Raw genomic sequence first — 72,089 nt, forward strand, 5'->3', positions numbered from 1 at the left:
TTGTTCATTTTTTTTTGAGTGCTTGAATTATTGTAAGGCCCTACAAGGATATATGAGTGAAACTTATTTATGGACATTTTTCCTCTATGAAAATATTCCCAATTATCTTCTGGAAGTCAAGAAAAATGTTTTTGATAAAGACATTTTCTGGGTTGACTTTGGAGATGTGGGGTTGTGACCCTGGAGGACAGCAAGTGGTCCACTTTGTCAGAGTATAGTGTGCACAAGCTACAAATGTCACATGGTGCGAGGTGGTTTCAGGAAGTCACCGGTGAGTGAAGGCAAAGAAAGGAGCTGATTAATAGGATACTTCTTGGTTTTGTTGCTGCTTTCTGAGAGGTCTCGTAGCCCAGGCTGGCCTCAGACTTGCTGTGTAACCAAGGGTGTACCACCATACACATAACTTGTTGTTAAGCAAGTTACCATGGTGATCAGCTACAGTCTGGTCCAGCTATGGATACCTGGGAGTGACATGAATGGGTATCATAGGATCGCTTCACCCTAGGGGTAAGAAAGCCTGGGTAGTTCTACACCAACACACATTTACAGATCACTTCCCGACTGGAAGTCTGGCAGGGGAAGACAGTGAGGGCTGGCTGCCTGAACCCCAAAGCAAAGTCTGGAGTTGGGAGCGATGAAGGTGACATCTGCTGCTCTGTGAAGGCCACTGTACAGACAAGTAAGCTGGGGGTGTGGAGGGCTTTCCCAGCGGCACACAGTTAACAAGTGGCTCAAGCAGGACACAGACCCAGCCCTGTCTCTCTTGGAAGACAGTGGCTTACCCACCAAGCTTCACTGCCTTGGTCCTTCCCAGGAAGCTGGCATGACTTCAAGATTTCAAAACCATGTTTGCATGTGTATGGGGCAGGTTGAAATCACTAGTCAGGGCTGCGGATCAAAAGTGCAGGCCGGGGATGGGGACTCTCGGGAGGTGCTATGTCCCCCAAACACCAACTCTAGGAAAGGCCAGTAGCTTTGTTTCATCTTAGGCTGGACTGTATCTCAGTATTAGGTCATATGTCACATCCTTGCATGACTAGGGGCAATGAGGGAATGAAGAAATTATGGATATATGGACACAGAAAAGTTGGAATCAGACAGTCTGGGGTCTCAGATGGAAAAGTCACAGCACCCTGGAAGCTTAGCATGCTTATTTTATTCAAGGAAAGCGGGTTGTTGCACACAGCTGAACAAAGGCATCATGACTACACACAGGTAAGCATGGAGACAGGGTCTACGGCGAACAGCTGAACAAGGAGGCAGGTGTAGCTCATCTCTGGAGGAGCAGCCTCTTGCGGGGAGCAGTCTTTAGGCTGTAAGCATCCGGGGAGGGAGAGGTTTATGGATCTTTCCTGAGCTTGTCCCATGGTGGGTCTTTGTAATAGCCAGTAGTAAATCACCGTACGATCAGGGGCTCCTGGCTCACTTTTGGTGAGTTGGGGGCTCCTATCTTTCACCAACACCACCGGTCCCACGCCCATCAGTTAGCTCCTTTCATGGCCCCTCAGCTGCACCCGCCTGTGTCCGCTGCTTTGCCGAGTAAGTTATGATTACTTTGTGCTATAAAACCGAACAGCAATCCTCACAGCTGTTTTGATTCTACTTAATGAAATGGTGGTGACATCTGAATGTCACAGTAGCAGAGGGGCGGACGGGTTGTTGTGGCTGCTGAGAGGGGAAGGATCAGTATTATTCCCTCGTCTAATATCTCATATGACAACCCTGCAGTTAGCGGTGCTCTCAGTACATAGCTGATGCTAGGCTGTCTTCCCAGAGAGAGACTTCAGGCATGTCAATGGCCCTTTGGCTGATACAACGGGACAGCCAGGGTAGAGATGACGTCTACAGTGTTGTGAAGACGGAGAGAAATGTTTTATTGGAATAAAGCACAGCTAACAATCACCACCATTCAAGGACACTGTGCTGACTGCAGGGAGCCAATGGTGTGTGTGTCAGTTCATCAGAAACCGACGGAAAAATCTTTGGTTTCTCCTTTCTTTACCGCACACAAAGGGGAGAGAGTGATTCTGGGAAGATATCAGACAGCAAACATGGAGGCAAGAAGCCAGCCTGGTCCTCAATCAATTATGCGAGAGTATTACCAAATCAATGAATTCACAGTGTGAGTGCTTGCGGCAGATGGACGAACACTTGTCGGCTATCTGGAGCCGCGAGAATCAGATTTATTTTCAGAGCTTCTTTGTCTCATTTCTCCTGCCTGGTGCTGGAAGGCAAAGCATGCAGCTGTGATTTTTCAAATGCAAGAGATCTCCAACTATTTTATAGCCTGTGAGATTGGGCTTCTCAAGCTAGACTCTGTAGGACTTCTGGCTGTTTGCGCCTCCGAACAAGGACAAAAGGTCCCTTTCCTCTCTCCCTCTTCCACTCTCTCACTCTGGAAATCTTAACAACAGAAGAATGGGATTGGGTTGAATGGCCTCTCAGACTTGGTCAGAGGTCTGGAATCTTCTCTCTTAGACACAGCCTATGTTGGGCTATCTATCAGCCAGCTTTCTATTACTATACCAAAACACCAGAGAGAACCAACTTATACACAGAGAAGGGAGTATTTTAGATCACAGTTTCAGAGGTTCCAGTGCACAAGTGACTGGTGTTGTGGCTTTGAGTCAATGGTGAGACAGCACATTCCTGTGAGAGCACATTAGAGGACACATTAGTCTAATGGATGGGAACAAAGGGAAGTAAAGAATTGGCTAGGGCTCCCTTGGAGGTACACCCTCCATGGCCCAAAGATGTTTCCCTAGGCCGTGGCTCTTAACGCTCCCATTATTACCCAGTAGCACCAAGCTGGAAACCAACCTTCTCACAAATAGACCTTTGGGGGACAGTTGTGATCCGCCACAGCAAATGAGCTCTTTACCATATGGTAGTGATACTTTGGTCCCTGGCTAATGCTATCAGCCCTTCCTGCCACCAAGGGCTCTAGAATTCTTAGCTGAAAGAAAAGGTGAGATGAAGCCTCTACTTTGGCTCCTGTGGCGACATCATTTGCAGCTGGGATTGGAAACCTCAGAATCATCTTCAAGATGCTTCCTGTGGGAGGAGTGATGATTCCCTGTTGTGGGTATTGGACAAAGCAGTTTTTTTATGGTCTTAGTGTCAGACAGGAAGCCAACAAGCAGGCTGTTGGAATTCCCAGCTTCCTGTTATCCTGGGTGACTCAGACACTTGATGAGCAACTCCTGAGCTCTTCAGGAGAGAGTGAGTTGCACATGTCCTGCGGAGGTAGCCACTGGTTGAGGCTGAAGTGGTGTGCCCAGCGTGTTCACTGATCCTTTGGTCATCCATAGGGTCAATCAACTGACTTTGATGAGGGATGTCCCTCGTAGGCTGTGAATATATGCTGCTTTTATTGGCTGGTGAATAAAGCTGTTTTGGCCAATGGCCAGGCAGAATAGATCCAGGTGGGCCTTCTAAACAAAGAAGATGTAGTCAAGGAGATACCATGTAGCCCCTGAAGGAGTAACAAGCAAGAACATTATCGGCAAGCCACTGCCACGTGGTGATACACAGATTAGTAAAAATGGGTTAACTTATATATTGAGCTAGGCAGTAAGAACCCTGATCCATCGGCCAAACAATTATAATTAATACTAAGCCTCAGAATAATTATTTATAAGCTGCTGAGGGGACTGGAGTGTGGGAGAGAAACCAGCCCAGTGGGACAGGCCTGCAAGTGTTGACTGGTCAGAAGCCTTCATCTGTACTCTGCCAGTGACCCATTAAATCAGATGCTCTTGGCAATTCTATTATCCACCCAAGGTGAGTCTCTGTGTCAGGTAATGCGGATAAGATGGTACATAGACCTTCATCCCTGTCTTCATGGTCTAGGGTGTGACAAATGCCATGACGGAAGTAAACTCAGAGAGAAGCGATTCCCACCCTAGACATAGCAGGAGACAGAGACCTCACTGGGACTGGCTGGAAGAGCTGACTGCGAAGCAGCAGGGTTTATGAGTTATAGCTTCACAGGATGGAGAGGGTAACCTGTGCCAAGTCCAGAAGAGTCTGCCAGGAGCAGCAACAGCCTGTGTATACATTGCAGGTCAGAGAAAGGTGAGCTGGGCCTGGCAATCTATGATGGATGTGGTGGGCCACACTGTGAAGGTCAGCCCGTGTCTGTAGGAAAGCCCTCTGAGGGCCTTGCCCAGATCACACTGCAGTTTCAACCCTGCAGCTGAAGAGGGCAGGGTGGCGGGAGGGTGGGGGGATCTGAAAAGTCCCAGAATAAACTAGCCAGCTGAAAGCAAGATTTCCTACTTTTTCTAGTTAGTGCTGAGACCTGGATCTTGTGCAGGAAAAGACAGCAATGTTTTCTTGAGAAAAAAAAGTCTTAAAATTCACATTGGGTTGTCTTAGGCAAGCAGGTTCTAGAAATGGAATGACTAGATTTGGAATGGAAAAACTGAGATACCTATCCATCTATCTGTGCTTCTTATTTGCCTGTTTGCTTGTTTTTTGAGTGATGGTGTGCTGTAAGTTCCACAGCACAGAGTGGAGAAGATGCTTTGGAAGGGTCACTACAGCCCTGCCTCTGGGGTCAGAGGGCTCTGAAGTGAAATCTCCCCTGCGCCCTGAGTGGCAACCTTCATCAGTTATCACCAGTTCATGTCGCCTTTCTACGCATCAGATTCTTCATCTGATGAATAGGATGGCAACAACATGTCACAGTCAGGGGACACCACAGAATAGGGATGAACACGGGTACACATGCAAACATCTGGGAGCAGGGCCCAACGCATCAGGAGCCTTGGAAATGGCAGGCGGAGTCAAAGGGCAGAAGGCTAAAACCAAATGACTCAGCAGAGACTTGACGTCCCTAAGTGGCCCTGATTCCTTTGATTTGTTTCTATTCTGGCGTGATGTGGCAAGGTTTGATGATTCGTTTTGTAGCAGCTAGGTCAGGGCTGTGTGGGCTGAGTGACTTCCATAGCCTCCAAACCTCTGTGCAGAACCTGGGAGACTTGGGTTTCTATTCCAGGTCGCTGAGCCAAACCTGACTTGCAAAATGACCGGCCTCTGCTGGGGCGAGAGAGGCAGGAGAGAATTTGGCTCCCTTGTTTATGGTATCTACAGCAACCCATCAGCCACGGAGCTGAAGGATGCGTTCTGCGCTCCCCTTTCCCCTTTAATGTGCCATTAAATCAAATACTCTATTAGCAGAATTAGTTCATTCAGTGTCTGCAACGAAACATCCCGTGAATTGTGTGATGTCTCTCGCAAATGGCCCTGCACTCTGGGGTCTACTTCAGCAGTTTATATTCTGTGGAGGAGGGCCGAGCTGCCCAAGGATCCCACTGCCTTCCTCTAAGTGAAATATTATGGCTTCCACAAAGGATAATTATTTGGATCATTTTGCCATGTGTAAACCTGGTGAATTCCAAACACTGTGGATCAGGCTCTGGCCCAAAGCCTGCTGTCCTCACACCTGCAGCCCGGGACGTGCCTTGGCCACCGAGTCCTAGCCTCCTTGGCTTCTCTGCTCTCGGCATTAGGTCCAGTTCAGAGACCGGGACCAAAAAGATATGCTGGTTTTGAGAGATAAGATGTGGAGAAATTTCCTCCCTTAGTTTAGGGCAGGGCTGTAGGTGGAGACTCAGTGATTTCCATTCTCACTCACAGTCACTGAAGTCACGGGAAAGCAGGCGATAACAACCTGCTGTGCCCCTGTCACAGTAATCTCACGTTCTGAGAATTAGCAGGGACCTCAAGTGTGTAAAGTCACATTCAGCCGTGTGGAGACCAGCGTGACTAGCTGACTGCCGGGGCTCTGGCTGCTGCTGGGGCACAGCGCTGGCCACCTTCCCTGCGTGCCCAGGTACGTTTAACCGGGCGGGTTTAGTTCATTATGTTCCCTTCTCCTAGAGTCAGTGTATTGCGCAGCTTTCATACCGGGTGAATCTGAAATGGATGCACTGGCAAATATTTAACCTTTTCGGTGGAGAGGAGCATGGTTTCCCGTGCTTGCCAATTTCTGTGGTGTAAATGCTGCCGCTGTCATTGACTTCAGGCTATCAGTGTACTGGTGCTGAATGAAAGTTGGAAAGAAATGCTTGTTAACATTAACAATAGTTCCTTGAATGTGGCCCTAAGAGAAGCTCTTAACAGTAAAAATCCAATCAAATGATTGGAATGCTTTGAGTTCTAGATAATCAATACTTTAAAAAGACGTTTGCAACATCCTTCAAATGTAGCAATCAGACCTCACAGGCTAACCGAATCCAGGCCTTGCATACCGCTGGGATTTTACGAGTATAACATGCACTTTCTCCATTGTAAGCAAGTGCAGTCCATTAACGGACATGGGTCTGCATCAAGGTTCCATATGGGTCTTAGGGACCCTAGTGCCCTCTGTTGTGAATCTTCATCTCCTCCTAGGCATCTCAGAGTCATTCACTTCTAGCCAAAGGAGGCGATTTTAATTTACCAGGCTTGGCTATGCTCCAAAGGCTGAGGTTCTGTCCCAGGGCCAAACCTAACTGCAAGGGAAGGTAGGAAAGTTTAACTTACCTGTGTACCCATGAAAGAAAGGAAAGAAAGGAAATGAGGTGTGGGGGCATCTCGTCTGTCTCTGCTGCAGCACATCTGAGACTGATTTCTTCACAGCTGATGTCAGGAAGTATACAGTTGACTTGTCTTTCCTTATTAAATAGGAAGGTATATGTGATATAAACAGTGAAATTTATTGTTATCAGTTATTAAGTATAATTACACCCATAGCAATAATCAGTTGAAATGTTATTTGCTATTGTCCAGATATAAAAACAATGCCTGCTGGGACAGGCTGCTATGCTCCATCTAGTTTTTCTAAGCTTAATGACCCATTCATCCTTCTATCTATGCAGCCACACATCCAATAAACCTATGCTCTAATTCTGTCTTAGCTTTCAGGTATATGGAGACGTTTAGGGAGTGTTATTGTCCAGTGAGGAAGGCAGAGTCAGAGAGGTCAAGATCAAGGCACATACAAGGTCAAGGAGAGAACAGCTGAACATTTAGAGAGTTAAAGAACTTCCTGAGGGGCAGGCATGCAATATGGCTCTAGATCAGTGGTTCTCAACTTGAGGGTTGAGACCCTCTTGGACATCAAATTATCCTTTCACAGGAATCACACGTCATATTTCCTGCATATCAGATATTTTCATTGCTATTCATAACAGTTGCAAAATTACAATATGAAGTCGCCACAAACATAATTTTATGGTTGGGGGTCACAACTACATGGGGACCTGTATTAAAGGGCTGAAGCATCAGGAGGGTTGAGAACCACAACTGTAGGTGGAGGGGTGAATTGAACTTTCTAGGTACAGAAAAGGCAGACATTCTAGGAGCTCAGCGTGTGTAAAGTTCAGAGACTCATTCCAAGAACGCCAAAGACAGGCTGGAAAAATCTGTGCTTCTATCCATTCTTTTGTTTTTAAAATTCCTTTAAAGCTTTTGTCATTCTACGTGGAAATTCATCATCCCACTCCTGATCACCATTATGTAAAGGGAAGCCTTTTCTTTTCACTTCCTTTTATATCTACCTGTGTCAATTTACATGTCCCCGCCCTCAGGGGCGGATAGCTTTGTGGGGTTCACTCCTACACTGGACGCAAGGGTTTTTGTCAAACTGTGAAGGACTTTCCCTATAATGCAGAGGGGTTTGTAGAGCCTCATGGGCTCTTGTTTCTCAGAGTGGGGGCATGTAGCTTGCCAGGAGGTACAGAAACACAAACAAAACCTCCTCCATTTCCTCCCTTGATGGTAAGCAATTAGAAATGATTTTTGGGAAGTTCTAGAGAAGAAAGATCTTCCCATCTCAATGGATCCATGGTTTGTTCCAGAAGCAGTCCTGTCAGCAATGTAATATGACACTCACGTCAGTCTGGGTCAAGTCACAGCTATGTCTCTCAGCCTCGGACGTAGGCATCTGCTCAAAGCGAGGGAAAGGGCATCTCCCTGGAGGAGATCCAGACACGGGGCTGGGGAAATGGCTGCCAGGTGGCTCCAGCCACCACTGACCACTACAGATAGGGAGCCGCAGATGGGCAGCTATTCCAAGAGTCTTCATTTGCACTTGGGAGTGAACCAGGTGTGAAAGAGGCCATTTTATTTTGGTTTTAAGCGTTTGAATTAGAGGGAGGACCAACAAAATGAAGAGGGCTGCTTCTACTAGATAGGGCCAGGTGGGAAGCTAAGGGTGGCCAGCTCTCCTCACCTGCAGTCTGATATGTGAACGAACATGCTCCCCTCCCCCACCCCACTTCCTCTCAGGCTCTTTGCCCCCGGTGGCGTCAGTGGTTTTACTGTGGTTGCTGTGACCGTGCCAAGTCATGAACCCACAGATCTGAGCCAGGAAGGCTTTACCTCATAGCAGATAAGCCAGGCTGACAACGTAAACACCCTATACCTCACATCTGGCCTGACAAATGGTCTGGAACCACAAAGCTTGGAGCAGGCCCTGCTGTGGTGTTCCTGGGAAGTGGCCTGTAGCAGAGCCGTCACTGTCCACAGACCCTGAGCCCCTGGGATAGGCATGATTTACACAGGCCCTGTATGGTGGGCATCATAGGGAGAGCCAGACTCAGAAGTCACACCTACAATGGTAAAATGCCAACTCTACATGCGGCGCTGTGGGTCTGGGGCGAGTGGGTTTAAGCCCTCAAACCTTAGCTCTCTCGCTGTAGACGATAATGTCAAAAGACGGCATGGGGCGTGGCGTGAAGCAGGTCAGGAAAGCCTGTCTGCTCCACAGGGAGAGGGCGAACCCCAAACTGTTTGACACAGTGCTGCCTCACAGGCTCAGGCTCCTCCCACATAGCATCCCCTGGAGTCCCCTTCTGGGGTGAGTCTTCATCTTCACAATATTCTCACCTTAGTGATGAGGAGAGGCGGAGGCAAAGCTATTGCCTTGGGGTTTGTAGGTGGTGAGCAGAGATCTGGGATGTGAATCTACACAGCTTGGGCCTGAGAAAGCAGAGGGAAACGCTTCTTCACAGTGGCAGCAGCAGCTGGTGAATTCTGGGAAGCAGCAGCTGACATTCTTGCCCAGCACTCCTTCAGGCCATCAACAACCACCCCTCAAATCTAGTCATGAATTGCTGCCAGGGTTGAGCAGTCCCAGGCTGAGTAGTGCCTGGGAGGAGTATAAACCGTTCACAGCATCCATTAAAGACATACAGGCACTGTCCAGGTTTAGAGCCATCATGTTTCAGGATAAAAGTGCTACTATGCATGCCTCCAAACCATGAAGCAAATAGAATAGCTCCGTCAGAAAGGCCCTGTTAAGAATGGCATTGTAAAAATGTCCGATAGCAAAACCATCCTAGTGCTAAATCCCCCTGTAACGGACCTTCCTCTCATCTCAAGTCAGACACCATCCTGAAAACCCTGAGAGGTACTGAAGACTCAGCAGGGAGAATGCTGGCGATTTCTCCTCAGAGGGGCATTGCATTTGCTGTGAGAAGTCCTTTGTGCATTGGGAGCTGGGTAAGGAGGTTTTAGAGAAAGCCATCACTAGGAATACCAGGTTTGACCATGCCCTGGTGTCCAGTAACCTCCTCCCTGAGCCTCAGAGGCAAAGTCAAGGGGGCAGCAAGTCTGTGCCATCAAGGACCAGCCTGGCAGTTTCTTGCAGTTGCAGTGATAAATTGCTACATGTGCTGGACTAAAAATTGTAATAACAATAACAATTAACATTTATGTAACATGTACAGTGGCTCCAGAAAAATATTCTTTTAAGGTCACAAGGTTCCGTTATCACTACATAGTCACAGTACCAGTCAACATTTATTGAATAATTGCTATGGTTAGTCTAGCCACATTATCGCATTAATCTTCAAGACATCACCTCCCCGCTTCCAGGAAGGAACTTCTTATTGTTCCCATTGCTCAGATATTGAAGCAGGTTTACACTGCAAATTCAGGTGTTTCACACATGGGGCTGGAGTTCTAACCCTGCTGCTGCTGCTGCTGCTGCTGCTGCTGTTTCTCGGAGAAGCCCAGGGCTGTGGTCATTCTTCCATTTCTTAAGCTCCTAGAAGGTCAATGAGTGTTGTCCTCTCACTCTTACACAGCCTGTGTGTGTGTGTGTGTGTGTGTGTGTGTGTGTGTGTGCGCGCGTGCCCGTGTGTGCCCACTGTGGACCAAGCATCTTCGCACTCAGAGTTTTGCTCTATGCTTGGAGTTTGCAAGTGTCCCCAACATTGTTATGAGATCCCTGCAGACCTCCGTTTCCCTCTGAGGAACTCATCTGAGTCTTGAGCTCCCGTAAGAAGCCTCGCTTTCTGTGAGCAAGGCAAATGGGAGAAGTGGGCGTTCGTGCCCTGGGGAGGGAGGCTCGCAGTCTAAGGACTGATGTGACATCAATCATGCATGAGAGGCCCAAGACACTTCTTTGATTGGCCATTCTAGCCAGACTAGAATGGACCGGTGTTGCTGTACACAAGACAGGAGGGCCTAGGCAGGGCTTTCTCCTGACTCTATGGATGTGTGTATTGTGCATGTGTGTCACTGGTTCTGTCAAGACAAGACTTCGCTATAGTCTTGGATAATTGTCACTTACCACTCACATCTAGATTCCCCTTCCCACCTTCTAGTGCCTTGGGTCAAACTGAGAGCCTCGTGAAAGCTATCTCCCCAGGTCTATGTTGAAAACAAAACAGGACTCGGGGAATGGTTCCACAAGTAAAGTATTTCAGTGCAAATGTTAGGACTGGAGTTTGCGTTCTCAGTACCTAGGTAAATGCTGGATGGGTGTGGTGGCCCACCTGTACTGCCAGAACGTGGGAGGTGGAGGTGGGATCTGCAGGGGCAAGCTGACTTGGTAGATGGACCAGCCCAGTGAGAGGCACCGCCTCAATATGCAAAGTGGAAACTGGTTGAAAGAGACACCTGGCAAAATCTGCTCCACACAAATGAGCACACCTGTGCACGCACACCCAGACACACCTTTGTCCCTCACACGAGAACACACATACACACGTGCAAACAACAACCCACAAAGACCCCCTGCTTCGATTAACAGTCAGAAATAGTATACTTATTGTGTACAAGCTATTTTAAAATCTGTGTACTTTCTGAAGGGACTACATTTAGCTAATTAGCAGGCGCATTACTTCACATATCTATATTTTTTGTCATGACTTAAAATGTTAAAATCTACTCTCAGCAGATTTCAAGAATAGATTGTTATTAACCATAGTTACCGTGGAGATCAATAGTTCTCAGGACCCTGCTCCTCCCGTTTGAAATTATGAATCCCTGGACTAAAACCTCCCCAGTGCTGCCACCAGGCCCCAGCCTCAAGTACAGGCCATTATGCACTCTATTCCTACGAGGTCAACCTTTTAGATCCCATGTGAGTGATGTCATGTGGCACTTGTCCCTGCACCTGACATTTCTTTCACAACCAGGCTCACCACGATGTGTCTTCCACTTTGCAGCAAATGGCAGGGGTTCCTCTTCTGTGGAGGCTAAAGAGCATTCATCTTTTTCCATCCATCCGGGCAGTTCAGGGAGGAAGAGACCACAAAGGCTAGGCAGCACAGGAGGGGTAAACTCTGCGTTGTTCATATCTCGCTAACCCGTGTGAGAAGACGGGCATGTTGCAGATGAGTATCAGAGTTGAGACTTTGGCATCCCTCCATGTGTCCAGCTGGCTGTTTCTGAAGGTGTGTGGGGAGGTGGACATCATCAGAAACTCAGAGAACAGCAGACACGGGACGTTGACTGCTTTAATGGAATCTTTTAAGATTAGAGGCTCGGCTTTCGTTTTCCTACATTTTCTATGATTTTCAGATTTGCCTCGAGAAATCTGTGAAGCTTTTGTGCAATAAAAGGAGATGGTCTGCCACACCCTGCTGTATCCTGAATCTTTCTAAGATGCCTCTGTGTAATTGTATACCCACATAGAACACACACAGAGACAGAGAGACTGTTTAGTTGCAATGGGGCTATTGATTTTTCTTCAGAATACTGCCAGGACTTAAGAACCAGAACTTTCTGTTTCTATATATTTTTAAACCTCATTTATAAGTTTAAAAAAATAACACACACTTACAAGTTTATTGCAAAAGATCAAACAACCATGCATCATGAAATAGACCTATAATCTCAGCTATTTGGGAGTCTGATCCCAAGTTTAAGGGCAACCTAGGTTACAGGGGCAACTTATAGAGACCTTGTCTTAAAATAATAATAAAATCTGCAAAAAAATTTAAAAAGTAAGGAATGTCACTTACTGGTTGGGTTCAATACCCAGTAGGAAAAAAGAATAATAAAATAAAATTTTTTTACAATATAGAAATTGACAGAGAAAATATAAAAAGCCAATTCCTCTTCATACAATCCATCCTTCAAATGTACTCCCAGTCAGTCATCTCTCAGAGATACAGTAGTTTGATGTTTATTCTTGTAGCCCCGTGGTCTTTTTTCTAATACGTATAAGCTGTTTTTAAGATATTTAGTCCTTTTTAGAGTGTTTGCTTTTAAAGTGTTCAACGATTATCAACTGCTTATATGGCACCCCCACACATGTGGAACTTAGTCCTGTGTTTACATGCAGACAATAAATGTCCTGTATAAAGCCCATTCAAAGTCATTGCAAGTTGAGAAGACAGCACAACCTTAAAACGTTTGGTAAAGGAAAAAACTCGCCACCAGGGTCTAGACAAAGGGTTATGCTCAGATCCCAAACAGAGGAGCAGCTTTCAGCCCAATGCTTGGTCTCATCTACCCATCACCCCATTCCTTACACCCTAGCACCCCAATCACAGCCTCCTCTTGCTCTTGAGCCCCAGTCTCCCAAAGCCAAGGCCACCCGATTGCACCCCTGTGTCACCAGAGCACACCACTTCTCCTGATACTGCAAGCCCCCCCCCCCCCGCCTTTCTCCTGGTTGTCACCTCAGGGCTAAATTGCTACCTGGTACAGAGTACACGCCTCTGGAGCCTTGAGATCCTTGCCGACTGCAACATATTCAAAATCCTCTCTTCAACCCAATCTGCTCTCTGCTCAACAGTCAGGATTTCCACAATCCCACTCTGAGCCAGCCAGTGAGGGAGCAGTGGGGTGTGTGTGAGCTGCTGGAGCCAAGGGGAGGCCGGATCAAGAGGCCTTCAGAATTTCCAGCCCTGCAGAGCACTGTGGACAGCTACACATCTAGTACCAGGAATCACTCAGCACTTACTGTGTGGTTAGCATCATGCCAGTTGCCCATGTTTTATGTCTGTTCCCTCCTTTAACTCTCATAACAGTGCTGCAAAGGAGTAGCAGTGCCATCCCATTGTACAGATGCGGATGTTGACTGATTCTTGGGGAAGGTACGCTTACTGTAGGATCAAAGGTCCAAGGCTACCAAGGTGAAATAAGCAGAACTGGAACGCAGAACCCCAGAGTCCGTTGCAAGCTGCTTGTCCTGGACTTGTATTAGATTGAGTTAAACAATTCCACATCTGCCCTCTGCTCCAACAGTCACCCCCATGTGCCCATATGTAACATAAAACACCAGTGATTCCTCCCCAGGGTGATGCACCGGAATCACTGTAGGACAGACTCCTGCATCCTGACTCCAGACTGGAGTCTCTGCAGACAGACATTCTGCCAGGTGCTCCTCAGCAACCCCTGAGGCAGCCTTTGTTAGCAGGCAGTGGGGTCCAGGCCCGCGGCAGTCGGGGCCCTCCTATCTGGACAGTATCACCTGGTTCCTCCAATTGCTCTTAATCCTCTTGTTTTGGTAGAATTCTGGCAGAAGACTGACAGCAGAGAGAGAGTGTGTGTGTTTTTGCAGGAAACCTAAGTATTTTGACAGCACAAAGAATGGTACGTCTGGAGGTTTGGGGTCTGGCTAAAGCCGGCGAACCATCCTAAACAAATGGATTGACCGTTTCCTGGCCATCACTTAACTTCTGCTCCCGGACTGACATCCGGAGTTTAACTCCTGACAGCTGGGCCACAGGCAACCCTTTTTAATTTATAGTGCACCAAGACAAGTTCCTCCCCCTCCCCACCACCCCCACTTTCCTGGCTCCTTTAAAGTGACAGTCACTTGAAACAATAAAATCTTATATGGTTCCCTATGTGAAACTTATCAGGTGTTCCACAACCCTAGAAAAACGCGTGTCTGTTCAAATACCATGAGACAGAAATATTTCTAAATTCTCTTTCCTTTGGGTACTAAAGCTACAAGACCATTAAAAAGCATTGATATAATCATTGAGGAACCCTTAAATTAAAAAAATTTTTTCTAGATTGCACTAGGTTTGATACACTGGGGCAAGAGTGAAATTCTCCACTTTAAACAAAAAATGATGTTTTCTCAGTAAGAATAGAGTTCAGGGGTGGTAAATAAAGCTAATTTCAGTTTATTAATAATATCTGAAATGAAATGTCATAACTCCTCCCTTCCAACCTTGTACCTAGACAACTGAAATATTTATTTCTCTTTCAGAGAAAACACGAGTGGCTGTTACCTTTAAGCAACGCACACGTTTAATTAACGAAGGCAAGGGAAATGATTGTGGCTGCATTTAAATCAAGCATGTAGAACTTAAGAGATCTGACCTTAAAAATGAAGAAAATATTATTGTAATTACTCCATTTGCTAAAAACAAATGATGTGGCATTTGAGTTTAAGACTTCCATCAAAAGCATCACGCGTCTTTAATCAGTTTGCACCTTTCCGTTTTAATGGAGCGGTGCTTGAGTCCCTGCCTTTACAATTATTGAGGCTGATAACGTCATGCCTTTGAAATGACTTGAAAAGATTAGCATTCATGGATTATTTATTAGCTCCCTGTGAGTGTATTTCCAAGAGTGGAAATAGCGTACTACTACACCAGTCTAAGTCAAAAGTTCAACTCTTGTTGTTAACAGCACAACTGTCGTTACAACCGTGACTCTGAAGTTGCGGGACATTATGACACGCTCTTTTCTCCACGAGGGTTTCTAGTGGCTGTCTTTGTTCCTCACAAGTTCAGGGGGAGTCCTGATTTCAGCCCTGGTGGCTGCTGTACAGCCCTGGGAACACCTGGGCCTGCAGGAAATCAAGCTGCTTGGACAGACTGTGGATCTCAGCCTGCCACAGCTCTCGCTGATAGGGACTGCCTGTCTCAGGTTCAGTGGAGAACTCGGTGACATGGTGACACTTGCAGCTTAACCTAAACGCTTCCTGCCTAGATAACAAAAATGTCACGTGTGTGTCCCAGACATCAAGCACAGAGCTGTGGGTCTGTGGCAGCACTGCAGGCGTGTGGTCGTCTATCTGAAGCCCTTCGTCGCCTGCCTGGCTGTGACTCTCTCCTCTTTTGGAGTGGGACAACAGTCCAAACAGACCTCCCAGCTGGAAGTAAGGGACTGCAGCTTTGCAGGGAGGGCCCAGGGCTGGCAGCCCCTGAAGATCTCAGCAGAACAAGAGGAATAAGTAACTGTGGTGCAGGGCTTGGAGGAAAGCTGTGCCTTGGCCTGGATTCTGACGAAGCAGAGGCTGAGAGCGAGCAGGAGCGACCATCAGTCTAATTCTGGGACTTGTCTCCTGAACTCCTGATTCTTTGTGGTCATTTGATTTATGCACACTTCCACGTAGAGAGAGAGAGTGTGTGTGTGTGTGTGTGTGATTGTGTGTGTCTGTGTGTGTGTGTGCTTAACCTGAAGGCATAATAAACTAAAATACATGCTTTACTTTTAGAAAATCTGTTACACTAAAATTTACAACGTGTACAAGTAACGGCTGGTTACTTGCTCCATAAAGCTTATTCTGCAGAATCCTGGAAAATTCCACTAGAACTGTGTATATAATGCCCAAACTACAATTTGATGTGTGAGAAGTTTATTTACCAAAAGACAGCTCTAAAACACAAAATGGGGCTGACTTGTAGCTTTTCCCCTGGAGAACAGATGGTAACACATACAGGACCCCTTTTTCAATATATGTGACTTGGGGGCCAAGTAAAAGTAAGAGACGAAAATTTGTTCTTACTGATGTGAAAATGGATTTCATGTTACATAAAATATGGAGCCAAGATGGGTGTTAGCATTTCAAACACACATTATTTTCCTTGCTAGGTTCTCTCAAAGCTCAAGGAATGAATGTGGGGTAAAGACAAGGCAGGCTTTGAGGATATGGTTTGCTGTTTTGGATAAAAACCAAAATTCACCTCGGCTGACTTGGGTTTGTTTGCTGAGAGTTCATTGGTACGTCATTCGTTCATCTCCTAATTATTCGTCTGTTCATCATTCATTTCTTAGCTGTCCATCCAGCCCTCGGTGTGAGGTAGACACTGTCAGGGTTTCACACATGCCCCAAGCCCCAAAGATCTCATTGTAAGAACAGAATGAGAAACAAGTCCACCTAGCTGTGATACAGGGAAACTTCCGAAAGACAGATGAGCGCGCATGAGAGGCTCTGCTCTGTTTGAGCAAATGGGCAGAGTTTGGACAGTGAGGGAGGCCAGCGGTGGTAGGAAGATCCTGTGGCCACTTTGGTGTAGGAGGGGCAGTGGTCCCTCCCATGGAGCCATTTGTGTCCTTGAGCACACATCAGTTAGTGTGAGTGTGTACCGACTGGATAAGCAACTGACTCAACATGCCTAGAGTTGATACCAGCTCTCTCTGTGTTACTATGAAAAAGTAACCTCTGGACAGAATTCCAATATATGCCATTTTAGAAAAAAAGCACAAATGGAGATATTCAAGAAAAAAATATGTAAGAAAATATCAACCACAATTCCACTCGCCGTAAAGATTGTACAGAATGTTCCTACTAGACATTTTATTTATTTTCCCAATATTTTAAAAATTCTAACTATATATTACACATATATCTTTTAAATAACATTTCAAAATATCTTTTACATTTATATATACATTTTCATGCTCTTCTTCTACCAAATGGATTCTGGGGACTGAACTGAGGTTGTCAGGTTTGGTGGCAAGCACCCTTTCCGCTGAGTCTTCTCAGTGGCTCCTTTAATGAGTTTTTACCATTCATTCCACAGCTGTCTTTTCATGCCAATAGGTAAATGCTTGTTTCATAGATTTGACTGTTCTATGTTGTTTTTAATCGATGTATCTTCTAATGTAGAACATTTCAGTGAACATAACTTTGTGTAGATCATTGTGCATGTATCCAATTATTTATGAAAGTGATTTCTTAGATATACCATTGCAAGGTTAAGGAGTCTCAGTTTAGTTCTACATGCTTGAAATATACTTTAAAAATATCTTTCAAGTTTAACTAAATGCATTTTTAGCTTAGTTAAAGGTTTCTATACATTTTGCTATAATGCTAACTGAGAAATTTTTTATCAACTTATATTCCCATTAATGGACTTGAAAGTGTGGATATTAGATACTGTTTCTCTTTTAAAAAGTTTTGACAATTGGAGAGTCTTGGATAACAGGAACATACCTAAACATAATAAAAGCTATATACAGCAAACCAACAGCCAACATCAAACTGAATGTAGAGAAACTCAAGGCAATTCCTCTAAAATCAGGAACAAGACAAAGCTGTCCTCTTTCCCCATGACTCTTCAATATTGTACTCGAAGTTCTAGCTAGAGCAATAAGACAACAAAAAGAGATTAAGGGGATACAAATTGGAAAGGAAGAGGTAAAACTTTCACTATTTGTAGATGATATGATAGTTTACATTAGTAACCAAAAAACTCTACCAGGGAACTCTTACAGCTGATAAACACCTTCAGCAAAGTGGCAGGATACAAGATCAACTCAAGAAAATCAGTAGCCCTACTATATACAGATGATAAGAGGGCTGAGAAAGAAATCAGAGAAACATCACCCTTTACAATTGCCACACACAACAAAAAATACCTTGGGGGTAACGCTAACTAAACAAGTGAAAAACCTTTATCACAAGAACTTTGAGTCTTTACAGAAAGAAATTAAAGAAGACACCAGAAAATAGAAAGATCTCTGATGCTCTTGGATAGGTGGGATCATTGTAGTAAAAGTGGCAATCCTGCCAAAAGCAATCTACAGACTCAATGAAATCCCCATCAAAATTCCAGCACAATTCTTCACAGACCTTGAAAGAACAATTCTCAAGCTAATATGGAAAAACAAAAACCCAGGATAGCCAAGACAACCCTGCTCAACAAAGCAACATCTGGAGGCATCACCATTCCTGACTTCAAGCTCTATTATAGAGCTATAGTCCTGAAAACAGCTTGGTATTGGCACAAAAATAGACAGGTAGACCAATGGAATTGAATTGAACACTCTGATATTAATCCACAAATCTATGAACAGCCTATTTTCAACAAAGAAGCTAAAATTATACAATGGAAAAAAGATAGCATCTTCAACAAATGATGCTAGCATAACTGGATATCGCCATGCACAAAACTTAAGTCAAATGGATCAAAGACCTCAACATAAATCCAGCCACACTGAACCTGTTAGAAGAGAAAGTGGGAGGTACTTTTGAACAAATTGGTACAGGAGACCACTTCCTGAACATAATACTAGTAGCACAAACACTGAGATCGACAATTAATAAATGGGACCTCCTGAAACTGAGTAGCTTCTGTAAGGCAAAGGACACAGTCAGCAAGACAAATGTCAGCCCACAGAATGGGAAAAGATATTCACTAACCCCACATCTGACAGAGGGCTAATCTCCAAAATTTACAAAGAACTCAAGAAACAACTCTCCAAAACACCAAAGGACCCAATTAAAAAGTGGGGGACTGAACTAAATAGAGAATTCTCAATAGAGGAGTCTAAAATGGCTGAGAGACACTTAAGAAAGTGCTCAATATCCTTAGCCACTCGGGAAATGCACATCAAAACAACCCTGAGATATCATCTTATTCCTGTCAGAATGGCTAAAATTAAAAAAAAATACCAATGACAGCTTATGCTAGAGAGGATATGGACAAAGGGGAACACTCGTCCATTGCTGGTGGGAGTGCAAACTTGTACAGCCACTTTGGAAATCAGTATGTAGATCCCTCAGGAAAATGGGAATCAGTCTACCACAAGACCCAGCAATTCCACTCTTAGGCATATACCCAAAAGATGCCCATTCATACAAAAAGGATGCCTGTTCCACTATGTTCATAGCAGCATTATTTGTAATAGCTAGATCCTGGAAGCAACCTAGATGCCCCTCAACTGAAGAGTGGATAGAGAAAATGTGTACATTTACACAATGGAGTACTACTCAGCAGAAAAAGAGAATGGAATCTTGAAATTTGCAGGCAAATGGAAGGCACTAGAAGAAACCATCCTGAGTGAGATAACCCAGTCATAGAAAGACAAACATGGTATGTACTCACTCATATATGGATTGTAGACATGGATCAGGGGAGTGTCAGCCTACCATCCCAGTGCCAGCAAGTCTGGGAAACGGGGAGTTTCCTAAGAGATACGCATTATACCCCAGAGAAGTGCAATGAGGCAAGATCTCCTGAGTAGATTGGAAACATTGGGGCAGGGGAAAGGGAGCCAGGAAAAATAGAGGGGGATAAGAGGAGGGGAGAAGAAGACATGGGGAGCAGGAAGGTTGAGTTGGGGTAAAAATAGTGGAGAGCAGGATAAGAGATACCATAATAGTTGGAGTCGTTATAGCTTTGAGGAGAGAGATGACATTAGTGAGATTTCCAGAGATGTACAAGGATAACACCAACTGGCAAACTAAGCAATAGCAGAGAGACTACATTAATAGCCCCTACCTGATGATAAGGTTGGTGACTACCTTATATGCCATTCTAGAACCTTCATCTAGTGACTGATGGAAGCAGAGACAGATACTCACAGCTAAACACTGAACTGCACTCCTGGAACCCAGTGGCAGAGATGGAGAAGTGATGAGCAAATAGGTCAAGACCATGATGGTGAAACCCACAAAGACAGCTGACCATATAAGGGGGAGCTCTTGAACCCCTGACTGATGGCTGAGAGGCCAACAGGGGACTGATCCAGACCCCCTAAATGTAGTGTCAGTGGGGAGGCCTCAGAAATCTCTGGGGCCTTGGGTAGTAGATCAGTGTTTACCATGGTGTATGAATGATCTTTGGGAGCCCATTCCACATGGAGGGATGGTCTCTCAGCCTGGACACATGGGGAAGGGCCTAGGTCCTGCCCTGGATGAAATGACAGACTTTGAAGATCCCCCCAAGGAGGGTCTCACCCTCCCTGGGGAATGATGTGGGGATAGGGCCAGGGGCTTGGTGGGGGGGACTGGTGGAGGGACAAGGGAGGAGGGGTGGGAGAGGGAGCTGGGATTGACATGTGAAGCATGCATGTTTCTAATTTAAATAAAAACATATATAAAAAAGCTTGTAGGTAGAGTCTTACACTCATATTTCCCTTGCATTGCATTTGATCATCTCTTACACACTAGTCACATGTGTATGTGTGTGTGTGTGTGTGTGTGTGTGAGAGAGAGAGAGAGAGAGAGAGAGAGAGAGAGACTGAGAGATACAGAAAGAAATATTTGCCAATTCACAGACTTTGTCATAATTGACACAGAGTGTTTAGATTTTCTCTGGTTTGACGGAGACTTTTGTATAGAACACCCACACTCTGTCTAGTATTTAACGGTATTGCGGTGTCTTTTCAATAGTCTTTTATCTTTTACTTCCCTCATTCAGATTCCTCAAAGAAGATAGAAGGCAGACTTTTTTGGGGGGAGGGTACTGCTACATAAACTAAGGAGGGAGATGGTGTGGTGATCTTGGCCCTTTGGCCGACCCCTCCTAGCACTGGTGTGTATATTTCAGATCCTTTCTGGTTTTAGCATGAAGGCTGCAGTGTGTGTGCATTTTTCCTGCTGTGCGTTTTGCCTCCTTGGTCACCATTATTGTGTCCTCAGTAGCAAATATTGACTGATAACCTTCAGCACAGCTTGGCCACGTCCCCTCAGAGCATGACACTAAAAGTTGAAGAATAGACATACTTCCAAAGGTTTGGGGTGTGCTGCCCAGCTCAGCCGTTGCTGCCTCCTGGGAGATAACTTAGAAATGTGGCCACACCCTGAGGATCTGCAGGACCTTGTCACTTAAGCTGAGTGTCTGCTCAGGGAAAACTGGAGTAGGGTTCTGAAGTGAGAGAAAGACCTTAGGAAAAATCCATGGAGAGGATTTTCAGGGCTGGGAATGGGGTCAGGTGGGTGTCCAGTGACCTGATCTGAGGACCTTGGGTTACTGGGACCTGGGAAACCATACTGATGTGATCCAACACGGGGTGGCTGCCTTGCTTTTAGACAGGCAGGAGTGATACCCCCATTCAGTTGGCAAAGTAAAGGAGGTGGAGCCATTACTCAGTTTTTGAGGTGGTGCTGGGATGGCAGCATCAGTGGAGGCTGAGCACCCACATGCCCCTCTCAGACACGCTCACTAGTCACCCACTTCTACCAGGCATGTCCCATCTTCTAAAGCTCCCACAGCCTCTTAAAAGAAGTGCCACCAATTCGGTGACAAATACTCAAGCCATATCCTGTAGAGGACACTTAAGATTCAGAGCATAACACCAATGGGACTATTTGAACTATGCAATTCAGTAGTGCAGAGTATCATTCACATGGCTGTTTAGCAAATCTCCACGACTATTTTATCTTGCAAAAACTTTATACTCCTCAAACAGCTGCCCATGCTCCCTCTTTTTGGTCCTGGACAGGTGCCATTTACCTTTGATTTCTATGATTTTGCCTGCCCAAAGTACTCAATGTGCATAAAGTTGCACCATGTCTGGTTTATTTCACTTCGAATGGTATCTTCTAGTTTGCAGAATGTCGCAGCATATATTGGAATTTTCCCTTTTTGAGGCTGAATGATATTCCTTGGTGTGTATACAGCACACTCTATCTGTTCTTCCATCAAGGGGTGCTTCCCTCTCTCAATGACCATGAATTTTTCGGTAATGAACATAGCTGTGCAGGTGCCATTATGAGGTACACTTTTCTTCTCTTGGATGTCTGACTGGTGGTGACATTCCTGGGTCACAGGTTAATTCTATTACCTTGCACCTCTATGGAAATTTGAGTCACACACTCCTATCTGCTGTGCAATGCCGAGGAGCTCCGAGCTAATCTCCAAGGATAACCAAGCTAATATTTCCGTTTCAGAGCCAGAGTTACATGTAAACATGAGGCTCTCTGAGCAAGAGTTAAGGCCCAAAGGCCCAAAGATCAGGGCAGGACCCTGAAGTCACATCCCAGGAAATATTAACCACTCACCCTAAATCCTTCAGTGACATCTCTTAAAATACTGCAGTCCCTCTGAACCCAGTGCCTCTCAGTTTATGTGCACAGGGAGCTTGGCCGTATGTCTCTGTCTCTGCTTTCCCCTTCAGTGACCACAAACACACAGAGAAATTTGAGTTTCGACTGTCGCATTCTTCTAGCCACTAAGACAACAACAGATTAAATAGGATGAACTGAGTGGCCATACTTCTTGTAAAGTTATCCCCAGAGATGAATGTGCCATGTGGTTCTGAGGCTTTGGTGGTGTCTGCAGTGTAACTAAGGTTGACAGACTGCCTGCATGTGGGTGGCTGTCCCTTTCCAGCTGTGACCAGCTGAATTATATCACCTGTCCCATTTGATGTATTAGGATATGCCCAAGCTCAAGATGCATGTTGCTGCAATAGGGAAATTAATGTCCGCCACTGGAGGCAATTAATAATGATTAGGAGCAAAACAGCAGGGTTAAATCTGTGCATTTAGCAGAGTGTTCACACTCTTTTATGTTGTACTTCAGCCTACTTGCTCAAAGAGAGAGGAAAAGCCTTTTGGGGGAGTTGGGACCTTCTTATCTTAATTAGCATGTAAACTTAGATGAAACATCAAAGTCTCTTTAATAAGATGGCTTATTTATTGCTCACTTAATTCTTGCTTCCTGAGGTCAGAGAGCACAACACACAAAAAGTAGTATACTGTAGAGATAAATGTTGAGATTAAGTTGAGTAGAGAGTAAAGTCTTTGGACTCGGGAGTTGCATTTGATATATGAACTGGGGGCAGAAATTTTCACCCTCTTTATTTTGCCGTTTATAAAAAACAGTCAATTGACCAAGCAAAGATTTTCAGCTATCTGACTGGTGCAATTCTAGGCAATCTGCACATAAGATACTTGGCTATCTCTAATCTCTACCAGGTGACTAGAATCTTATCAAATGTGAATAATTGAAACATACCCTAAATGAGAAATGTTCTCCAAATGCAAACATGGTGGTAATTGGTAGATTATAAGTCTATGAGATGATAGGGCCTGAGATATTGATGTTTGCAAACACACTCATTTCTGTCGGACATTTGTGCCACCAGATATTAGTGGCACACCACACAACACAAATATTGGTCCATCAGATATTTTATTAGGAAATTTCGTAAAGCAGATGAAAGCATAGTTGGCCACAAGTTGGACTTTATAGTCAAGTGAAGATTATATACTTAACCCCATAATGCAAGTCTCATTAATGAAAACCTGTGGGATAAAAGTCTTGGGAAACCATCTGAGCTGTATTTTATTAAGACAGAATCTGGAATGGGAGGCTGAAATAATCCCTTTGCTGTGACCCTCCAATGGCTGTGGCACACTGGAACTCCATCGTCAATCCAAGGTTAACCTGGAGGATGTTCTGCCCCTCAGTTCCCATTCATCGTGTCCTCAGGGGGCTTCAGGCTTCACCATCTCAAAAGAAATTCAATTAAAAGTGAAAACTTCAAGCAAGAACTCACTTGGCTTACTTAATGCAGACATCCAGATGTCTGGATGTAACTGAAGTAGAGGGTTGAACTTTTCTGTTTTGTTTTGTTTTTAGAGACAGGGTTCCTCTGTGGCTTTGGAGGCTGTTCTGGAACTAGCTCTGTAGACCAGGCTGGTCTCTAACTCACAGAGTTCCACCTGCTTCTGCCTCCTGAGTGCTGGGATTAAAGGCGTGCACTACCACCGCCTGGCTGAGAGTTGAACTTTTAACAACACCAAGGCATGCTCGCACCACCACCTCATGGAGACCTAGCGCTATATCACTGGGATAGCCACACAACAGCTTAGCTTCAATAGTTCATTCAGTTGTTCATTGGGTCATCATCACTTACCATCTGCCTTGACATTTCAGCATGGCCAAGCAAAGCTCAGTGTCAGAGACAGGCCATTGGGCTGCAGCACTTCTGTTATTGTTAGGCGCCTTAGGGTTTCTATGGCTGCGATAAACACCATGCCCTAAGGCAGCCTGGGGGAAGAAAGGGTTAATTAACTCTTCTTATGCCTCTACACCACTGTTCATCATCAAAGGAAGTCAGGGCAGAAACTCAAGAAGAGAAAGGTCTTTTTGTAAGATAGAAAGTCAAGACAGCATGGGGTGCCTGGAGAATTATGTTAGGACTGTGGGAACAAGTGCCCGGCGATCTGATGACCTCATCCTAGGCTCCACCCTGCAAAGGCCCCATTACCTCATTTTGCTACACTGAAGACACAGCTTCTAGCACTTACAACCTTGAGGGAGAACCCACATCCAAACATAGCAGGAGAAAGAGAAAGACGAATAAACAGGGTGGGAAGGAAGAAAGGAAGGAAGGAAGGAAGGAAGGAAGGAAGGAAGGAAGGAAGGAAGCGTTTTCCTCATTTATGCTCTGGTGCTACATGCAGGTGAGAGCAGATCACACGAAATAAATAGCAAATAAAATAAAAAGTAAACCAAACTCAGAAACAAATAAGAAACGGGGTATAGTCACTCCCCAAGTGCATTTTATTCAATACTGTTACTTTAATTTATCATAATGAGATATGAAAGGCCCCAAATCCTCATGATCTACTTGACAGGTACAGAACACAATGAACTTCTAAAATACTGGGAGCCCAGCCAAGTTATGCTGCATACTAGCAAGCAACACATGCTTGCGGCATACATGTCCACGTATGAGGATGTTCACAGGAGCACATACCCGGAAACAACACAGACGCCCAGAACAGTGGACTGGTGGCAAGTTGTGATGCTTGTTCTGAGGAGGAGGGAACAGCAGGGAAAATGAACGTCATCAGCCAGGGATAACAATGAGTCTCATGAGGGTGGCCCAAAAGACCATGAGAGCAGCACGTGTAGACACGCAGACAACTTTAGATAAAGTCCCGGGACATCAGGGACGGTGTGGGGTGCTGACCACCAAGGATACGGTGGAGTGGTGGAGAATGGGGTGTGATCCTGGATCAGCCCTCAGGCAGCTTGGAACTGCTAGTAATATGTTTTTTTTTTTAAAGATTTACTTTAATTTTATTTGTGTGTGGGGGGTATTTTGCCTGCTTGTTAGAGCACCATGTGCATGCAGTGCTCAAAGGGTCCAGAAGAGGGCATTAGATCTCCCTGGACCTGGAGTTACACATTGCTTTGCACTGACGGATGGGTGCTGGGAACAGAACCCTGGTCTTCTGCAAGAGTAGTCTGTGTTCCTAACCACTGAACCATCTGTTAATAATATTTTTTGGAGCAGGTAGCAGGGCACATAGGTGTCCATTCTATTGTTATTCTTCAATCCATACATTTTATGAGCATGGAGATGGTCAGTGTTGGTATTCAGGCATCTGTACTGGCCGGTCCCTGGGGTTCTGACAGGATCGCTCTCAGCTGCAGCCACTAAGAGCACCACCTGTGCACATTCACTATGCTCCCTTTTAAAAGCGCCCTGCCCACCTCCCATCCTCCTCTCTCCCTCCCTCTCTCCCTCTCCTGATGCTCCTGTCTGCAGAGGCCGGTCTCCCTGCTCCCCTTCCCCGTTTTATGATACCTTTCCCTAATTAAAAAAAACCCTCTGCTTGAACTCTGTCAAATGGCGTCTTTCTCTAGCTCACTGCTTTTCTTAAATTACAACAGTCTGCACTTAGAAAAGGGACTGCTGTGGATCTTCTCTGCTTTTGGGAAGCGTGGCCACGGCAGTCACCCACTTTCCCGAGGGAACTGCTTCGTGTGGAAACAACTGGAAAGGGAATGAAAGGAAGCACCTGGGCCAGTTCTTGTTCTCTGTGTCTCGGGTCCGTGAGCTGTGTTTGTTTTCATAGCTCTTAACTGACCCAGAGATGCCTCAGCCCAAAACAACTTTAAGTTGAAATCTGTGCTGGTAAGGCCTCTCCAGAGACCCTCTCCATGTTTGTGGCTACTTCCCTTCCCTTCAGGTGGCCCTCAGTGTGTCCTTGGCATCTCTCCCTCTCCTTAAAATGACACCAGTCCTATTGGCTTATCGTCTTACCCTTATTGTCAACCTTAATTACCTTTTTAAAGGCCCTTGGAGTTAGCGCTAGGGCTTCAACATAGGAATATTTTGGGAACATGATTCATTTATGGTTTGAATGTGGACTGTCTCACCTACATTCACCCGTGTGTTTGAACACCACCAGCATTTTGGAAGGCTGTGGAAACTTATGGTAGGAGGTAAAATTGGTGGAGGAGGATCATTGCTTCTGGTCTTGAATCTCTGCTTCTGTTACCATGTAACTAACCTTTTGGTAAATCCCTGTGGCTGTGAACAGAGGCATCCCAGCTACCATGATGAGACTGTGTCCTCTTAACACACAAGCCTGAACCAAGCTGTCCTCCCCTGGGCTGCTTCGTCAGGTGTTTTGAATCCGTGCAATGCCCGTATGAATGGCTACCGCTCAAGTCGTCGTTTTGATGGGCACTTACAACGTGCCAGGCAAGGACGTCACAGCCGGAGGCTGATTTCCCCCTCTGCTCTGGAGTGCCCACTGTAATCATTCTCATCTCTCAGATGAAGAGATTGGCCACATGACTAAGATGTGGTAGAACAAGGATTGGACCCAATGCTATTTGTCATGTACTGTGCTGCCTAAGAGTACAGAAATTACAACTGCCACTCTTGGAGATGTGATTTGGGTGAAGCAAAATAGCATTAGAAATAATACCCAGTGCTAAGGACTGTGGTTATAGCCCTCATGTGGGGGACAGGACCTCTAATCAGTAGAAAAACTACATTATATCAGATTTTATTAAATGTGGTTACCGGCTTTGACTGGCCCAGATGTGAGTCTGCAGCTAGGGAAGGTCACACGGAGCTGGGGCTCCGTGCACTGCTGTATTTCTTGATAATTACCCCAGGAAAGCTAGGATCTCAAGACCAAAAGCAGAATTTCTTTACAGTCCTCACACCAGCTTAAATCAAAGGTAGCTATAACTGTCCTCGGGGTTCCAAACTGACCTCTTATTAACATGATGTATACTTTTGGTTATTTTCTATTGCTCCTGGCAGAGGTCTGGGCCTGTGAACTCCCGAGTTCACCAGGCTTCTCGATCACTTGTGTGAGATGGTCTGAGAGGAGGAGGCGGCGCTTCTGCATCCCAGTTAATGCCCTTCTGCGCTCTCCTTGCTATCCTCCATGGCATCATTGTGTCTGCGGGTGTGTGGCCTGACTCTTCCCACTCTCCCAAGCTTAGCCTGAGAAAGTGTGTGGTAGGGAGAGAGGCTGTGTGGCTCAGGCGCTGCCTGGTGACAGAGAAGGCCGTCATGTATTGAGACCTACTTGACACAAGACGAGTTTATGGCTTGAGATACTCTGAAATGGCAGCTCAGCCAATAGCACGTTTTTCTTTCTTTTCTTTTTCTTATTTTTTCCCTTTTTAAATTTAAATTAGAAACAAGCCTGCTTCATATGTCAATCCCAGCTCCCTCTCCCTCCCCTCCTCCTCCGCCCCCCACCATCCCACCAATCCTCTACCCCGTTCCTCCTCTGCTCCCCAGGGAGGGTGAGGCCCTCTATGGGGGATCTCCAAAGTCTGTCATATCATCTGGGGCAGGGCCTAAGCCCTCCCCCATGTGTCTAGGGTGAGAGAGCATCCCTCCAGGTGGAATGGGCTCCCAAAATCCATTTGTACGCCAGGGATAAATACTGATCTACTACCAGAGTCCCCACCGATTGCCAAGGCCTCCTCACTGACACCAACGTTCAGGGGGTCTGGATCAGTCCCATGCTGGCCTCTCAGCCATCAGTCTGGGATCCATGAGCTCCCCCTTGTTCAGGTCAGCTGTCTCTGTGGGTTTCACCAGCCTGGTCTTGACCCCTTTTCTTTTTCTTAACTTGGAGTCGGGGGTTGATGTGGGGCTTCTTGCATGCTAAGCATGTGCTCCATCACTGAGCCACACTTGAATCTCTGTGAAAGAAAAGAGTTAGAGACCCAGACAAGTGGTTCTCACTGACAAGGTCACACAGTTGGGAAGGGTCAGAGAGGGAACTGAGTCCAGTCAGTTAAACCCTTGACCCTCCCCAATATTCTGCCTAGTTTTTATATCAGCTTGACATAGGCTTCAGTCATTTTGGAAGAGGGACCCTCATTTAAGAAAATGCCTCCACCAGAAGGCCTGTGGTGCATTTTCTTTTTTTTTTTTGTTATTTAAATCAGAAACAAGCTTGCTTTACATGTCAATCCTAGCTCCCTCTCCCTCCCCTCCTTCCCCCCAACTCCCCAACTCCCTACCCAATTCCCACTCTGCTCCCCTGGGAAGGTGGTGCCCTCCATGGGGGATCTCCATAGTTTGTCATTTCATCCAGAGCAGGGCCTAGGCTCTCCCCCATGTGTCCAGGCTGAGAGAGCATCCCTTGATGTGGAATGGGCTCCCAAAGTCCATTCGCATGCTAGGGATAAATACTGATCTACTACCTGAGCCCCATAGATTGCCCAGGCCTCCTTACTGAAACCCAAATTTAGGGGGTCTGGATAAGTCCCATGCTGACCTCTCAGCCATCAGTCTGGGGTCCATGAGCTCCCCCTTGTTCAGGTCAGCTGTTTCTGTGGGTTTCACCCACCTGGTCTTGACCCCTTTGCTCATCACTCCTCCCTCTCTGCAACTGGGTTCCAGGAGATCAGTTCAGGGTTAAGCTGTGGGTGTCTGCCTCTGCTTCCATCAGCTACTGGATGAAGGCTCTAGGATGGCATATAAGGTAGTCATCAATCTCATTATGGGGGGAGGGCATTTAAGTAGAGTCTCCACTATTGCTTAGATTGTCAGTTGGCGTCATCCTTGTAGATCTCTGGAAATCCCACTAGTGCCAGATCTCTCCTCAAACTTGTAATGACTGCTTCTATTAAGGTATCTCTCATCCTTCTCTCTATTCATCCCCTGACTCAACCTTCCTGCTCTCTCCTGTCCTCCTCTTCCCTCCTCTTCTCCCTCTTTCTCCCAGCTCCCTCTTCCCTACCCTCATGCTCCCAATCCACTCAGGAGACTGGTGCATCTTCTTGACTGATGATTGGTGTGGGTGGGCCCATCCCACAGAGGCCCATCTCAATCCCAGGCGGTGGTCCTGAGTGCTATAAGAAAACAGGCTGAGCAAGCCATGAGGAGCAAGCCGCTAAGCAGCACTCCTCCGTGGTCTCAGCTTCAGTTCTTGCATTGACTTCTCAGTGACTGCTACCTGGAACTCTAAGCAGAGCTAAACACTTTCTTCCCCATAGCTTTTGGCTATGGTGTTTTATCTCAGTACTAGAAACCTAAAATACTCTCTGTCTGCATGAGAATGTTTTTCTGAGGAGCTGAAAGATGCAAACTTCACACCAGAGTCAGAAGTATGGGACCACTTTTCTGTCCATGCTTCCTCTGCAACGCTGAGGGCAATGTGCTCATCTTGCTCCAATGCAAGCATGTCTCAGACACTGAAGGCAAGATGGTGTTTCTTTCATTATTGTTGGGAAAGGAAGATGAAAATAACACTGTGCGCTAGTTTGGAAAGAGTTTGTGATGTAAGTTCAGTTTCTCCTGAAGTGTACACTGCTTTGAAGCCATTGAGCATTTCATTTGAAAGTTGACTGAGACACGGGTCTCTTTCAATATCTTCGTGTTACCTGTAGCACACTGTAGCTGGACAAACAGGCAGATAGGTCTATAATATCAGCATTCAAGTGATTAAAAAGAAATAAAGCACCGCCAGATGTTGGTTTGGAACAATCCGTAGGACACATTGGAAGCAACACTGATTCTGCAACTGGAAATTGGAATTGATCATTACTGGGCACTAAATGTGCGTATGTTTTTCTGAAGTTCCTAAATCTATTTAATTTCTGTGTTGACAGAGATATTAGACAGCTGTTTGAAAATCTGTCTCTCTTTCCTGAGCTATGCACAAGAAGTCTTTATGTTAAGCCACAGGAATGTCAATGAGGGCCCTTCAGTTAGCGAATCAGCTGCAAACGGAAGGCACGGCTGGACGTGGTAACCTTAACTTACATTCTCAACAGTCCTGATGGCCCCACATGCGCCCCTCCAAGACATGGCTGTGGGAGGCAATGCCCCCCAAGTGTTGCAGTGCAATGCCAGCTTGGGTGATTAGAGTCACAGACGATGAGTTAGGAGGTGCGTTTGCTGAAAATGGCTTCACAGTGACTTGCTGTGCACCCCAGGGGTACATTCCTGAACCTTCTGCTCTATTACCCTATTACCCATCTCAACCCCATGCACTACCCTCTGAATGGGATCAGATGCTTCTATATTTAAGCCCATGGCAAACTACCACAGGAAGCAGGTGCATGAGAAGAGAAAATTCACTTCATCCCTTCTTTCCAGAGCAGCCAGTGAACTTGTTAATTGGTATCCAAGCTTTACTTAGCATCTCAAAAGCATTTCCATAGCCTAACATAGGAAGCAAAAAACCATTTTATGACGATAGTGGTCTTTTTAGTATGATCTATAAAGACTGGAGTGGGGGTGGAGATTAAGCATGTATGTCTTACAGCAGGGGAGTAGTTACATAAATTCTGTCAAATTCTGGCCAGGCATGACAGTCCATACCTAGCGCTCTTGAGGTAGAGGCCAGAGAATCAGTTCAAGGTCATTCTGGGCTGTATATCAAGCTCTAGGTTTCTCTGGGCCAGAGGAAGTCTTTGCTAATTCCTTGAGCCTGACCAGGGAAAGGCTTTGCTGTTTTTCCTGGGTCTGAGGTATGGGAGCTCTTGACGTGGTTATGCCCATGTCAAAACACACACCCGCTCAGGATTTCCTCCACTCTTCACGTGTTCGCTCAGCTGCCTCCACGTCCCACAGCTGGCACATTAGGAAGGAATTTGATGAGATGGATTTCTTAGGTCTGTTAGGCACTCAGAATTCCCAGACTGGCACAACCAGCGAATGGTCCCCCTACATGGGGAACAACCTACAGCCACCTACCTGCCACTATCTCCTGGTTATTTATCATGTGTCAAGATCTATGCCCAGCCATACTGATACCTCATCTATTGATGCTGTGTTGTCAAAGCCGTTGTTACTGCCCGGTGAGTGCTGTGCTCTGTAGTTGTTTGTGGCTATTACTAATATCCTGTCATCTCATTATGTGATCTGAGTGACACTGTCTTCTCACTGCTAATGAGAGACTAAGTTCAGAACCTGCTCAAGCAGGTTCTTAGTGGCAGAAACACAGCGACAATACAATTGCCAGAGGCTTTGGGATACTCAGTCTGCACCACCTTAAGTCTTGCCTTGTTCTGCAGGCCCAGGGAAAGTTTCTTAGAAGGTGGCTTTGTAAGAAAGAAATCACAACAAACGTGGCCAGAGGCATTTCCGCGATTATCTCCCAGTAGGATGCGCTTGAACTTGATATCCATTTCTGAGACTCTCTGTCCTCTGGGGGAGGAAAAAAGGTCAATGCATGCCAAGAATTAGTAGGATCCCAGTTATGTTTGATCATGGGATGGGTGGAGAATTACCAGACACTTACCATGTTCGACTTTGGTCATAAAAACAACATATGCTCTTTTCTTGCTACTTTTTTGTAGTTAGTGGCTTAGCAGGTGTGTTGATTTTGTGCCTGGCCCTTTGCTGCTGCCTTGCAATGCCTCATTTCATCCTCCAGCAACACGGCGGCTCCTGCTCCCATTGCATGGGCAGGAAACAGACAGGCAAGCAATGTGGATGTGGCGCTCTCTAACATGGATGTGGTGGTCTAACGTGGATGTGGCAGTCTATCGTGGATTTGACCCTCTAATGTGGATGTGACACTCTAACATGGATATGACACTCTAACGTGGATGTGGCACTCTAACGTGGATGTGATGCTCTAACGTGGATGTGGCGCTCTAACGTGGATGTGGCGCTCTAACGTGGATGTGGCGCTCTAATGTGGATGTGGTGCTCTAACGTGGATGTGGCGCTCTAACGTGGATGTGGCGCTCTAACATGTGTGTGGCACTGCAGTTAAGTAATAGGGAAGGAAAACAAGAAATCTTTCTTCATAGTTATAGAGATCGTAAATCCATGACCAAGGATCATCTGTGGCCATGAGCTCTGGAGCTTCGGTCGCTCAACACAATGATTGCATTGTGGAGGCCATAGAAACAGCAAAAGAGTGTCAGGAGCATTGGAAGAACTTTGAGACAAGTTCACTTAGCAGGCCCAGGTTAAGTACTCTACTCATTCTCTTCGATGAGGAAGCAGCAGGGCCTGGTAGCACATGGCTGTCATTCAAGCACTTTGGAGGCAGAGGCAAGCAAATCAGAAGTTCAGGGTTATCCTCAGCTACATATTCTGGTGTCAGCCTGGGCAACTTGAGACCCCATCCCAAAACAACAACAACAACAAAAAAGTAGCAAGGCCAAGTCACAGGCCGACCTGTGACAAAGAAGGCACAGGTAAATGGCCACATACTGCAAGAAGAGAGTAGGCGGCTGCATCAGCTTTCTGTGCCTGGACTCAAAACCCCATCCTTTGCTGAAAAGCTGTGTGACTTTGAGCAGGTTACTTGCCTCTCTGTGTCTCAGATTCCTCAACTGTACAATGCAGTTGACGACCAACCTGGCCTTCACTGGGTGGTTAAGACTTGTTGAGGTCACGCGTACATGAAGACAAGCACTGGTGAGAGCCGAGGGTCTTGAGAATTGTGACTGGAGCATAGGCGGAGAATCAGGGCAGACGCGATGAGAGTGTGCAGAGACATTACGGAGGTCCAAGGTGATGGCTCCTTAGCGCTTCTGCAGGCAACTCAGGCATGCCTACAGTCAAACAAGAAGGCACTGCGATGCAGTGTCTACCCCGGAGAAATGGTCCCAGCATAGGGGAAGCAAGGTTGGCAGTGGCTGTGCAGGGGCCACATCCCAGCAGGCAGGGGCTCCCTAGGAAGTGGCCCAGGTCTAGCAGCCCCTCCCTCCAACCTCGGGAAGTGTCACAGTCGCTGGTCTTCTTCTGTCCCGGGAAGGTGAGCTGAACATGAATAAAGCTGAAGATCAAAGGAGACATTTTGAGAAAGGCGATGCTGAGGAGTGGCCAGTAAAGCAGGAAGGGAAGGCAACTTGCCTCAGAGGCAACAGTAACTGCTGGTGTCTTGGTGTCCAGTTAGCTTGCTTTTTTAATACTAAGTCTGACTACAAAGCATGAACCAGCACTGGTTACCCATAGGTTAGAGGCTGACCTTGAACCCACAAATTGTGACCAGAGCCTAGTATTCTGGGATGAAACCAACCAGCCAATAGCTAACGTTTTGTGCTTCAGGGATAGGGTGAGCTAGCTCTCCTACTTGGGAAACTTAAAAATCCACCAGCATGTGCAATCACAAAAGATGCAGAAACCCACTGCAAATTAAGACTACAGAATATAAAAGGTGAAAAAATGAAGCCTGGGACCAAAGATAAAGTGGGTGGAAGGTATTCAGAGTCTGGGCTGCATTGGAAAAGCAAGGCCTTTATTCTCCTAAAGAAGCATTTATAAGGCTTTTTCAGCTGCTGCATAGTGGAAGACAGGCAATTAAACACTCAGTATAGATGTGTGGGAAGATATAAGATACATCCTCACTCATTTATTGAGTAAATACTAATTGAATGCCTTCCACGGCGTAAACAAGGGTGCAGAGATTGAAGCACGCAAATGGAAATGCCAAGACCGTGAACGTTTGCTCGTCATGAAGAAATCCAAAGAGATGGCAATTTCCCGAGGTGGTGTCTTCTATGGACACAGCAGTGCACATGAAATATGAGCGGAGCCTGGGAAAGGAAATTGAAGGAGAATAATTAAAAATAAACCTATAATCCAAGTGTTGAAAAATCATCTGTAAGAACAAAGTACCCCTACCAACAACAGAAGGTGGGTGCAACGGACAGATCTGCTGTGTAAAATGGAGGGAAACATTAATTTGATGTGATTAAAGCAAGATAAATGTAAAAGGTCCCACAAGATGACTCTTCCCACACATCTGATGGTCTGTCCTCTGACCCAGAGAGCAGGACACTTTGTCACTTCTGAGCAGGTGAAGAAGTCAGGAGGATTAGATAGATGGGTCATTTCATCATGAAAAGGAGGAGTCATGGGAACAAAAAATCCTGCAGTGTCTAGTGCCCATGCTACCAACAGAAATGTGATTTTAGTGTGTGTATGTGGTGTGTGTGTGAATGTGTGTGTGTGTGTTCCAAAGTTGAACTGGGAACCAACCAAGCAGTTAGCAGCAAGTCTTAAATTATAGGGATGCCAAACCAGGTCGGGATACCTTGAGCTGGAATGAGAGGTCCAACTCATCCCAAGGAAAATAGTGTAGGTTGAAGAAAAAAAACCAAAATTTTAGGACAACAAAACACAGTGCTGTGTGTTTTGTAGGAAGGGCAGCTTGGGGAACTCTCTGGGTTTGATTGTACTGCATAAGTTTGGGTGAGGATTCAAAGGACGAGCAGAATTTCTCAGAACAGTAGTGAATCACATCCAAAGTTGGCCACTGGGAAATTCTCTCACTTTCCAGGAATGGCATGGGCTCCCTATTTCCTCTGCCTGAGGAGAAGAAGAAATGTTTGAAGAAATGACCGCATTGAGGCTGCCCTGGGTGTGTGCATCTTGCTGCAGTCACACAATGTTGGGGAGCCCTGGCTAGAGGATACTCCAAGTGCCCATGTCTACATAGGTTTTCTCTATTCTCTCCAGGGTGTGTGCACGCACAGACACACACACACACACACACACACACACACACACACACACACACACACCAGCAACCTTTCTAGTCTGGAACATGTGAGAGGTTAGCTTCTAAAGACATTTTAATTGGCCGGCTCTCCTTGTCTTTGAAGGGGTTCAGACAAGGACTGAAGGGAATGATGACTTAAGCAGCAGAGATTTCAAGCAGGGTTCGTCTTTTGCAGCTTGCAAAGTGTAGTACACTATCCTCCCAGCCATATTGGCACCCATCTTTGAAAGTTTTGCTGGCCTGTTGGAAAAAGGTCACCATGGCTGGGATGCTTGGCTACTTACCTTCCTTGCTAGAAGGAGAATTCAGTAGAGTTATGGTTGAGCATCTAACCAGACCTCCCAACAATTTGTAAGGAATTCTGCCCTGACTGAAGATGGCCTTGGAGGAGAGACTAGAGGATACAGATGGGGAAAAATAAGGACAGGGAGCTTCATCTACACAGCCACGGAGAGGCCATCATCCCTGGTGGGTGCAGACTTTCAGTGACTGCTCTAGAGTCACCCATGTTCCTGTCCATATCCTCTCACTTGGTCTCTAAGTAAACCTAATAAACTCATTGATTCTCCCCATGTGACCTTTGACAGAATCACACCTCAGTTGACCATCTTTGGAGGAGGGATAGACATTGTTTATGTCTCTCCCAGGGAAGGAATTCTAGCAACAGAAGGTCCTGCAAATGTGCATAGGCAGGTTCTTCCTCTGGAGAGCAAGAGGAGGTTTCTAGGGATGGCCTTAGTCCCCATGCCTTCCTATCCCAGCTGGAACAGCTAAGTTCTTTACTACAGACTGAGGGCACTTGTAGGAATAGCCCCAGTCTAGAACTGAGCGGAAGCCACAATGTGGCTTCTAGGAAGAGAATGAACTCAGATATGGTGAATCTGCTTGGTTTCCTGCTTCCTCACAAGCAGCAGAAGGTAGGCTCATTATTGCAAAGCAAATCTCATTGCCTGCTTCCTGAGGACATTGTGGCGATTAAATGAGATAAAGGCTTATAGTAGGAGCTTGATAAATGCGTGATGACAGACATTATAGAAACCCGGCAAGTATGTGTTCCCTTCATTTGACCTTTTTTCTGGAGTTGAAATTTTTGATTACTTGCCTTACCCTGTGTGAGAATTTGTCTTTTTTCCCCTTAAGTCCTTTTAAAAATAATACTTTTATTAAGTTTTTGAGAATTCCATATGTGTATACAATGTAATTTGATCATGCTCACTCCCAGCTCCTTACCTAACTCCTTCCTGACCTACCCCTCCCAAATCCGTGTTCTCTCTCTGTCTCTCTCTCATCTCTCTCTCTGTCTCTCTCTCATGCCCACATGCACACTCAGTTTGTGCTGCCCACGTGCTTATGGTGTGGATCCATTCACTGGAGCAGTCAACCTCTCAGAGGCCACACCCTTAAAGAACTCTCTCTTCTCCAGAAGTCATCAGCTGTCAATAGCTCTTCAGCTATGGACAGAGGTTCCTAAGCCACTCCGTGTCTGTGTCCGAGGAGGAATGTTGGCCGGCTTCATCTAGTACGAGTGTTATGCAGGCTGTGAAGTCAGGAGCGTAGTGGTCTCATCGTGTTCAGAAGATCCTGTTTCAGTCTGGTCCTCCCGGCCTCTGGCTCGTACAGTCTTTCTGCCCTCTCTTCCATGATGGTCTCTGAGCCTTGCAGGAGGGATGTGGTATAGATGTCCCATTTGTGACTGAGTACTCCATGGACAATTGTTAGCTGCACTTGGACCAGGTATGAGTTTCTACATTAACTGCTGTACACTGTGCAAAGAACCTTCACTAATCTATGAGTAGAGAGACAGGAATTTAGAGGGTGGTTTGGGACTAGGTCCTTTTAGCAAAATAATAGTAGCAACTTCACCCTTGGGTCTATGAGTGCCCCCCAAAATGGTTTCCTGTGGAGTGGGCCTTAAATCCAATCAGAAAGCAGTTGGTTACCCCCATAACATTTCTGCAACTGTTGCACCCCTGGGCCTGTCTTGCCATGCTGCTGGTTATCGCTGCTCTCAAGGCTCTCAGCTGGCTTAGAGTATTGGTGAACTCTCTCATCCAGCATCCAGAATAGCACCATGGTATCATGTAAGCTAGGTAGCATGAAGGAAGTTTCCTGAGCAATACCAACTTGATTTCTCCATGTCCTGTCATCCGAATATGTGATGATTCAGCAATAGGGTCTTGCCATCGGGCTCTGGTCAGAAACCAAGGACAAGAGCAACAGCCAGTATTTTTTATGGGTCCCTGGAACACCCCGACAGACAGCTTGAGAGATGGTGGTACCCCACACCAGACACTGGACAGCTTTTGACTTCTGGGAGGAGCATTATCACCTGTGCAGGGTAACTCCAATCAAACTGTCGTGTGTGTGTGTGTGTGTGTGTGTGTGTGTGTGTGTGTGTGTGTGTGTGTAAAACAGCTATATTTCCATTTTTTTCAAATAGCCTTGGTGTTGGTTACCCACCTTTTCCTTTGGCCTACCCTTCCATCCTTTTCCCCACCTAAGCTATCTTTCCACCCATTCCCACCCCACTGGTATCACCTCTTCTCTAATATCCCCCGTTCCTGGAGATCTTTCTTCCCCCTTCCCAATCCCAGTGGTCCATCTCTAGTTTCCTTGATTCTACAGGTTCTCCATGTTAAACACACAACTGTAAAGATCTGGTGTTAGCATCCACACATGAGTAAGAAAGTGTAACATTTGTCTTTCTGGGTCTGTGTTACTCTACTCAGTATAGCGTTTTCCAGCTCCATTCATTTGCCTTCAAATTTCATTTTTCATTACACCATAATAAAACTCCACTGCGTCTGGGTACAACATTTTTATTTTCCATTTATCGGTTGATGAACACCTGGTTTGTTTCCATAGCTTAGCTGTTGTGTCTAGGACAGGAATCAACATGAAAGTAATTTGTCAATGGCTTAAATGATAATGCTCCCCTCAAGAGCCATAGACTAGCAAACCCCAGTACCAAGCAAGGGAAACCCCACTTTGAGTTGTTCATCAGGGAAGTTCAAGAGACCCCACAATATATAGTTATTGTGACTGTCCTTGGTTGCCTTCCAGAACTTGAAGGTAAGGCCCTGTTGTTGAAGACACCACACATTTTAGACACAGGATTTAGAGGAATCAAGCTCAAACCAACCTGGATACCTCCTCCCTGAGCCTTAGTTATGCAAGTTGCCAAGGGGAAAGGTGATTACAAGCCCTACCTGACTGTAAAACTCATGAACCACAGCAATGTTCAGCAAAGCAAGACGCACCAGAGCATCCGATAACGATGCATAGCTCAGGGGTAACCAATAGCGACAGTGACACATAGCTTAGAGGTAACCAATGGCAATAATGACACATAGCTAAGGGGTAACCAATAGTCATCTAATTGGACTTAAGGCCCGCTCGGTGGGAGGGAGGCCTTGTCTGTTACTGTAAGCCTAGGCTCCCATCCGTGGCTGGTGATATCATTGGCTCTAGAGGAGAACCTATTACCACCATTTTCCTAAACTAGTGTTTTCCAACTGTATCCTAGTACCTATTCTTATATCAACTCTTACCTCTCCTCAAAGAAGCTTCTTTTGGCAGCAGACAGAGACCACCACAGAAATGCACAGCTGGTCACAATGCAGATAAGAACTATCTACGTAAGACAACCACCTACAACTGAGGCATCTACAACATGACCCCTACAACCGAGGCTCAGGGAACACCACAAAAGTGGGGGTGGAAAGATTGCAAGAGCCAGAGGACCAAGGCATGACAGGGATTTAGTTACATCCATGAAATCTTAACCATGTGGTCACCTAAACAAGACCCTCACAATAAAAGCACTAACTGACATACCAACATGAATGGGGGAAAAATGTCATAAAGCCCTATCCCTAGATAAAGCAATAGAGGCGATTAATGGCTGTTAAGAGAGGGAGAGTCAGTCTCTTTCAGGGATGAGCCTCTAATAAGTTATCTGACCCCCAAGTGGTCATCTATAAACACATATACATCTAAGCAACACTAAATAGATAGCAAGTTGTATTTATATATGTGTGTATATATTGTTAAATGTAACATTAATAATTGAAGAAGGATCATGAATTTTGGAAGGAGTGGGGGGCATGGGAGGTTTAGAAGGAAGAAAGGGAGGGGTGGAAGTAATATAATTACAGTAATGTATAAAACAAAGAATTTTTTGTCTTTTGTTTTATTAAAGGAAACTGTCTACCACTTATTGGTTCTGTAGGCAAATCACTTGACTTTGTTAGTAAAATGGGTAGAATGTCCTAGAACACTCACAGGCTTGGCGTTTAGAATAACTGAATCTGGGCGTATTAATGTTTTATTGACAACATTATTATATGTGTGTAATGCTGAGAGCAAACCTCTCCGTTCATAAGATGTGTCCTCAGCTAATGCCTACTGCTTAATTTCTCTGTAAGATATCAGAGATGTTTAGGCAAACTCCCAGGCTTACTTCATTATTGGATAATACACTGGTGACAGAAATGAATTGCAATTACTTACCGTGCAACACCCTGCACGTGTTAATGATGACACCCAACAGCACAGAAAACATGGTTGAGTCCGTGGAAACCTGGGACAATTGTGACAACAGCGGTAGCAGTGGGGTCATGAAGCTTCTGCCACACGGGTCTTTAATTAGCTTATGTCCTAAGGGATTGTAAATGGAAGCTCGTCTGCACCACATGGGCCGTAAGAAAATAAGGAGGAGTGGGGGTGCTTGCTTCCTTTCTCTAGTTTGAGAGAGTGGGGTGCACAGCAAATAGGTCTGTGCACGTACTTTGCTCCCCACTTTGGGCAATAAGGTTGTTACAGATGCATGAGCTCTGACCCCATTCACTGCGGCTGTGCCTTTTTTGTTGTGATTCAAAGGCCATGGTCAGGAAGTGTCCTCAATACCTTCAGCACGGAGGATGTTGAGAAGCTAGGGGCGATTATGGATAAATGTCTGCTTTGTTTTTCTGACTTTGGCTGGAAGTTTTTCATATCTTGTGTGAGACAAGCTGCACTTTCTAAGAGGGTTGGGTTTGGTCTCTTCTCATGTCAAAAAAAACCTTTATGATAAAAATACAAATTCCATCCAGATAGCCTATAATGGTAGAAACCAATATTTTCTAGGAGGCCTCCCTGCCTTCTCTAGTCCTAGGCAGATCTTTTCCTTAGCTAATTGTAGCCTGATTTTTAGGGTCCAGGAACAACCATGCCCCCATTTGTACTGGCTTTCTTCTTCATATTAAAATCAAAGACTTGTCAACTCATGAGCATGGACCCATACCATGCAATGTTATTCACATGCCACATGCCACACTAAGTGAAATAAATCAGACACCAAGGAACATATATTGCCTGAGTCACTTATGGTATTTAGAACAGGTAAGCTCATGGAAACAGGCAGTAGAATGGAGATCATAGGGCAAAAGAACTCCCTTTGTAGATGGTGGCAACAGTTGTCCAACAATACAGGTGTATTTAATGCTGCTGAACTCTATTATTAGCAATGATGAAAATAGCACATTTTACTTAATGTATATTTACCATTAACAGAAAAGATATAGATCAAAACTAGAAAAATAAACTGGAAAGTCAAAAAGCCAGAGAGGCCTCCAGGTAGCCATGGAAAGGTGCCCTGAGCAACAGGACACTAGTCAGCCTTCCTTTAGCTGTGAGAAAATTGGAACATGGTAAGAATACATGGTTTCAGATGGGTTGTGCTTCTGTGTTCTGACAGAGAAAAGCAGTTTGGTGAGGGCTGACTCCTCCAGTATTTTAAGCAATTTCCAGGTACTGTTAAATACCCAGTTAAAATCCCTCTAATGTGTCTGGTAATCATTTGAGCTGTTAAAGTATAATACGAATTCAGACATATAGTTATACTAAAGCCTTTCCCACTTGCCTACCTCTCAGGCAGATTACAGAGGGAATGTGTTATAGACAATAAAATCTGAGGGGGAAAAATGCCACCCTGCTTCAGCTCTGCCATTAAACCCAACGATGGCGGCCATTGCCATGTAAAAGGAAAAACAACAAGTTTACAGTTTCTCATTTCCCATGGTAAACAGATTGCTTATTTTAATTCTGAAAATAAAGCGATGGAGGCGATGGAGGTCTGTAAATAAGAGTGTGCATCTCAATTTTCTGCAAACGCTTAAGTGGTTTACATCTGTTTCCTCCCAGTTGTATTTCTCAAACATGAATTTCCATTTTAAAAAGAGTCGTAAAATCACTACTGTTTCTCTGTGGATCTATTAGCAATAAAATAGCCTACAGAGGTTTGCACAGCCATGGAAAATGTACAGTGATAATAGGCTGTCCTGCTGTTACATGGCTTATGCAAACTTTACATTTATCATGGCAGAACCATCTATCCGCAGGGTTGTAGCACAGCAAACAACTGAATAAAACAGACAAGAGGAGGAAGACGAGGCAGAAATCCCTGTTCACACATCATTAATCAGACAAGATGAATTCTCAAACTGAGAACCATGTTTCCTCAAAGCCAACCGAGAGAAGGGGAAGTGGGGGGTGAGGGTCAGACTGAGCTCAACCTGCAGCGTGCAGCTTTCCCTAAAAACCTCCAAATGGACGGAAGCGTCTGCTCCTGTCATTTGAGTGCCACGAAAGTCACTTCTCTAGTGGTTTTTGCAAAGAACCGAAAGGGCATCCGTTGAAAACTTTTAGTCCAGCGGACCTTGTTCCTTCGTTGGTTTTCGCCACTGCGTGTCTGCATGCCATGGCACATGATGATGACACTACATGGGATGAGGATAGCATGGTACTGCCCACTTGTGTGTTAACAATCCTCCGACTTCAGTGTGGAGAGGCAGCCCAGGCACACGGTCATGTTCTTACACAGTAATGGGGTCTCATAGGTTCATCTCCACAGACAGGTGACAGATGTGTTCATCAAATTCCCAAAGCCCCTATGGTAGTGGGACTGAACATTCACACACCCCTGTCCCTGATTTATATCCCCACAAGACTGCCACCTCCAGAGATGACAGCTGTGTTTCTGAAACTACACTAACTCATGAAAGGTTTGGCTGGGGGGAAGGAGGTGTCACAACAGCTTCGTCCCAAGATGCTGTGCATGGGCTCATCTAATCCTTTGGGAGATCCATGAGTCCCTCAACCCTGAGAGTGTCCTTGTCCTGGAATAGATAAGATTAAAAAAAATACACCAGTAGACTTTATGTTCCAGGCACCCATAGCCATTCTACTGAAGGGGGGCCCTTTTTGTAAAAAGTGGTTTTGTTCTGTGTTGTTGGTTTGATGGAGAGATGTGTTTGTGGAATAATTCTGGAGACCTTGAAAGGAAAATGGAGAAAGGTGTCATTTGACTAATGCCCCAGGAGTGGCTGTTACCCACTCATTCCTGGAGTAGGAGAAGGGCCACACAGTTGGTGATGGTCTCTTGTTTATCTTGTGTTCTTTTGTAGACTGTATTTGGGGCCTGGCAAGCTTGCTGACTCTAGGTGCCCTCTCCCTTCACAGTGCTTAGGGAGGAAAGAAAGGAAAACAGTAAGATAAGAAGAGGCCAGGAGGAGAAAGGCAGCTGGTATACCCAATAGCACAGTAATCCCTGCCCCTACCCGAATGGTGGCTTTATTCAAGGCAGAATTTATTGTTTTGAATTCATTCATGTCACTGAGGTCCTAACCGTGCTTTTACTGACATGACTTCAGATCATAAAATTGATGCCAACAATTGGGTGGGAATAATTCAACAACCAACCTCAGCCCATTTGTGGATGGGGAAACTAGTTATTAAGACTTGAACATTTCCATCTAGGTTTACAGCATTGGAAAAACACTTGCATGTACCACACTGGAAGTAGGGTAGATCTACATTCTAGACCAGAGCCTCTGATGTCAAGTTGCCCCAGGCTTCCCTGGAAGGTGTCAATCCTTCTGACCGCTGAAGCAGAAAGGGCTTGGGATGCTCTGCATCCTCTGTCTTCTTAGGGCATTGTCCTGCCACTCCTCTTTTACACATCCCTGGGCACCTCACTCCTCCATCATTAACTCTTAGTCAGCAGTACCAGGGTAATATGTCTCACAGTAGACGTCCTGAGGCTCTACACATCTTGGAACATGGCTATCCAATCACACAACTGCTCCAGCCTCTCATGCCATGCTGGAAGCAGAGATGCCATTAGTTGCAATAGGGGCCCTCAGCCCCACATCTATTTCTACTGCCTTGGAGAGGAAGCAGGGGTACCATAGGCAGCATTTCTGTTCAAAAGTCTTGCTAGAGCAATGAGCAGGGGCATTGCTCTTATCCTCAGTGATACATCATGGGCCACATTGGTTTCTCTTCCACAAATAATTCCAAGGCTTTTTATTTTTTGCTTTTTGCTTTTTGCAAGACCCATTTCTCAATCATCTCTGGTTTTGAGGTTCCCAGTGGAGGTCCTTGGCAATTCTTGGGGGTATCATTGGACCCATTCTGACATTTCTGTACTGCCTGTGGGCTCTTATTTCTCCTTTGGTGGCCTTTGGTGGTCCCTCCAGGAAATCCCGACTCTGTTGGAAAAGGATATTTCTGAACATGAACCAGTTCCTGCTGTGATTCACTGGCCACTGGATCCGGTCCTACTAATAGCAAGAATATTGACAATAGTAATAATTTCTGCAATTCTGGGTGCCTGCTACTATACACCGAGACCCCAACAGGCTCACACATTTGTCTAAGGCACACAGCAAGTCTTGAGGTTGGGATTTAAAGCCATGCTTCTAAGCTGGATAATGGGTTTCTGATCTCCACATCTTCATAGCATCCTGTGTTAGCTTGGTGGGAAGGAAGCACTTCTTGCCTTTGGCTATAAGTATGACCCTGATGGAGGCCTCTACACATGGGGTCCTCCTAGTCCCTGCTCCTCTTTAGCACGCTTCATTCTGCTTCCTCCTGCGGTCTCCATGCCTCTCCTCCCTCCACACTTCCCCATCACTATACATCTTCAACACAGCAGGACAGGGTAATTCGCTGCATGCTAGGCAGTAACTATGCAGTAATAACAATAATTCTTGGTACTTAGAGCTCCTCATCCAAGGATGTCACCCAAGCTTAAAGAAATTGAAATATATCTGCTCACGGCAGCATGGTGGGGTGGCTTGGGTCTCATTTTCAGGCCTGGAGAGAGGCATGCATAAAGGAGGCCAGCCCCTGGTCCTTCCTAAGCAGACCGTCCTAACACCACAGCACAGGCAGAGCAGATAGGACAAGGGCCACACCAAGAGTGATGGGCTCTTACTTCCTGACATTCCTTTGCATTTGGAACTTGCATGGTTCTGTCCCCAGAAGCCTTGTGGCGTTATTATTCTGGAGTGAAAGGCTGGGGCTCTGTTGTGAAAAGAGCCATGTCCAAGCCTGTCCCTAAGATAAACTCTACTGGGTTGAGATGGAGAGATAAATACATGGATGCGATGACTTCTATGTCCCAATTATCTCTTGTCCTCAGATAGCCCATTCTTCTGCCCCCATGGGATGTTCCTCCCTGCTCTGAGTGAGTACTCATCAAAAGCCTTTTCCCAATAGCAGTTGGAGGAGGGGGGCAAGATGGACCCAAGCTTTCTCCTTACCTACTGAACCTAGAGGATATACACAGTCCCATTTAGCCTAAAGTGATGCCTTTTGATCACACTGCCTGTCAATGTACACTCCATAGACAGACAGATACACTCAGGCAGACAGGCTAGGCTCTGTCCTGGAGTCTGAAAGATTTGAGGACAAGGGGCAGATTGCAGCCTTTCTCATGAAGGGTGTGTAGACAGAATAGCTCACAAGAACAAGGAACACCCAAGTCTCAAGTGGACTCAGTTTCACATTCCACACATGCGTCAAGGGTGGAGACCAAAAGGTGTTTGCCACCTCCAACTTGGTCACAGTGAGGAATTCAGGAGAAAGAGGAGCAATTTAGCCAAGCTAGATGAGAGGCATTTCAATGGTAAAATCACTGGAGCTTTTCCCCTGACTGAGAGCAAATGCATTTGTCAAACACACCATAAATATACATTTGCACTATTTATTACCTCTGCCTATAAAAGAAAATTGTATTAGGTGATTGTGCTGAAAATGTGTCAAAAATATAATTTGCATCTCTTTTACGGGGGTGTTTTGTGTGTTTTTGCTATATTTCAATTTGCTAATATACATATATATCTCTGTAGAGACATATATAAATGCTGTTTAGTTCTTCTGATCTTTGTTTTTATTTTCTTGGTATAAAAATTTCAATATAATTTGTGATTCTAAAAATATTGCTTTTGAAAAATATGGTATGGATCCTTCATTCCCCTAATTCCCATAATCCAACACAATAAAACATTTACTAAAAGTATATTAAAGAGAACGCCCTGAGGATTTGCTTCTCTTTGACAAACAGCCATGGGAGGCTTCTGCAGAATGTCTGGTGTGTTGTCTTGGGTTTCATAGAATCCATCTCTATTCACTTGGGCACATTTCTCCATGCTTCTCCTTTGCCCTCCAAGATGGTGACACCCAGTTTCCCTCCAAGTTGTCATACATACCATGCGGAACGGGGGTTTCAGTAGTTAGTGCCTGTGGCTCGTTTGCTAGATGTCATGGCCTCTGGAGAGTGATGCATTCGTCTCCATCATTTCCATTGGATGCATCTAACAGCATTTTGTGTTTGTAAGAAAAGACCTTTGCAAGCATGTCTTTGGCTGGAACACTTTAATCACCTTAGGAACCAGGTCATCAGCCCCTAAACTGTGGAAGAAGAGATGAAGCCCAAGAGGCAATTATGTCACTTTAGGGTCACACAGAAAATCATTACAAGATTAAAGCCCGGGTCTCCCAAGTCACAAGCATTCTGCTTTGCTGTTAGAAATGCCATCTTGGTTTCTTTTCCTCATTTACAAGCCACACACCTATCATTTCTCCTGAACTAGACAACATCTAGAGCTAGGAGAGGCTACTGTCCCTTCTACCTTATTTTGAACCGTGGAAAGAAATCCCCTCTCAGAGTTCTACCTGAGAACTTGGCTTCACAGGGTAACCAGGTTGGAGGACAGACAGACAGACACAGGGAGAGACAGACAGACAGAGAGAGACAGACAGACAGACAGAGAGAGAGAGAACTAGGGACTTAATTGTGTCATTCCTAGTACTAGGTCACCCCTAAATTAAAAAACACATCTGGGGGATTGATAATTAAAGTTAAATGTGATCATAAAGATTGGGTTCTTAATCCAGCAGAACTGGTGGCCTTCTAAGGGGAGAGATACAAATACACATAAAGGAAGGTCATTGGCAGACACAGAAGAAGATGGCCTTCTACAGTCCATAGAGAGAACCATCACCAGATGCTAGCCCTGCCAGACCTTGGGGTCTAGCTCTCAAAACCCCAAGAAATACATTTCTTTGGGTAAAGTCATCATCCAGGTACAAGCATCTCTTTCATCTCTTGAGGTCTGTGTAGCACAGACAGGAACTAAACACAGCCCAAAGTCTGGCTAAGCAAAGGCTTACCAAAGAGGGTCAGTGAGAGGGAAGAGGTGGCCCCACATGGAGAGCTACAGAGTGGACCACTGAGTCACAGCCAGCTGCGCTGAGTCAGCAGCCAGGAGGAGCTAAAGAGCTCTCTCGGGCAGAAGCCCTAGGTCAGAAGCTGAACATACACCAATTTCAGCTGCCACTGCCAATAGGAGAAGCAGTCTTCCGGAGACACCTGCATCACTATGTGAGCAGAGGAGGCTGAGCGCCTACACTAAGAAGTACCAGGAGGGAGGACTACAGAATCCAAAGCAGCATTATCAAAGAGCCTTGCAAATGCCACCTAAAGGGACTAATGGGCTGAATGCAAGCAGAATTGGGAATTAGTGCGTTTTTCCTCTCTGCTAATAGGGGCTCAAGTGAGAGGCGCTCTCAGTCACAGGCAAATAAATGAGCCCTCGTGTATTAGTTACTTGTCTTATCACTGTGGTGAAATACCCTGACAAAGCCAATCTACGGAAGGAAGAGCATACACACACACACACACACACACACACACACACACACACACACACACACACACACACACACGCTTGACTTCAGGGCGCGGTTCATCATGGTAGCAACAACATCATCGTGGCAAAAGCTTGACACAGTTGGTTGTATTGTATCCACAAGCAGAAAGTAAAGGACATTAATAACATTTTTTATTCAGTTCAAGACCCCAACCCATAGAACAGTACCATCTACATTTAGGGTGGGTCTTCTCACCTCAATTAAACTGGAAAACCCTTCACAGGGATGCCCAGAGATTGTTTCCATGGTGATTCTAAATCCTGCTAAGTTGACAATTATGATTAGTCATCATGTCTCTTTTCTCTGCCCTTGGAAGGTATGACTTAAGTTACATTTGTGACTGCTACAGAGGAGTCTGTGGGTGAGGGGAGGATTGGTACCAGCCAACTAACACCACAGTCTACGATAACCTGGAGGTGGTATGCATGACGCCTTTCCACCCATCTCCCATGTGTTTACCGTGAACCGGCTGCATCTTAATTCATGCCTTCATTGTCCTACATTGCCATTTCCCCAACGGTGGTATAAAGGAGTGCCGAGTACCTAGTTCTGCCAAGGACTTGTCAACCAATCAATGATGCTGCTACCTGCCTAGTTGGAGCTTATGTCTCTGGAGGCTTTGCAGTCGATGATCCTGGAGTAGACCCCAGCTCTGACATCTGTAGAGAAAAACATTGATCTAAGAGACTGAAGACCCTTCAAGTCTCCAGCTGTAAGAGCATGTCAATCAAGTGTCTTATCCCACTCTCCTTGTCTTTCCAATGGGCCACAGGAGAACTGGAGCAGAGTCATCACTATAGCTATAAGCTGTTGAGATTGTCCTCCAAGCCTTCAACAACATGTTCTGTTGTAGTGCCCACAATAACCCTATAGAGAAGGTCCATTACTGTTTCCACCATTTGACAGCTAAGAAAATCGAGACTCGGGAAATAATTTGCCCAAGGAAACATGGTTAAAAAGTATTAGAGCTGGGGTTAAATGGGTTCCATGGCTCTGCCTGGACCACCATAGCAACCTGCGTGTTAGTTTCTATTTTGTTGCTCTGACAAAACAAAACCAAGGCAGCTTGCAAAAGAAAAAGTTCTTTTTGACTCATGCTTCCAGAGGGTTAGAGTCTGTTACAACGGGGATGGCATGCTGTGGCAGAAAGGATCAAATGTTCAAACCCTGAGACTATGAGGGACATTTCTCATTCAAACCATCACAGGCTATCTTGGAGACTGGAAGATAGTAATTAATACATCAATATATTTGTTGTGTTTCATGTTGATATAATGAAAATACTCTGACAAGTGCAGCTTACAGAAGTGTTTATCTTGGCTCAGAGTACCAAGGAACCTCCCATAGTGGCAGGGAAGTCATGGGAACTGGAACTTCAAGGAGCCCCTCACGTTGTATCAGCAGTCAAGAAACAGTAATAAACAATCCTGCTTGGGTGGCTTCCTCCTCCCTCTCGGACACAGGTCCAGGGAATGGTGCTACCCACTTTTAGGGTGGGTCTTCCGACCTTTGTTAACCCAGTGACGTGTCTCCTCAGTGGCCCCAGGTCCTGTTGTGTTGACAACCAATATTAACCAGCACAGTTGGCTTGGGGGAGGTGAAGGCCACTAGCCTGAGCCTAGATGCCAAGGCCCACTATCACCCACCCCTCCCCAGCTTGCTGTATACTTTATTTCACAAGCACTTACTGAATGCTTGCCATGTGCCAGGGTTTCCTGGGGTTCGAAGACAACTTGAGAAGTCAGAGATCGAAAGGATCTGGGTTGAAGGCCAGCGTGTACCAGATCTTCTGAAGAAAGCCATCTTCAAACCTATCCCCTCGTTACAGGAAGTCTCATGATACCATCTGATAGACTGCTATAGGACATCTGCCGGAGGCTGTCAGCTGAGCTGCAACAGAATTCCAAGTGGGTCTTTCCAATCTCATAATCTGAAATTTTCCTAATCCTTGACTGGCTCATTTGGTCTTTGTAGGGGGGGAATATGGAGGTAAAGGAAGAAGGAACGATCTCATTAAGGACAGGCAGCTTGCAATTCATTTAATTCCCTGCCACACAAAAAACGTGCATTTCATCTTCTGAGCACAGCATCTCTCCCATGCAAAACAGACATCATAGGAATAATCGGTGGAGCTGACCAGAAATGGACGAAATGAAAGTACAGGCAGCAGTTACTTCTCTAATGCCACGGGCACTCCTGAGGAGGCTCGCTGCCGTTCCCACAGAACTGTTTAGGCATCCTTAACCGGGCCCTCTCCAGGGTTGTCTGCCACCCGTGGCTGGAGGAGAAGGGCCCACACTCCTGCTTCTTGGACAGAACGCAGCCTTCATTGGGTCTTCAAGAGACTGGAGACCGGAGCTGCCTGGGAGCCTGCCCAAAACCTGAGAAGGCTTCCAGAGCTTGCTGAAGTTCCTCCAGGCCAGGGGCAGATCTTCCTTCCCCAGGTGAACCCTACTACTCTACCCCACAGTCCATCCATATTCAGGTGACAGTACTGAGCCCCCCCCCCCGTGGGGCCCCGGGGATGAGGATGTCCTGTTTCTTGTGCCCAGGGATGGCGGAACTCTCAAGATAGCGGAGAGCAGCAGGTCTTCAGGACGCCAACCTGGAGGGGAGACAACTTGACTTATGCTATGAATGTAGACCCCACAAGAAGCTCCCCAGTGAGTACCATGGTCACATTTGAGAACTATACTCATTTTCACTCGTGGTGACTGTGATAAGAAGGATCATATAGGACTCTAATAGAAAGCAGGGTTTCAGAGTAGTGTCATCTCTGTTCTCCTCCAGAAAAAAAGGCGGGGCTGGGAGGAAGCAGGGTCTTCAGGGCGTGAAGGCCCACGCCCACCACTCTGTAAGGGGTAGTCAGCCGGGACTGTCCTAGGCAGCATCCTCCCTAGGTCTAGCCTTAGCCGGAGAGAGTGGTCTGCTCCCCTCTGCAGTTCCTTGGTAGAGGACCCAGAAGAATGTCAGCCAGAGAGACATCCCTGATCTGAATCCTTAAAGCTGGGAGTGGCAGCAGCCAGGAGCCAGCAGCCCACCCAGTCACTCTCTGGAAAGTGGCCATTTTGTCTGCCTGGTGCCTGTGAGCCAGTGTTGGCTATGGACTGAGGGACACTGTCCTTCATCCCAAGATGACTGACAACTAGACTCTGTCTCCAGGAGAAGCAGAAGGCTTCAATCATCCACAAATCTCCCCTACCCCCCGCCGCCTTCTAGAAAATGGCTTCATGCAGATCGGGTGGGGGGTTGGGGGGAAAAGCACACACGACACATGCTGCAGACTCATGCCCACAAGACAGAACAATGCCAGAGCTAAGCCCAGGCTCCATTTTTCATATCGCTTCTTATTTTCAATAGCTACTGGGTGCCGGGGAGGAAAGGAGCAACTTTAAAAGACAATTAGTGGGACATGTGGTATTCACTCTTGGCTGGGGCTCTGCAGTCTCATCTGCCCGCAAATACTCTGCAGTCTTTCATGAAAAATGCTTTAGAACTAATGAGCTATATTTGCATTCCCCATAGAAGGAATTCAGAATTTTTCATCTATGCTGCACCATGAAAAATGGATGTGTTTGGCGCAGAAGTCACTTGGACATAAAGCCCAGCATTGGTGGAAATGCAGCCTTCAGAAGAACTTTTCAAGCCGCCTAGGTCACTCATGCTGGTTTCTGCAGGGGAAGGTCAGGCTCCTGCCCTGAGGGATGGAGATTTCCTGCACAGTCCTAGATGCTGATGAGATTTGTTTCTGTAGATAATCTGCAACAGTGAAATTTTTCATAATGTCACTGCAAAATAAATTAAAATGTTCATCTTCATATGGCTGGTTCCATTGCATTAAAATAAATGTTGCAAGCTCATTTAATTAGTATAGTTAGGAATGTCTCTCCCCTGCTTCACCGACTCTCCAAATCACAAGTTAATTTGTCAAAATCAGACCATTGTTTTTCCTTCATTCTTCATTACTAGAGACAGCCCCATTTAAATAAATGTTTATGCTACAGAGAGCAGAGCAGTGAACAACCCCAAATATTTTCATAAGCTAACGCTGGGAAAGTTTAAAACATGGGGAGTGAAGATGTGGGTTTTCTCCCGTCCCGTTGTGGTTATTGGATATTTGACTGGCTGGAAAGGTACAAAATTGAGCAGTGTGCTGTAACTGATGAGGTTCCGTCCGCCATTGCTCATGTTGGCGGATGCATCCTCCCGAAAGCAGTTTTCTCCTATGTTTTCAAAGACAAATGATGACAAAAGATACCATCGCTATAAATTACCTCCTCAAATCATTCTCTTCAAGAGCCCTTGGTTAATCAATTAGTCAGCACTGGGAGGGGGCTGATCTGGGATGGGGGGCGCCTGGTCTCACCATTACCAGCTGTGAGCTTTCAGGCGCCACTACCGAACATTGAAAAGATAACCAAACTCTGGGGGCTTCTCTCATTCTCTCACTTCCTGACTCTCTCAAAGCCCCAAGAAAAATCAGAAGTATGGGAACATGGCTGCCATTAATAAAGCCTGAGTTCCCGGCAGAAGTGTGTTGGGGTTAATGGTGAGGATCAAGGGGAAAGGGGTTCACATAATTGGCTGAGGAGTTAGTGTGTGGAGGTCTTCTGGAAGGCATCCATCAGTAATGGATGAGAGGAGGTATCAGATCATTATCAGCGCCCCATACTAATGAGCTGAATTCCCGCTCAATAGCGACTCCTCCATTGGAAAACGCCACAGGGCTTTGGCTTCATATTCATTTCCAACCAGGGGGAGGTCAACTCTCCTCCCTCAAGCTTTGTCTTCCAACGTGATGGAGTGACCCCACCTCCCCTGTCATAAGGAGGATGCAAGACAGGCTAACCTTTTTCTTTTCATTGGATCATTTTCCCAATTTTCTTTTCCCCCTTCCCCTTCCCTCCTACCCCCTCCCCTTCATCTCCTCCCTTTCTTTTCCTGACTCTGACAGTTTTCTTTCCCTGATACCCATTTCCCTCCATTCTTCTTTCTGTGTATGTTCCCCCTGCTACCCCCAGCAAATGAGACAGTAGGTGTGGCTCCTCAGATTCTTGCTACACACTGAGTCCCAGAGACTTTCGGAATTGTCCTCTGTAAGACTTTGATGAGGTCTGGCATATAGAATCAATTTTTCCTTTTTTTTCTTTTTGAGCAAATTCTTAGAGCCAACTTTGCCTCATTAATAAATTATTTGATTAACCGGGAAATTTAATTACTGTATATTATACAAATGTGTAGTCTAATGCCTGCAAATTTTACAAATGTACTTGACTTTCAAGTGCCCCCAAGCCACCAAGGACTCAGGTAGGTGGGGAACTACAAGTTGCCCACTCTACCTATTGATAATTAGAAGTAGCAGCTGAGCATGAGGCTGTGCATTCATTCATTCATTCATTCATTCACTCACTCACTCATTAATTCATCTGCTAATATTTGTTGGTAGGCAGGAGACTAGAAAGTGTGTGGAAACCCAGCTTCCTCTCTCAGAGTAGCTGAGTCTTCTCGTTGGCTAGCCTGTCCAGTAGCCTAGTGGTCTGATCTCTGTACTATGCCTCCTTACCTAGAGGTAATGCAATTTGCTGAGAATAACACATTTCCGGCTGGTTTTGGAGCAATCTTTGTCAACGAGGAAATTGGAGAGCAGAGGCAGTCACATAAGATAAGCAATTGAGCTGAGGTAGGGTGGGCATTTGGCTTAGGAGGCAGGCTAAAGAGAATACAGTTCTGTCACCCTGAGTCTCTTCTTTTTGGGTCACACTACATGTCTCTCCGGACTGTGAGAGGGCCTGACACACATCCTTTACATCTAAAAGACCAGAAGCAGAAGAGTCGCTGGGAAGGGCAAATTAGAGGGCAGAAAACAGATTCCTTAGTTTAAAACTTGCCACTACATAATGCTAGTGCAAGTCTTTGTTCCCAGATCAAAAGCATGTGGCCTGTTGCACCTTCCAGGGCAATAGACCAGACAGTCTGCAGGCAAACCTTGCCAACTCTTGGAGGCATTTCTCTTAAACCATTTCCCAGTCGCTGCGATCCTGGGTAAACCATGGCTCCTCAGAGGCTCCCTCTGCATAAAGTTGGCGTGTGTGTGTGTGTGTGTGTGTGTGTGTGTGTGTGTGTGTGTGTGTACCATGGTTGCTGTGAAAATTGAGACGTTCCTTGACTCTATGTAAGTGTACAGGCATATATGCCAAGGCTCTTCTACGGACTTTGGAAGACATAGAGCTGAGCAGGGGAGGGAAGAATGGTGGACCAAAATGGGATCTGTATCCCATGTGTCCAATGGAATGGACCAGTATCTTTTGATAAAAAGGCATTTTTATTTCTGTGTGTATGTGTGGTGCTGGGAATTGAATGTAGGGCCTTGCCCTTGCTAGGCAAATACTCTGCCACTGAGCTATACAACTTCCATCCCAGTAAAAGTCAACTTTTCATGTAGAGACTTTTGAAGTCGGGCTGCTAAATTATTCCTGAATGGGACGCTGCCCTGTGACTCAACTCTGTTCACCTCTGGTTTATGCAGGTTCCCAAACTCCTGGTCAAAATGCACTTGCTACTTGAGAAACAACAGCATGCCTGCCAAGGCTGCCTGCCATGCAGCCCCCTTCGGCCCCTGACCTCTCTTCAGAGGGCTGAGAAGCATAGGCTGCCTCCGACTCAGAACGCCTTTTCCCTCCTCAACTCTGCTCCATCTTTAGCATTTTGTTCCTAAAGTGGAGCGCTCAGATGAAATGGCAGCAGCCAAGTGTTTCTGACTGTGGGAGAAAGAAGGAAGGGAACAGACCTCTGCTGATCTGAGCGAGTCTAGGATTCAAGTGGCCTACACATCACCCCGACAGCCACCTGGAATCCTCTGGCCCTTTTCATACGTGGGTGACTTCTAGGCAGCCCCTCTTATCTCAGAGGTGTGTTAGATGACAGAAACGTACGTGTATCACCATTAAATTCAGTGAGTTTGCGGCCTTATTTCAGGCCTCTTTGGTCATCAGATCTCTCTGCATCGTAAGCCTGTCACCTGTAGATCAGCTTTACAGCCCAGCCCAGGGCCAGGTTGTTATCTGACAGTCACACAGCTGTGCCTCTGGTCCTCAAGGATAACATAAGAGGCATTGCCACAAGGTTCGCAGAACTTTACAAAAGGCTCCTCTGCCTCTGAGCCATGTTTTCCCAGTGCCATGCATCACTAACAACCGTACCAAATCTCATTCCAGCGTGTGGGTGGGGCCCCTGGCAGGGGGCAGCCGCTGACTGTGAGTCAACCTTTTCATGATCAGTTAACACTGGGAGGATCTGTGAGCGACAGAACTCCCCAATGCACCTCTTCCTTCTGGGGTAAGACCTTACAGAGATGCTGGGGTCACCAGGGCTCTACCCGTGATCCCTGCTGTTGAGAGTGGGCTGTCAGCTAGGTAGGTCCGGCCCTCTCATCTCTCACACAGTCACTAAGTCACGCCCTGTGCCACAGGAAGGCACATCTGGAAGGCCTTGGCCAGATACTGTGCCTTGAGTTGCCCTTCCCAGTCTCTAAAACTGTAAGAAGCAACTCTTTTCTTTACAAATTACCCAGCCTGTGATGTTCTGTTTATAGCAACGTGAAATAGGGCTAAGTTTAAAAAGGGTGGGTGGGAGATGGAAGAAGAAAAACACAAAGAAGATGGAGAGGGTACCAATTCTGTCTGCTTCATATAGTGTTAGAAAATTAAACAGTATGGTGAATGATCAGTGAAACAGAAAGTATGAGACAGGTTTTTTTTTAATCCAGTCTCTTATTTACATTGATTGACTCACTTCAAATCTTTGTCACTTAAAATCTAAAAATTGTGTGTGTTGTGCATATTTTTATATGACTGCAAATTTTGCTATTTATCTATGTCTTAGTTAGGGTTTCGACTGCTGTGAAGAGACACCATGACCACGGCAGCTCTTAAAGGAACACATTTAATTGAGGTGGCGGCTTACAGTTTCAGAGGTTTGGTCCATTATCATCATGGTGGGAACCCTGGCTGCTGGGAGTATAGCAGTGTACAGGCACACATGGTGCTGGAAAATTCTACACCTTGATCCAAAGGCAGCAGGAAGTGAACTGAAACACTGGACGTGGCTTGTGGATTATGAGGCCTCAAAGCCCACCTCCACCATGACACACTTTCTCCATAAGACCACACCCACTCCAAGAAGGCCACACCCACTCCAAGAAGGCCACACCCACTCCAAGAAGGCCACACCTCCCAATAGTGCACTTCCTTTTGGCGGTCATTTTCTTTCAAACCACCACAATCTATATTTTAAAAATATCACCAGTGTGGAAAGAACATATGTGCTGTGATTCCATTTAAGCATAATTCAAAACCAGGAAAAATTTAGCTATTGTGTCAGAAGACAGACAGAATGGGGGTCATCTTTCCAGACACACAGTGGAGAAGTACCCAAAGAGGCTTTGCGGTCAGGCAGCAACACAACTTTTGGTTTTCTATGGAAACACGACCTTCAGCTTGTCACATGAGGATGAATTAGGCTTTTTTTCCTCTGTGAGTGCTAAGCTGGAGCTGATCTGCAACGATCAGGTTGTTCTCTACAAGACTCTTTTCTTTCCCCCACTAGGGAGAAGCCACAGAGAAACATATAATCTAGTTAACTTGCTAAGCCTTTCCATTTGAGTACGCCTTAGGCATTCCAGAGAGGACATGACACTATCCCTTCAAAGAGTTTAGGATGTAGTGGTGCCTAAACACGGGTCAGAGGGTGTTCTGCCCAGGAAGAGTTTCCTGGGTCCTTGTCAAGAACAGGCAGTAGGTCTTTACAAAACCACATTCGTTTCTTTAAGAATTATAGGCAATCTTCAAGTGTGAGGGGTTTTGTTTGCTTGTTTGGAGGGGGCAGTTTTTGCAGTGGGCATGGTGGTGTCTCACTGCGTATTCCCATTTGGCATGGAAATCACCAGATAGACCAGTCTGGCTTTGAGCTCATAGCCAGCAATCTGTCTCTGCCTCAGGAATGCAGGGACTAAAGGCAGGCACTACCACACCCATCAAATGTGAATTTATGTTTAATGAACGACTGGACTTTTTGCCACCTGGCTCATACTAACAAAGACATTCTTGGATTCAAGTTCTTCCCTCCTTTTGGCAAGAAATAGTAAAAATATATACCGAATCAGTAAGTAGCAGCATGTAATTATTGCTATTTCAGCTGTAAAAATAACATACACTTTATTTCACTTTTTCTAAGGTACAACTTTAAAAAAAATATTGCAGGGGCTGAAGAGATGGCACAGTGGTTCCGAGCACTGGTTGATTCTTCCAGATGATCCAGGTTTGGTTCCCAGCACCTACATGGCAGCTAACAGCTGTCTGTAACTCCAGTTCCAGAGGATCTGGTGCCTCTTCTAGTCTCTACAGGTACTTCACACACAGGGGGAACAGACACATACAGGTAAAACACCAATAGACATAAAATAAGAGCAAATTTGATTGCTTTATTTGACTGGTTGTGTTTACGTATGTGTATGCATGAATGCCATGGTATACATGGGAAGGTCAGAGAACGACTTGGTAAAGCTGGTTCCCTCCTTCCACCATGGGATTCTTAGGGATCCAACTCAGGTTGTCAGGTTGTCAAGAGTTTTTACCCACTGAGCCATCTCGTTGGCCCATGCTCAGCTTTTTAACATGATTGCTTGGGGGGGGGGTCTAAACCCAGGTCCTCATGTTTCTGCAAGATCCACTCTAGCCATTGAACGATCTCCCCAGCCCAAATGTTCCAAATAGGAGACAATGTCTGGCAATTTAATCAATCATCTACATGTTCAAGTTGAAGATGTATATGAAATTCTTTAACTGATCTATAAACTAGGAGTCTGTCCATACCATGAAACATTATTCAGGGCAAAGTGGAGTCCTGATACATGCTGCAATATGCATCAGCTTTGGAACAACACACTAGGGAATGGACAGATGGTTCAGTGGTTAAGAGCACTTGTTACTCTTGCAAAGGATCTGGGTTCAGTTCCCAGCACCCAGTGGAGGTTCACAATTACCTATAAGCCCAGTTCCAGGGCATGTGTGTGGTTAGCGCACATGCACGTAGGCAAAACATTCATAAAGAGAAATAAACAGATCTAAAAAATAAAATAAATTGCATAAATAAAAAAGAAATGACACACTCAATTGAACACTACATCGAATGAGCCGGATATGATATGACACAAAGTGGGTGAAAAGTCAAGCCAGCAAATCCACAGAGAGAAAGTGGAGCCCAGAGGAGGGAGAAGGGCGGACTGCTGATAAGCACAGTGTATGTTCCAAGGTTACGAAAATTTTCTAGAATTAGATAGTGATGAAGTTGTGCAATCTTGTGAATAAGCTGAAAACCACTGAACTGGATATTTTAAGATGCAGAATGTTTCGTGTGGAACACCTCAACTAAAAGACCATTTGAAAATGTATAAATAATTTTAAATCATAAAACTTATTTTGTTTTTGGAGACAGGGTTTCTCTGCGTAGTCTTGGCTGACCTGGAGCTCACTCTGTAGACCAGGCTGACTTCGAACTCACAGAGCTCCTCCTGCCTCCTCTGCTTCTGCCTCCCAAGCTCTGGGATTAAAAGTGTGAGCCACCACCGCCTGTCTCTTAACATACACCATTTATGATACATCTAATGAGTAAATACTAAACGCGTACACACATAAGAATTGAGAAATGCATCTCCATGTCTGTGGAAGTTAAATCAGCAACTGCGACATGACTGCTCATACCTGTACCTGCACATCCCCCTGTCCTAACTCCAGACCAGAGCTCTCTTGCCACTGGATCACATGACCAGGGAACATGGTACAGACTCCTGTTTTTGTCAACCTGGTGGGCGACACAATCACTTTGGGTTCACTCACTGTTCTGGTAAGCAGCACCTGCAGAAGTTAGCGAGAAAGAGGGGAAAGGCTCAGGGCAGCTAAGCACAAGGCTTTGCTGGCACCAGGCAGGCCCCCAGCAATAAATACATTTATTGCTTGGACAGTAAAAAGTACTGGAGAGTTTAAAATAAATTCAGAGTTATTTAAACTTAATTTATGACCAGGAAAATAAACCCTCTCTTCCACCATTAATGTTTTTTATCTGGGCCATCAAATGTCACACGCTGCTGATTTTGGATGTAAGGTCACTGGAAACAACATATCAAAGGTGTCAGCACCACAAATCAAGTGAAATTCCCTTAAAAATAAAAACGTCAGGAGTAAAATAATAGGCAATAGTTATTTCATGCTATGAAAGACTTGTAATATATCAAAGGGTTCACCTTTTCCTACCTTTATGATGTATCATTCTCAACACTAAATACACTTCTGCTCAACAGATAAAGGAAAGAAAACAGGCATCGGAATGCTGATGATCCCAAGAATGATGACACATAATAACTATCTGGAGGCACATAAACATGAGAAGACAGACTGCTGAATATATCAAAGACAAACAATGATCCTGCATGTACGGGGCCTGCAGTCTGGCATGTCAGTTATTTTAAGAGGGCGTCTTAAAGGTCAGTGTATGCGGAGCCTTTGAAAGCAGAATACAAATTGCATAAGATTTTGGATTAAGGACAAAAAGAATTGCCATGCCACTGTAGTTCTCTATAGAAGCCCAAATCCAGGATTGAATAAAACACAAGCAGGTGCCAATCTTCAGGGAGAAAATGGAAGACGAAGGAGACTCAGAGCCGACAGGTTCTTTATGACCCTCGTGTAATACCGCTGACAGGCAGTGGCATTCGCCATCATGAGTCGCTGCTAAATGCATTAACTCTTGGCAGGGTAAATTCGCCCAGGATTACACTTTATGTAAAAGCATCTGACTAAAGGGCTTATCAAAGCCTCAGGTAAAAATGACTTTGTTTCATCCTTGTGTCATATCTTACAATGATTTCTTTTTAGGATGCTAAAGCTAAAATCTTGCTTTCCCATTCAAGGACTCATAATCCAGGGGATGAAATGGCTCTGGGGAAGGATAATGGAGGATGGAGCCGTTCACGTAGAAGCACAAATTTTGCCCAAGATGGTAGTAAGCAGTTAGAGAGAAAGCCATAACACTTTGGTTTAAGCCTCCCAAAGTCCTTTTATCGTGGGGTGTGGAGGGAGGAGGTCATGCTTCCAATGCTTCCAGCTAGCAGGTAACAAGAGCCGTAGAGGGCCAGCACCATCAATGTGTTCCATCGGGGTCCTGGCTCTGTTGCCACTGCCTTTCAGAAGAGTGAACCATGATGGAGTAAGAGGGTTTTTCATTAGCTAGATTTTGTGTCACTGTGACCAATAAAACCCTCACAGAAACAAAGTAAGGGAGAAGAGAGTGATGGGTGATGGTTCCAGACTGTCTTAGTCCATCTTCACCAGAAGTCGGGGTAGAACAATTCCGGCTGTGATAGTGTGGGTGTGTGGCAGAGACTGCGGCAGACCAGGGAGCTGAGATCAGGACCAGAACCAGTAGAGCCTTCAAAGCCCACCCCTAGTGTCTTACTCCCACCAGCTAGACCCCACCTCCTAAAGGCTCCACCACCTCATCAAGCAGTACCAATTGCTCGGGAACAGGTGTTCAAAACACAAGACATTTTAGGTTCATGCCATAATAGGTGAAGCCCAACACTTGAACGTCTAGTTCTCTTCACTTGACTGATGCGGTGGTCTCACTATGTCTGGCTTGATTCTGGTGAGACTACGTATGTGAATGTCCCATGTCTGCTCCACGTGTGTGAAGCACTTGCCCTACCTGGGAGACAGGTTCCCCTAAAATGGTTTCTAACTGTTCTAGATCCGATTTTCAGCTACTGGCTTCTCGGAAGGTTGGTTTCTCTGTGAAGCCACTTACATGTATACTTGTGGATGCTTGTGAGCAACTCCACAGGGCATTAGTATCTCAGAAGATTCCAGGAGGACATGCCTGTGGAAGGCAGTGGTTGAGAAATCCGCTGCTTGGATCAGGACTGACAGCCATACACCTGCAGTAGCAGCTTGCACGGGGTGTTATGCTGCTCTACACCCTGGCTTCCTTATTCATAGGGCGGTGCTGTGAGGATGAGAGAGAAGGAGAGGAGCCTGCCTTGGGTCAGGACCATGGCGCATGCACCAGTAGCCCCTGCCGACCTGGCTTAATCTTCATTGGAAATGTAACTAGGTTTAGGATCACTTAAAAAGTGAGGAAGGCAGATCTCTGTGAGTTCAAGGCCAGCTTGGTCTACAGAGTTCCAGGACTTGGTTACACGGAGAAACCCTGTCTGGAAAAACAAAACAAAACAAAAACAGAAATGCACCCTTCGGTGCCCAGGAGGGTGTTTCCAGGTTACTGAAGAGGAAAGACCTATCTTGAACATGTATGTCACATCTCATGGGACTGAATAAAAAGGAGAAAGGAAGCTGGGTGGCCCGTTTATCCCTAGCTGGCTCCCAGCAGAAAACACAATGTGACCAGCTCTCTCTACTGCCTCCATGATGGACTGCACCCTCAAACTGTGAAACCAATTAAGTCCTTCTCCCATAGGTTGCTTTTGTTGGATATTTTGTCTCAACAATGAGAAACGTAACTATTACACCCTGCTACCAAGAACACTACCCCTCACCTTCAGACAGACGGAGTCTAGACAGAACGTGGGACTGAATAGCTTTATGAGAGGGTGCAGAGCCCAAGTAGCCAAGGGTGTCCTATCCAACTCCGACCCTGCCATTGTTTGAGCAATCTACTTGAAAGGTGGAGTTCAACTCAGGGTCATATTGGGGAGACGAGTGCCGTAAGGTCAGCCAGCACTCTGTTTATTTGTGGGTTTGGCTTATCAAAGACAGATGATGCTGAGGAGGCTCTATGGGCATCAGATAAATTATTTATACACCCAGCGAAAATATCTTAGCTGGGTTTCAGGCCTTCTTCAACCTTGAACTTTCAGCCTGCTGTGTGGAATCTGCACCAAGCGCTTTCTAGTTCGAGCCACGAAGGTTTACTTTGGGGTCCCACATTGAAAATGTACCAGTATCGGGTCTACACGGTGAGATCTAAGGCAGTATAAATGGGGGGACATTCAAACCCCAAACTTAATTTTGAGGCAAACCACGGGTTGCTCCCAGATGTTTATTAAAGCCTCTTATTGAATCAATTAGACCTTTCAACGTAGAGAGTGAGAGGTGTTTAAGATCAGACGCAGCACTTTTATTAGTTCTCCTGAAGTTCAGGGGGGCGCTTTCCCTTCCTAGAGGCATGCCATCTCACTCAGAAGTAATTGCTAGCCTCGCTATTCTAGTACGTGGAAATTCAATATAATTAGAGACATATTTGGTCCTTTACCAGCTTGAATTCCTGCCCAGCAGTTTTCAGCCTGTTGCCTTTTCAAAGCACTTTATTAAAAACTTGTTTTACTGTCACATTCTTTAAAGGGAAACAATAACTCCCAAGCACATTTTATGAGAGTTGCTCAAAATATGGGCCACAATGCCAGAAACCAATAAACTCAAGCCACAGAACTTCCATCAGAGGCCTCCCATAAACCGCTGCAAAGCAGCCTGGGCATGCTTGACCTGAAAATTGAAATTCATGACTATAATACCACAGTTTATTGGAGAAACTGTCACCGGGCCCTACAATTTTTAAGACCATGTTCTTTTTCGGTTGACTATGCTGCAGCTTAGCCCCTCTCCATCCTTTCTCCTTTGAAGAATCCTGATGCTTTCCCTGCAGTACCAGCTTTGTGGGCTGGCATGTGTTAGTTATGTTTTACGGAGTGAGATACTTGAATGGACAGTGGTTTTTAGGCCAGACTCTTAAGAGGAGCCTGTGGACAGAGGGAATTTGAGAGCTGAGCAAATAAAACCAAGGACACTGAGAATCAGGGCCAGCTCTTTGAAGAGCACACAGAGTCAAGGCAAGCCCACCTGGAGCCAAGCCAGCAACAGGAGGCTGCTGGGAAAAAAAACGAGCACTTGCTCTGGGCCACCTTTCTACCTGCCAGGTAGAAGAACACAGTGGACATCATAGTCTAGACATGGCCTTTCCTAGGGACCTGTTTCTTCAGTGGACTCTTATTACAAACAGTACATTTTGCAGGGTAAGCTTCCAATAGTTTCTGCAATTTTAAAACTACCCACAGATTACAGCCTGGAAATTTACCTCCATGGAAATTTCCTTTCGGTTATCATGGAAATGTGTATCTGGGCAGTCTCTTGGGCAGATGTTATGTTAGATGTCCATAGCATGCAACTTTGGGGAATCCCAGCATATGTTTAGATCAACGACATTCAAGGACTGAGGAATGAAGACACCTGGATGGGGAACCCTGATCGCCAACTTCACTGGGTTGAGAGATGCCTAGGGCATCAGTAAATCACACCCCTGGTCTGTCTGTGAGGATGTTTCCAGAGAAGATTAACTAGGAGGGAAGGGTATACTCTAACTATGAGAGCATCCCATTATTTGGGGATGAAGCAAAGGGAAGGGAAGGGAGAAAGTCAAGTAGCATGGTGGTCTACCTCTAGGATTCCTGATCACCATAAAGTGAGCTGCTCTCCCTCACTGCACCCTCCCCACCAGGATGCTCTGAAACCTCAGACATCATGAGACAGGGCAAATCTTCCCTCATGAAGTTGTTTCCCTCAGCTATTTGGTCACAGCGGGAAGAATGACTAACATAGAGGGTAACTCTGCAGTCACTGGGGAGAGAAACTGAGGCTGAGATGTGTGGCTGTCATGGTCTTAACTTCAAATGAAATGCAAACATTTGAGTTATACAGACTGTTTTCCTTTCCTAAGACCTAGGGCTAAGGAGGGTGCGTCCAGCAAGTGAAAACCTGCATGTCTTTCTACTTTTGCAAATCATCTGGATGAATCCAAAAGACTAGTAAAAGAAACATTGACATGATTTGTCAAGTCAATCGAACTTATTTTAGAAGGCAATTGTAATGTCTGTATTTAAATCTAACAGTGTACACAGGATTTATAAGAAGAAAACACTCTGATGAAAGAAATCAGAGAAGGTCTGAAAAACACAGAAAGATGTTTTGATGAATATGATGACTCCATACAGTATTTTCAAAATCTAAGTTTCTTCCAACTTAGTCATTAGAGTAATCATAATTCCAGTAAAAGTATCAATAAGCAATTTTGTGGGGACCAATAAACTGATTCTAAAGTTTACATGTCAAGCCAAGAGACCCAAACTAGCTGAAGCACATAGAAAGAGACCAGAGAGTACGAGCATTGAGTGTCCCCGACTTCAGGTTCTCTATAAAACTGCAGTAAGGAAGAAAGTGTGGTACTGAAAAAGGAGCAGTGAACAAACCAAGAGGATAGACGGGCCAGAAACAGACCTGCGCAAACACAGTCAGGCACACAGCGAGAAGGGCAAGCAGGCGGCCACTTTGGGGGAAGACAGTTCAGAGGTTTGGCTGTTGTTTGCAGTGCTAAGAGCAGACCTGCGGAGAGTTAGGGGATGGGAAGTAGGATCAAAACACATTGTATCGTATTTTCAAAGAACTAATAAAATATTTTTAAATAGTACATAGGGAATAGTTTTAAATTGCGTGTATTTATTCAGAGAGGGGGAGGTGTGTGTGTGTGTGTGTGTGTGCGCGCGCGCGCGTGCACACATGTCAAGGTCAGAGGGTAGCTCTCAGTATTCAGCTCTCTCCTTCCACCACGAAGGTCCTATGCTCAGGCCATCAGGCTTGCTGGCAACTGTCTCCATGGCCCAAGTTAAGCATTTTGAAAACAAACCCAGAAATTTAACTATATGATCTGGCCATCGTACTCCTGGGTGGTTACCCAAATGGCTTGAAAACCTGAACCCACCAAAACTCAGCACAAGGAATGCTTGTAGCATTTTGTTTTGTTTTGCTCTGTCTGCTTTGTTTTCCTGTAGCTAAGAGAAATTGGGGGTCAATCAAAATGTCCTTCAATGGGCAAATTAGGTAAACAACCAGACAACAGAACAGTAGTAGTTAGCATCAGAGAGATGAGACGATGATAGAGGGAAGGGGGAAGAGAGATCAGTCTGTGTGGTCCAACCCCAGCCTCTAGGAAGGGTAAACCATGGAGACAACGGGGCCGAGGGCAGAGAAGCGCAGGCAGGCAGAGCACAGAGGACTTTCAGGACAGGGAAACTGCTCCCTACAGCAGTACAGGTGTGCATTCCCTGACTCTACACGTTTTGAAATCCATAGGGTGTTCCCTACCAGAGTGGCCCTTGGGGTAAACTGTGGATTTTTGGGAGTAACTACGCATCCATGTCATTTTGTGCGTTGTAACAATTGTGCCACACCGAGGTGCTGCTGTGAGTCCTGGGGTACACTGTGCACAAGGGAAAGACACGTGAGGACACTGTGTTTCATGCTCCATTTTCCCCTGTAAATCTGGAGCGCCTTTGAAAACTACTCTATTAATTTCTCGTCCAAAAGTCTGCTTTGTGGACTTGTTTGAGCAGATGGCTCTAACGGCACAAGGCGGCTCACTTCTTCTTCTACAGATTTCGGCTGATGGAAAGTTTCCTGTGAGAAGTAGTTTATTGGCCTTGCATCCGGCCTAAACAACGCTAACAAAATACTTTTAAATAATAGACAGACAATACTTCCATTTCTAATCCGCAGATGAGGGGATCGAGTTTCAAAGATGAATACAGAGGACTGGAGAGGCGGGTCGGAAGTTAAGAGCAGACAAGGCACCCATGCACATAAAATTATAAAATAAAGATGGAAAACTAAGCTTTAAGAAAGATGAGACACAAAGCTTGCTAGAACCAGGCCTCCTAGTCAGTTGGAATGCTTGATTTATTGACTCTCATTCACCTGTGGCCCACTTATTTTAAGAAGCAAAACAGAGGTGTGACAGCTCCACCAAAAGCAACCCCAGCTGCCACCACTGGACGTCTGGCAACCTTGAACCTGAACCTGACTCCACTAACCATTGTACGGTTCCATCCTGATCTCGCCATCGAATTGGTCATGGAGCAAAGGATCTTTCTTTGATGGCCAAGCTCACCTGGTATGAGAGGCTTCTGAGATTAAGAGGGGGAGGAGGAGGTGAGAGTGGGAACCAGAAGGACAGGGGGGAGATAAGCACATCTCTAAAACGGAGCCTGGCTGCCTGCCATCCTCTCACTTCTCCGTCAGGGGGCTGAGCTAGCCCTCCTCCCATCTCCGTCAGGGGGCTGAGCTAGCCCTCCTCCATCTCCGTCAGGAGGGCTGGTCTATGTGGCTATAATAGAAGGGCATTTAGGAATGTAAGATAGTGGTGTTCATTTCTCTCTGCCCTCCCTGGTGTTCCTGGGAAGTGGGAAGGTCTGTCTCATTTTGTCCTCACACAGGACTTCACCCACTGAGACCCCCACCTTCTGGGAAGTTGCTTGTCACCAAAGCAGGGAACTGGGCCAAGGGGAGTCACACTCCTACCCCAAAGGGCTTTCTGGAAGGAGACACACATCATTTCCTCTCATTTATTATTGACCAAAGCAAGTTCCTTGGTATGTCTAGCTTCAAGGACACGGGGAAATTGTACTGGGTATGCCTAGTGGTCATCTTTGTAGGGAGAGATCTTACTCCTAACACCAGCTATCGTGGAAATATTAAGCTACACAAGGTCTACAGGGAGGGATGTCGTGTGATACTTTATTAGGGAGAAGTCACTTACATGAGAAGCCGAGAACCTGAGGTCAGCAGTCTGCTGGTCTCCAAGACTCAACCTGAACTCCAAGAGAAGAGCGTCCCCTTCCTCCTAGCTCTTTATGCCTCTGCCTTCTCTCACGCACCTGTGACCATGCCCAAATGGGCGCGGTCAGTGCTGCAGGTTCATTAGATCTCCCCCTACACATCTTAGCTTGCTGCCCTCTGACATAAACCTAAGGACTCATTTTTACCCTCTATCTGTGCTGCCTGAGGAAGGCACAGGATAAGCATGGCCGCCATCATGATCCGCCCTGCTGTGGAAGCCAGGAGGCCATGAGAAACCGAGCCAGGGCAGAGATGAAGCGGACAGGATAGGGAGACAGAGCCTGTGGGAGAGGATAGTGTTTCCCTGGTTCCACTGCTGGAAAAAGAGGGCGGGGCCATGCAGAGGAGAAGAGAGGTGTAAACATTAAAGCTTAGGGGCCGTGTTATAGCCGGGCGTGGTGGTGCACACAGATAATCCCAATATAATCCCAGCCCTTGGGAGGCTGAGGCAGGAAGACTGGGAATTCGAGGCTAACCTGGGATACACAGATGTCCCTGCCTCATTAAATGGAAAATAAGGTAAGGCCAGCGACTGTCTCAATCTACAATCCAGCTAAAAGGTTAAGACATACAACTAGAACTCAGAACAAAGCCCACGGAAGAGCAGGAACAAAGTCCAAGAAGGACTCTAGGCTTCGGAGGACCCTGGAGAAAGTTTTCTGACGGCAGTGACAGTTGAGACAGACCGCTATCGGCACTCACTCGCTCGTTTAATAAAGATTTCCTAAGCACCAGCTAGACGCCAGGCTGAGCGCTAGGCCCCTGGAGGCAATGGCAGACCCAAACAGATGGAGTCCTCAGAGGTGTAGTGAACATTCGGGACAACAGAAACCGAGAACAAGAAAACGGAAGTCAGAGAGGGAAGGCTGCCAGGGGGAAGCGTTCAAGGCCAGGCTATGCCCTTGAACTTCACTCAGTAAACGTCTTTTAAGAGGCATGTCTGTGGGAATGTGGCCACTTCAAGAGTCAGTGAGGAAAGATGGCGGTGCATAGGTGAGATAGGAACAGCACAGCGCTAGGACCCGGGAGGAAGGATGGGCGGGGCATGCTCCGGAGAGGAGGGGGCAGGCAACCAAGGTGCAGGTCACTGTGAGCTCAGCTGGCCTCTTCTCGGCGCCTCCCTGGTCTCTGCAGAATAAACATATACCAACAGAGGTTGTTTTGAGAAGAACAAACCTGAAGAAAGCGCTAGACACAGAATAAATAATCACCATTGGACAGCACGTGGGAGAAATGAGGATGCTCATTTGTTTTTGTTTTTATTTGTATTATCATGAGACCCGTGGACAAACAGACAAGCACAGTCTCCACACTTAGACTGGAGTAGGTGGCTGGGGGCATGGAAAGCACCTGTGCAGAGTCAGGATGAGGTTGATGGGTACAGAGATGTAAGCTGAGAAGCCGTCTGAGGTTAGCTGCACACCAATGTGAATGTGTCTAACACGATAGAATTGTGTCCCCTTAAGATGGCCCGGATGCTAAGGTTATGCTGTGGTCTTGTGATCACAACTTAAATCATATTAAATAGAAGGATTTAAGCAGGGGCACATGTAAATTGTGCCTTTATAGTTTCAGGACTTTATGGCCAGGAACACGGCAGGGACCATCTAAAGAAAGAAGCAAATCTAGAGGATTCTATTTGGTAGATGGCAAGTTGGCTTGGTTTAATCACAGAGGGGGTGGAGTAGGAGCTGGGCACTGTGGTGAGTTAGGTAGAGAACAGGAAGCTGGGAGAAGACACCAAGACAAAGGTGGGCTAGGGGGCGGGGAGCTGAAGGCTGTGGCCTCTGAGGTGTCACTGTAGTCACCATCTGGTGAGCACACAGCCTCAGTCTCCACCTCCTCCAACCTGTCTCAGCGTGGCCCCTCCCCCATAACACTATGCCTTCTGCCCCTTTTCCTGTCTCTGCTCTTCCCCGGTTCAGTGTCCTCATAATTTTTAGCTTCACTTTCCACACATTGCACAAGAATCAAAACATTACAAGACACTTTTACTAGACTCAGAGCTGAAGACTGTGAGAAGCCTTACAACCCCGTCTACATGAACAGGGAGCAAACCTGCTACACAGTTTTGGATATTAAGTTGGAACATTTATGATGAATTGTCTAAATGCATTGCCTGACTTTGCAAACCCCCCTTTCTTTCTCCTCTCATTAGTGGGCTAACCTATGTCTCGAAAGATGCTTACTGTGGTGTTGTGAATCCAGGGGCAAATTATAGTATGTATTAACCGCCGTCCATTCAAGGAATACTGATCAGTCTCTGATGGTCTGCATACCTTGACTTGGAGAGATACGCTGTAGATAGCATGTAGAACTCTCTCTCTCTCTCTCTCTCTCTCTCTCTCTCTCTCTCTCTCTCTGTGTGTGTGTGTGTGTGTGTGTGTGTGTGTGTGTGTGTGATGCCTGCACACTTAAAGAACATATGTGAACTTAGCTGCTAATAAAATTGTGTCTTGAAAATAGAATTTCTTAGACACCTCTAGACAGTTTTCATGTTTATACAAAAATCTAATTAAAACTGCTAACATTTGAAATGGGTAATTTTTCTTTTTATCTATTTATCAATATTTTCTTCTAAAGTAAATTTAAATGAAGACAAAGGAATAGTCCTGATAAAAGGAACTTTCTTGGAGTTGTTCATCCTTACAGACTGAACTATGCTTGCTTGAAATTCCTGACAGGTATCCTGATTGGTCACCCCTGGCCATGTGACAACTCTGGTCCAATCAGCGTGGGATGGTTATGTGCTATTCACAGGCATATGCAGACTGTGTAAGGGCAGTTTCACCTGGATGAATTTGAGGGCATGAATACATGCTATGGAATGTAGGACTTTGCACCTCAGCCATGAGTACAAGCCTGGAAAATGTCAACCTTTCAGGACCATGAAGAAAGGAAAGGATCTGAGGGAGGTCAGAGAGAATTAGAGTAAGACAACACAGAAAGGAGCCATTTGTGAGAGAGAAATAAATATGAAACTAAGTGTGTTGCAAGCTGTAATCCCAGCACCTCTGAGGCCAGTGAGTTCCTTATTCCAGGATGATCATAAGTTCAAGATGAACCTACCAAGGTCAGCCTGAGCTACATAAGCAAGACTTTGCTGTGAAAATTAAAAAAAGAAAGATGGATGAGAGAAAAGAAATATAAAGAGTCAAGACTTATTAAATATTTACTAAACAACTATTATGTGCTTATCACAGTGCTGGCATCCAGTGCTATGTCTCAGAATCAGGCGAGAAAGAGAGAGACAGAGAGAGAGAGAGAGAGAGAGAGAGAGAGAGAGAGAGAGAGAGAGAGAGAGAGAACATGTGTGTATGAAGGAGAGGGAGGAAGGAGAGAGAGGGTGTGGTAGTCTGAATGTAACTGGCCCCCGTAAGTTCACACAGCGTGGCACTATTAAGAGGTGTGGCCTTGTTGGAGGAAGTGTTGTCACTGTGGAGGTGGGATTTGAGGTCTCATATATGCTCAAGCCACGTCCAGTGTCTCAGACCACTTTTTGTTGCCTGCACTAGATACAGAACTCTCAGTTATTTCTCCAGCACCATGTCTGCCTGCATGCCGCCATGTCCCACCCTGATGATAATGGACTACACCTTTGAACCACCCAACTAAATGTTTTCCTTTATAAAAGTTGCCATAGTCATGCTGTCTCTTCACCACAGTGGAAACCCTAGCCAAGACAGGGGGGTTCTGTATCTTACTTAGTGTGTGTTCATCTGCCCCAAACATCCCTGGTTCAGGGCCAAGTAGATGAAAAGAGTAGAAGTCACAGACCTATGGTTCTCATAATTACAATACACTTTCTGCTACTCAGAGTTCTGTCTCTCTCCTTCTGGTGCCGCCCGCACTCCCAGGAAGTCCTTACAGAGTGAAGCTGCACTCTTAGGTGTCAGTGCTATTCCAGCATCTCTTTGGCCTCTTGGCAATGTCCTTACCTTGTCATAGATTAGAAATGGGACATAAATGATTGCACGGCTCCCAAGGTAGCTTGGCCAGAAGGTGAAGGACATTAAAAATTGTATAGTCTTTCTACTCAGGTAGGGGGGGAGGGACAAGTTCAATGACGCTGAATTATTTTGCAACGACTATGTAATTTCATTCTCAAACTATCCTAGGCATTGGGCAAATGAGTCTTATTCCCACTGCACAGGTAGAAAAGAGAACTGGAACAGGAAAGGTAATTGACTGACCTAAGGTTAGGTAGCAGGCTGATAGCATCCCAGGCCTGTACTCCATAGTGTGGGCTGTGCCTGCTCCAACACACACGTTCCCAGGGAACTACTCCCGGGAACCTTGGGTCACTACAGTGAAACAGTCAAGGGATGCCTAGGTGGGGAAGTCCCAGGCAAACTGGGGCAATTGGTCCCCTTCTCTGGAATAGTCTGGGGACATCAACATGGACTTAACTAAGAAGTGCAGAGCTGAGTGGAAGAAAACTGGTCTTAAGCCCCATGAGGCTTGTCGCAAATATTTTATAATTTGCTTTCAAAGTTGAATTGCTCGTGGGAAAAAGGAGGAGGTACCCAAAGTGTCCAGAGAGGGTTAATCTTTCCCTCTAAGTTGGGAGAGCCCTGTGTTGACAAAGCTTTTCTTTCTCTGAGTTCAGCCTCCCTGTCTCGAAGCTGCCACTGACTTGGTGGGCGTCTCACCCCTGACAGACTAAGCCAACCCACAGGACAGTTACAAAGGGCTGTGGAAATGACACAGGTGTGCTCACAGGGACATAAAGGGGCTGAGCTCAGGGGCAGGTGTGTGAGAGATCCCAGAAGCCATGGGTCCTCGGAGACCAATGGCAGCAGGTTTTGTTGGCAGAGGGATGTTTGTGGGTGTTAAAGTTTCCTATTTAGAGTTCTTACCTGGGACATTGGGCAGCCCTCTGGAATTACATCTTTTATTCTGATCAGATGGAGAAATAGAGACAGAGGTGGACCATTCAGCAAACAGGCCCCGTCCCACACTTACCTGTTCTGACCCAGAGTCTTTGGAGAAGCCTTCAGGAGAGACTGTGCATAGGATCACAACCCCCGCCGCAAAGGCTGCAAACACGTTTGCTTTCCTGCTTTTATCTCCTCATCTCCTGAGAGGAGTCTCTGGATGTTAGCCTTCCAGGCACATGGCTAACTTCAAGTCTCAAGGTTTCTCCATGTGACATGCTCTCCCTTTGGAACCTGACGTGCGTCCGGGTTGTGAGAAGGGTGTAGCACACAGGCTCAGGGATCTCTGATTCACACAGAAAAAACAGCGAGGTTTAAAGGGAAGTTGAAGCAAGTGTTCTGTTGGGGGCAAAGCTGGTCAACGTAGAGGTAGAGAGGAAGCTGAAGGGGCCATGAAAATCATGGCTGGTGGGGAGGAAAATCCAGCCTGTTACGTCACCAGGCCCATGAAACTGCAACCAAAGGATTAGAGGCTGTGAACAGAGTGAAAGCTGGTGGCTCTCTGTCGATTCCCTCTCGGAAGGCTGCGCAGGCTGCATGCGCCTCTTTTACTGCTAACAAAGGGTGATCGTGTTTGAATCCTCTCCAGTATCTTTTTCCTCCGTCTCCGCAATCAACACTGTTCTCAGACACACAGGTGCACAGCTCAGCACCTCGGGTTTCACAACAGCAGCTCCGGCCAGGGCACTCACAGACACAATGGCTGAATCCATGAGCCAGGCAGTGGTGTGTCAATGCGGGAGGTGGCACTCACACAGTCCCCCTCCCCCAGGAGTCCCCTGCTTCTGTGTTACCAGGTCATGTGGACAGGTGTTGCCACACTTTGCTCCCTGGAAAGTGAACTGGAGGCCTTGAATCGATGTTTACAGCAGACAGCAATGTCATGAAGGTGTGAATCTGCCACATAGCAAGACGGTCTTAGCAACGACTCTGGTAGATCTCGCTCTAATGGCTGTGCCTCTTCTAGGGAGACAGCAAACTTAGCAGACCACATCTTCGCTTTGCCTGGAAGTTTTGGATGCCACCACAGGCAAAGACCAGACCCCAAAGGTCAGGGATGCTCTCACAGGAGGATGGCCTTCCAGGCTCTGGAGGCAGGGACCCCAGATTCCCATTATAAGTTGCCTACATGACTGAGAGCAGTATTTCTCAACCTGTGGGTTATGACACCTTTGGGGTTACATAGAAGATATTTACATTATGATTCATAACATTAGCAAAATTACAGCTATGAAGTAGCGGCAAAATAATTTTATGGTTGGGGGGGTCACCAAAACATGAGGAACTGTATTAAGGGGTTTCCACATTAAGAAGGTTGAGAACCACACTTCCCTATCCTCTGGGACAAGAAGAGGATGTTTTCCCCCCTGTCCTGTTTGTGGACAGCTGAGATGTTGTGGGTATAATATTTAGCCGGTAGCAAGCTTTGTGTAATAGTTACACCACTCACCATGTTAGGCTCAGGAAGTGGAACATCGAGCACTG

At 45.9% G+C, this 72,089-nt stretch overlaps 2 long non-coding RNA genes across 3 annotated transcripts; one reads left to right on the forward strand and one right to left on the reverse strand.

The window, feature by feature from the left end:
- The first annotated feature begins 5,540 nt into the window (after positions 1 to 5,540).
- Positions 5,541 to 50,722, forward strand: LOC121137008. 2 transcript variants are annotated; one of them, XR_005874219.1, is made up of 4 exons: positions 5,541 to 5,839; positions 48,649 to 49,383; positions 49,492 to 49,602; positions 50,465 to 50,722. It is a non-coding gene; the product is annotated as an uncharacterized LOC121137008 (long non-coding RNA). The 2 variants fall into 2 exon arrangements; XR_005874218.1 differs by having other exon boundaries at positions 48,649 to 49,602.
- On the reverse strand, positions 33,614 to 48,765 carry LOC121137007. The gene is made up of 4 exons (XR_005874217.1): positions 48,628 to 48,765; positions 47,527 to 47,598; positions 45,436 to 45,637; positions 33,614 to 33,932 (listed from the first exon to the last, which is right to left on the reverse strand). It is a non-coding gene; the product is annotated as an uncharacterized LOC121137007 (long non-coding RNA).
- Positions 50,723 to 72,089: the final 21,367 nt, after the last annotated feature.

This window comes from Mesocricetus auratus, unplaced genomic scaffold, assembly GCF_017639785.1.
Source record: "Mesocricetus auratus isolate SY011 unplaced genomic scaffold, BCM_Maur_2.0 Super-Scaffold_100676, whole genome shotgun sequence".
Classification (NCBI taxonomy): domain Eukaryota; kingdom Metazoa; phylum Chordata; class Mammalia; order Rodentia; family Cricetidae; genus Mesocricetus; species Mesocricetus auratus.